The sequence below is a fragment of the Aptenodytes patagonicus genome, chromosome 1, assembly GCF_965638725.1.
Source record: "Aptenodytes patagonicus chromosome 1, bAptPat1.pri.cur, whole genome shotgun sequence".
Classification (NCBI taxonomy): Eukaryota; Metazoa; Chordata; class Aves; order Sphenisciformes; family Spheniscidae; genus Aptenodytes; species Aptenodytes patagonicus.
Genome location: NC_134949.1, coordinates 141,371,312 through 141,443,144, shown reverse-complemented (window position 1 = coordinate 141,443,144; position 71,833 = coordinate 141,371,312). Strand labels below are relative to the sequence as shown.

The following is a 71,833-nucleotide window of genomic DNA, read 5'->3' as shown; positions in this document are numbered from 1 at the left end:
GTCTGTTTCAAAAGTAAACATGTTCTCAGACTTAACTTCTATATCCTTCTAACAGAACATTTCTAAAAAAAAAAAAAAAAATGTTTTCCAGTCCAGAACAAAGTGTCAACAACAGGTCTGCCTTTTAACTAGCTCCAGCTAGAGATGTCAGGCAGGCTAACCATGTTCACATGCTTGCGGTGCCTGACTGAAAGGTTTTGTTACTGCCGTATTCCAAACCTATTCAAGTAAAGTGGGAACAAAGGGTTAGTTCTTATTAATTTTTCATCAGGTAGGTACACTCTAGGGCAGTCTTGTACCCTGCCCCCACAGAGCTGTTTTATTCGTTCCTTCCTGTGATTCATTCACACTCCATACGAAGATCAATATGATGGAGGTATCAGCTACTTTGTGTAAAGCAGAGTTGCTTCCTTTGAACACAAAACTCATTTTTTTCACAGTGGGCTTGAGGAACACTTGGGAAAGCTGATCCAAATTAGCAGTGAGTGTAAAATTAAATTGGAATTTAAACTGGCTGAGTGTAATCAGCCTTTCTCATACTGGGGTGATGCCCTCATTCCCCACTATGGAAATGAAACAATTGCTGCAAAGCAGCAAATCTTCAGAGCTTAAAGACTGCAGAGCTAAACTTCATTAAACACCAGTTGACACTCTTTCTCAGAACTAAGGGGGTACATGTCCCTCTGCCCAAAGTGATGCCACACAGCGTGCCTCAGATAGGCTCACAAACTAGAAACAATATTGCTGCACTCCTACAGCAGTTGACCTGTACTAATGGATGCTGTTTCTCAGTGAAGCTAATCATCTGGGACAGAGCTCCATATTGATATGATTACACATCTTCCAGCCCCCAAGTAAGCTTGGATACCCTGATGTACCACTGTATTGCCTACGGTACTGACAGACCTGAAGTAGAATTAATTTAGTTTAGTATAATGCATTTTGAAAGTGACTTAACTAAGTCCATCGGATGACTTCCATCCTGAAAGAAGAATATTTGCATAGGGATTTACTGAAATTGAACTAAATTTGCATGAACTTTTGAAAGAAAAACTTTCTTAGGTGAACTCTGCTTAACAACAGAAAAAACCCCAACAAAACCAACTCTCCTTTTCTTTGGAATGGGGAAAGATGGGAAAATACATTGGAGTGGATTTAAAATGTACAACCTCTACTTGCCTGTCTGCCTCTAAGATGAAAAAAAAAAAAAAAGTCTGGTGCAATGAAGGGGTAAAATGTTCAGGACTTTCAGGTTTTGCAGTTCACACCTTTGACAAAAATGTACCTTCTGCTATTCAGCTTACACTTTCTCTATATTGCTTCCCTTTAACTTTGGGACAAAGGACTCAGTAAGTGTTGAGGGGTGAGGAAGGAAGAAGGCAGGGATTTATAGGCATGTCCAAGAGAGCAACTTTTGACCCCTTGACCCCTTCAGAGTGCTGGAGGTATTCCTTCCAATCCTCCTCCTCCATTAAGTAACTATCCTAGGCACTGAGCTTTAGAGAGTTAAACAAAACTCAGAGGTCTATGAGGTGGGGAAAGAGTAAAGGGAAGGCACTCAGGGCTTGGGCTGCCACCTGGAAGGCTGGAGAGATTTTACAAACCCGCACTCACAACTTTCACAGCTAGCATGTACCGAAGAAACCATGGGTAAGAGATAGTGAAGTACCTTGCACTGAGACAAGATTCCCAAACTTGCACAAAAGCAGCTTCATATGCAATCTTTTTTTCCCCAAAAACAGTTTGCCCTTCATTTTTGGCAAATAAATCTTGGCTTTTTCTTTACCATTGTTCCCGTGTTGTTGAGAGGAGGGTGAGAGAGGAGGCAAGAAGAATAAGTGTGAAACTAATGAAGGTGGAATGCATTGTCTCCCTGTGGGCAGTGAATAAAAATAAAGATGCTCTCCCGGTATGAGCTGGAGGCCATTTGCTGCCAGTCTACAAAGGACTGGGGTGGAGGGTTGGTGCTGCTGAGTACTGACGTGTGGGGAAAAAAGTTCCCTCCAGCCTCTTACCCTGCAAGGAGCAGATAACAGAAGTGCAGTGCTCCAGTAACCCCTGAAATGATACCATTTATAATCCCTTTTGCCCTTTTAATGCAGTCGATGGAACAAATTGTTTGGAATTGTGGTGATAAAAACCTTCAGACTAGATTGAGTTCTCCATGAAAGTTTTCAATACAATTTACAGCTAACTTCAGCTGCAAAATGCAAACACAGCTCTTCCATTTTGCATCACTTCTTCCTCCTTCTCTCACTGCCAGTGTGCCTGTCTTTAGGATACACTGGTGGACATCTAGAGGGAGTTCGTCTAGGTGCATGTGTACCTTCAGGCTAAACGATGCCCATGGTCCAAGAAGGACCTGGGCAGAGATCCAAATAGTGCAACAATAACCAGTGATTTATGACTGAGTGATGTAAAACTCAATAAAGATGCAGAATCAGGTGACATAATTGGTGTGGACACTGAATGAGGGAAGGGGATTAAAAGGCTCAATATACTGAAACATGAAGCTAGGAGATGGAAATATGCATGACTGAATCTTTTCCAGTAAGGTGTTTGAGAAATCCTACTACTAGTTGATATGGATCAATAAAAGGAAGCTGGATTGCTTTTCTTAAAGTGTATGCTTCCAAAAACGCTTATGTTTAAAACTGAAAGTGTGTGGTATGCAAACTTGGTGAGGCATTTTGCCAGAATGGCTTCTTGTCAGAAAACATTTTGGTTTTGCAAATAAGTTAACCTTTTTATAAAAAAGCTAGAAAATGAAAATAACCTTTCATTGAGAAGCTTGTTGAGATCTATAGGAGAAGGGGAGAGTCCCACTCCCACTCAGTAGTTTCATGATCAGACAGGAGACCTATGTGCTGATACATGGAAATGCTGTGGGCAAGAGCCCTCACCACTAGTTCTCTTTGGTGGAGAAACCCTCTGTTTCTTTTGTCTGAACTGAACTTTGTCTGAAAGGTAAAGAATCCCACAGGCCCTGAATTGAATTGAATCATAAGCAATAGTTTTTATTTGTAACAGCTGCAGTTCCTTAACACAGGTTAAAAGATAATTAAAACTCTTGCTTCTATCTTGGGTCATTTTAATTGAAGAAGTAGAAACCTGTTACATGTAGATTCAAAGGTTTCCATCCCTCTTCTCAAAGCTCAGAGTTTGCTCCTCTCTTTTTACTGCAGCAAGGCTAGCCCTTGGCTAGTTCCAGGCTACCACACATTCCTCTTTTCCTTCTAAAACCTGTCCATCATCTGGGTAACTATTGAATTGCACCATCAAGAGTGGTAATGCAGGGCATGGCAATCCCTTCCTATGCCTCATTCACCCATCACTGAATTCCATCTCCTGAATCATTCAGCCAAAGGTCATAATACAAATGAGCTCCTTCACCCATGAAAAGCTCTGCCTGTACGCATTGTGCTGTGCTATGCACCATATTCATATCTCCTACTGTCAACTAACATTTTCATAACCCAATAAAAGCATTTTGGATTTGCTTTGACAGTGTGCCCTGGCCATAACAACACATTGCCAGCCTTGGCAGCACCACTGACTGGACAAACCGAGTATTAGGTCAGGAGTCTGTGAGGACTCTTTGTGCTTCCTACACTGGAGGGGACACTGTTAGTGATGCAGCATGGACATGGAAGCTGGAAGAACCTGTCATGTAACAAACACGTCCTCTAGCAACAAGGTCTCTCCTGTCCAAGCGTGTGAATCTGTTGCTGATTTCTGAATCTGATTCTACAAACATGGCTGATCCCTCAGGTACAGGCAAAGTTTCCCTTTGTTGGCTTCTGTTGGCCAACAAAGTGTGCCCAACAAAGTGTGCCCAACAAAAATGACCTTCAGACATGGGAGTATCATGGGGACACCAAGAGACCTACGGTGATTAGTCCCTCTCTGCCCTCTTACTGCCTCCCCAGACTCCCCCTCCCCCTGAAAACCATGGACAGACATCTCATATATACATATATATAAGTGCTCTCTGGGCCAGAGTCTACAGTCCATTGAGCAGTGTGTTGCTGAGATGCAGGAGACTTAGACCAAAGTCTTTACTGTGAATACCCTAATTTACAGCTGTTGATTCATTCTTCTCAAGCTCAGGGGAAACAAATGTAGCCTTTCTCCTTCAGTAGACCAAGAGATAATATTTAATATGAGATAATGCAGGAAATGGAGTATGAGAACCATTAGTCAATAAATAAGAGTATGAGTAGTTTAACAGTTTTCCTTTAACTTCTAGAGGAAGCATACATCAGCCTAGCTATACTTACACTAAGTGGTGATTACAGGATGAATATATTACAGAGGCATGAGACAATGATGAGCCAGGGTTGTTTATGGGTAATAGGTTAAAAGAAATGTTCTGAATGCCAAATAGTCAATAAGAATGTTTTTTACCTTTTTAGACTAAGATGAAATGGCTTGATCATATCCAATTACCTTGTAAAAATGTTTCTCACTGTCGATTGAGATAATGAAAGAGACAACCACAACCCATTTTCATTCCTCTGTCCTTGAACCTGTTTTCATGCAGACGTTCTCATTTGCAGATACCATCACACGTATTAGTTGGTGAACTTAAGTAAGAGGCATAAGATTTCTGCCCAAATATATAGAATCATAGAATCATAGAATATCTCGGGTTGGAAGGGACCCAGAAGGATCATCAAATCCAACTCCCTGCTCCTCGCAGGACTACCTAAAATTAAACCATATGACTAAGAGCATTGTCCAGACGCTCCTTGAACTCTGCCAGGCTTGGTGCCGTGACCACTTCCCTGGGGAGCCTGTTCCAGTGACTGACCACCCTCTCAGTGAAGAACCTTTTCCTAATGTCCAGTCTGACCTTCCCCTGACGCAGCTTCATTCCATGTTCTTGTGTCTGTCACTGGTCGCCGGAGAGAGGAGATCAGCACCTCCCCCTCCGTTGCCCCCCTTGAGGAAGGTGTAGACTGTGATGAAGGCACCCCTCAGCCTTCTCTCTTCCAAGCTGAACAAGCAAAGTGACCTCAGCCACTCCTCATAAGTCTTGCCCTCGAGGCCTTTCACCATCTTGGTCGCCCTCCTCTGGACACACTCTAATAGTTTGATGTCCTTCTTATATTCAGGTGCCCAAAACTGCACACAGTACTCAAGGTGGGGCTGCACCAGTGCAGTGTAGAGTGGGATAATCGCCTCCCTCGACTGGCTAGCTATGTTGTGCTTGGTGCACCCCAGGACACAGTTGGCCCTTCTGGCTGCCAGGGCACACTGTTGACTCATGTTCAACTTGCCATCAACCCAACCCCCCAGATCTCTTTCCATGGGGTTGCTCTCCATCCTATTGACCCCCAATTTGTATGTATAACCAGGATTACCCTGTCCCAGGTGCAGGATCTGACACTTGTTCTTGTTAAATTTGATACAGTTGGTGATTGCCCAGCTCTCTAGTCTATCCAGATCTCTCTGTAAGGCCTCTCTCTACCCTCGAGGGAGTCCTCAGCTCCTCCTAGTTTAGTATCATCGGCAAACTTACTTAATGTACATTCGATTCCTGCATCCAGATCATTTATAAAAACAATATATATATTTTCTTCTTTTTCATTTCTTCAAAGTGTTGGATATCCTATTTTTATATATCTACTTTTCTCCTTTTAGAATTTTTTTCATTTCCATTCTTTAGACACCTCATTATTTTTGAACATTTTCTGCATATCACTGTAACATCTGAATTTGCCAAATCAGACCAGTGTTGCACTGTTCTTCATTGACTCTTTGAATTGCATGATTACATTGCAAATTTTTTTTTCCTGACATAAAAGCCTAATCTCTGTGGTGTGAGCCAATTCATCACAAGTATTTGGGGGTCAGCACAGAACAAATATGCTCCAAAATCCTTGAAGTGTTGTGAGTGGCAAAATAATTTCCTTTCTAGCACCAGCTGCAATTACTAATCATTTAATCTCCAATTGTTTCCTACACACATCAAAGTCTTTAAAATCCAAGCAAGATACCAGTAATATGGAAAACAAATTTGCAATCCTGCCATGCGTTCATGAGTTATAAAGATCTTTCATGTGTGTTCTTCCAGGTGGGGTTGACAGGGTTGATCTAGTTATGAACATATTTATTGATGACTTTTTATACCTTCCAATGAACCTTAATCACTATTTGGAACAGTTATTATGTGTTATTATTCTAAGTTTATTTCATATCTTAAATGGGAATACAAGCAAGTAGTTTAAAAAATTCCTTTCTAAGGTTATACTTTCTACTTTAACACACAAGCTCTAAAACTGCTCAGAGCTGAATTAAAACAAGTACAACCAGAGAAGTGAAGAAAAATTAGAACAGAAAGCTATAAACTAATTTTTAAAACTCCATTAGGAAAGCAGTCCAGGGAAAGCCAGAGGGGTCTCATGTTAGTTGACAGTAATAAGAGGAATGGAGTATATTGAGAACAAGACATTATATACTAGAAGGCAGAGAGGCAGCTTGAGGGGTAGGAAACTCATTTATTCTCCAACAACAGTGTGCAGTGATTATAAAATATAAGCATGCTTATTTTTCCAGTATTAGCAGTATAACACTTCACGTGAATGCCAGGTCATTAAATTATCATACCCCTTCATTGTACAATAGCTCAAATCTTTCCCACTTTCTTCTTGTGCGGTTGTAAGACAACATTTGTGACAGCTGCAAAATAAGCTTTAGCTAAGGTGAGAAGAGGATGTCACCCATGCATACATGCACATGTACTCATGCACACAGGTACACGCATCACTTCGGCAAGTATTTATAGCAGCCCTGGCTTTTAATTAAGAATGAAGAACTCTCTTAAGAGAGTGGGTCACAATCTGCCCATCACATCAATTTATTGACCTGATTGTCAGCACACCAGATATTAGCCATAAGTACCAAGAAGGCAGAACTTGATTCCTCCTATTGTCTGTGCTGATTTGTCGATGGGATACAATATAATAACAATATAAGAATAATTTTCAGCTGCTTCCCAGAGTGAAATTACCTGACAGAAAAAACACCAAGAGCTGGGTCACAAAGACTCACCATTGACTCAGTAACCCTTGAAAATCATCAGCACAGGATGGACTTCTGATCAACCTGCGACCCCTGGTAGTGTCATTGTCTGAACAAAGTCATTTCCCAAAAAGGATAAAAATTAAAAGGGTGTCTGATTAAACTGGTTCTCAGCAGGGGCATGTACCTTCCTCCAGACCATTGAATATGATAAATGAGAGAATCCCAAGTAACCGAAAGAGCAAAGTTGCATATATTCTTCTGTTTTATTTCACGATTGTAATGAAGTAATCAACATGCAACTGTAAACAAGCTCTTACCCACTTACTTTGCTGGAGTATGTAGACCTAGTAATAAAAGTCTTATTGAGATTAAGAATAAGGGTTTCAAAATGATTTAGAGGGATTTAGGTTCAGTGTTCCTGGGAAAGGGAATATCTGTACCCATAAAACTGCAGGAGTTTTCACTATGTGCTTTCCCTCACCAAACTGCAGTGATCAGTTCAGGGACTAGTCATAGATTCTATGATTCTATGACTAGGGACATCAGGGGAAACAAATCTCTCTTTGCTCTTCGGTTGCAGCGGATTTTGAGGAGACAGCTTACAATTCTGATTGCACATATGTCCTGACACCAGCATTGCAGCACAATCTATGGGGAAGACTAAGAGGTTTCAAGAAAAACTTTCTCAAACCTTCCACTGTGACTTCTGGAAACTAAAGTTTCTTAGGAAAGTGGCAATTTTTGCCGACTTCTAGTTTCATAGGAAAACAACGAAAAGGGAGAATTGAAGCTATCAAAATAAGAGCCTCAGTTTGGTTTTTAAATGTTTTTTCCTTTCAAAGTTGCTACAGATTAATTATAGCAAAAATTTTAACTTTAAACTTAAACTGATTTGAAACTACTACAAAATATTCTTTTATCTAATGAAAATACATTTTTCTTGATGAAGCTGATTTTTTTTTTTAGTTATTATTCCAATTTTGGATGGCAGAGAGCCTTCTCTGGCAGTATCAAGGAATGAGAGCAGCAGTGTTCTGCCATATTCAGTTTTCCAGGGGAAAGACAGACAGCGCACTAAAGTATGTTTATGTGAGTGCAGAGCCGAATTCAAGGCTTCAGTGGATCTCCCATGTAGATCTAGTGTTCTCCCATGTAGAACAACTTCAGTTGCCATTCCAGGGCACTCATCAACGCCCTGGACTTCAGCGGTGATGAACAGAGCAAACGTGCTCTACTCAAGCGTTGATGTTTATCACAGATGCATAGGAGGTAAAACTAGACTCATTTACAGCTTTTTCTTCCAGCTGTGAATTCAGCTGTTTCCAAGAGAGCTCTTGATAATTCCTGAGGTATTTTAGCTTTCATGAAACTTACAAAGCCTTTACAAAAACTCCTTTTAACAAAAATAACATCTTAGTGTAGTTAATGGCAGTTTGATGCAGTCATCTAAAAGCAATGGTGTTAACGTATCTGCAAGCCATTATCATATCTGAAGGAATATCACACTATAAATTAGAATGAGATGAGTGTTATGATCACTTAAATAACAGACTCAATGACTGGTATTTTCTTCCATCTTAAGCCAGAAGCCTATAAAAACTGTATGTTCTTTAGTATCTAATGAATTTTTACTGCATCAAAACACTTTCTAATCAACTGGGGCTGCATGATTTCTCTACTTGATATGCCTTCCAGTGTTTTAATACAGAGCAGTCCTTTAAAATAACTTGAAACAATGCAAACTTCCTACTTATGTTTTAATTAGGAAATTTATTTTTATTTGTTGCCCTCCCCATCCCTCACTTCCCTGCATTCACAGTGTAGAAGAGTTTACTTACTTAAGGCCTGCGGAAGGAGTTGGAAAGGCATTTCATCACATTTACTTGAGACTCTTCTAAAATAATGGTCATACTTGCACAGGAGTATTTATATTAACGTTCAGTCTAGGGTACCTTGGTTAAAATAATTTTGAAAGGACATCCTGGCTTACCCACTGATAAAAACTCAACCTGGAAGTGCCTTGGCTGATTAATTTCTGAAATGTTACAGCATCTTTGGATTAAAGTTAAGGTCTCAGGATATAATGGACAAGGAAGGCCAATAGCTGTAAGCATTAGAAATAAACTTTTCAAAATTCTCATCATGATTTGGGTTTTTTTTGATGCCAAATGAATATTTCCAACAGGAAAGAGTAAAAGATTAATTTGAACAAATGTTGGGCTTCATCTCCCTTTTTTTCTTTTTACACGAGTGTGAATTGTGCAACATGGTTGAAGCCAATCCAGCTGCACCAGGGCAAAGACGTTCTGTTCTGTGTAAAGGTTGTCTCAGAGGGGAGCACACTTTTCTTGTGGCTCTTTTTCTCTTTTTCTCTTTTTTTTCTCTTTTTCTCTTGTGTTGAAAAAACATTTCTTTTGTTTAGTATTGGTGTTCTTCTCCAGATGGCTAATGTATGAAGCTCCATGTGTCTATCTTAGATGATGTCCCATATGTCTATTGTGGACAATGAGTATACTGGAAGCACTTGGCAATAAGAGATCTATATTTAAAAATGCAGGGGACTTCCCCTGGGATGTGGTCCTAGCAAAACTTTGGAAGTGCAGTACAGACCAAGAAAGTCTGCAGATGAGATTAGCATTCAGGGAAATGAAGATAGGGGATGGTGCTTAGCTTTTCTTACACTTACAAGCCATACTGAGAGTGATTAATGGGAAACTGCTGACCTTCTACATATATCTTCTGCTGCTCTTCATTTTCCCCAGATAATAGGCAGTTAATTACTCAAGATGACTTGGGAATAGAGCCACAAAGGCTTTTAGTACTTAAATCTTGCCTAAGTCCAAAGTTGTGATCCATTAAAACACGTCTCATCTGGTGCTGAAAGCCTGGAAGCGCATATACATATTCAGTGCAGCATCTGTATGAATCCAAGCTAGATTCAAGTATTCCAAGTAGAAATAATGTTTCCAAGCCTTGAAAGCCCAGATCCCACTCTCTTGGCCCACTCTTGCATCCATCTGGCTCTCATGAGCTAGATACTTCTCTCTCTGTGCTGGTGGAGGGGCTGAATCTGCCAGATATCCTTATGCCATGTCAGCTCAGGATCATCACAGCGCAGCACAGTGACAGTCAAACAGTCACCCCTGCGTGCAGGACCTACGTTCTCCTGACTCAGCCTACGTCCTCCCCCTCCAAAACCAGCTGTCTAGCTACTAGGTCATATGCCTGCTCAGGCTTGCCGAACATGGAAGAGTTTCAGTAGGCACATCTATCTCCCCTCCCATCCAAAGCACATCTCAGATGGCAAAATAGCTCATAGCTTTATGATTAGGACACTCTGGTTGGAGGGAAGAAAAAAAAACAAAACCAACAACCAAACCAAACCAAAAAAGCCCAATACCCTGAATAACCTGAATACCCTTAAACCAACAACCTGAATATGCTTAGTCTTATTGCCTTGGAGAAAAAGATTAAGCCTTGATGATCCAACTGAGTTCTTATGGCAAATCTTGGCTAAGCATGTACCTGGGGAGAAGAAGGGGTGGGGTGGGTTCAATGTGAAACTGCCAGGCAGGGTCTTGTGGCCAAGAGGTAGGTGCCTACATCCCACAGTGGGTTGGGATTTAAGACCTATTTCTGTTCTCTGTATTTCTGAGTGGTGATATTAAATGTCTCATTGTTCAACATACTAGTTCCTGAATATCCTGCTCTGAAACCCCTCATTTTTTCCACTCTTCTGCTTTATGGAGTAGTAGACCCCATTCTGGTCGTCAGGCATCTAAAATGTTGGGTGGCAGAGCATGCTGCTCTGAGGTATCCTCATTTTCTCATGTTTTTCATTTTTGGCATTTTTCACAAGATGGGAACTGAGATGGAGACATAAGCTGTGTGCACCCATGACCTTGGATGCAACTTGATTGAAGGTTATCTAAAAAAACATAATCTCTAATGAGCACAGGCTTACAAAGCATTAGTCTGCTGGGATAGTTTAAATAGATGAGGAAAAGGTAGAAAAGGAATTTTCTGAATCACACAAAGATAAGGGAAAAAAAACAGAAAGGTTATCCTTTGTATGGTGGTTAAAAAAAAAAAAAAAATCCATCTTTAAAATGACTACACAAAAATAGAAAACTTGGTTTCAAATTCAGTGTGTATTGCCAGGTATTTCTGAAGACTTTCTATGACTTTGTGTGCCTGTAGCCAAAGGAACCATCATGACAGACTACGAAATGGATGGTTTCGGAGGGGAAAGGGGGAGAAGGCGCTATATGGTGGCGTCTGCTAAATTTTCCATGGATAAAGTTACCTGCTGTCTATGTAGAGACATCCAATCCTTTTAAACAAAAAGCCCAGGAGTAACTTCTTCTCATATTGAACACAAGAATGCTCTTACCCTGGAGATAACCCTTGCCAAAATCTTTCTGAGTCTTATTTCCATCCTCTGCCCAGTGCTGGCAGTGCACTCGCCAGCACCAAGACAGGCACCAGCACATGCTGGAAGAGGACGTACATAGCAGAGAAAGGACATGTGTGCCTGCACAGCAGCCCTCGATGGGGATTTCACTGGCTATCCCCAATCTGGCAGATGCAGGCAACTCAGGCTGAGCGTGAAAAGGGACACACAGGGCACAGTTACAAGGTCCTTTACAAGGTATTGTCCTTTTTTTCTGTTTTCCAGTATATAAGTAGAATATTCTTGTCTTGTTAGCCTCATCTTCATAACAAATTACCTATGTTATTCTTCTTTTTTTACAATATAATACCTTTAAACCTCTTCTCTGTGCACACACAGAGGTCTACAAGAAAACTTTTCTTCGAGATCTTCACTAGCTAATAAGCATGAGGGACACCACAGACTGAATAAATCACATAACCCCCAAGAAGAAAAGACTACACACAGAAGAAGTTATTATCCTAGATTCCCAAGATTTATTTGGTGCAAACAGCCACCCCAGCCCCCATCTGCCTGAAATTTCTGGAAAACCATGTTTGTTCCATGTTTAAAGGATAACTGCCCTGAACTGGAAAAGGGGATTTTGTGCATCTTCCTGGCTGATGGCATCTTACCTGGTGTGTCACACCGTGTGCCACAAGGCACTCATCACTTAGTAAACTGAAAAAAACCACATTTTATTCTTTAAGCAAGAATTACACAACATATATCTAGTTCCACCTAATGCGCAAAGGTGATGGGGAAGAGAAGGGCATGACGAAACAGACCAAAAAAAAGAAAAAGGTTCAGACAACTCCAGGTGTGGTATTCCCTGCCAAGTTTTTCTGACTAATATGCAGCTGAATTAATTCACACATGGATTCATCCACTTAATAAGGCAAGCAGCTATACAAGGACTTTCACTGGGGATTATTGAAGGACAGATTGTCACTGATAATGATGACAATGTAACAAGGTAAATGAGAAGCTCACAGTCGTTCAGAGTGAAAAATGCCATCCCCAGATCAAGAAGTAGGGGTAACTTTTCTAGCTGGACTGCAGGCCAGTCCTTGATGTAACTTAAAAAACACAGGTCCCTGCTAGGAGCTGCACAGCAGAGCTGGTCAGACTTGCCCTCCAAAGTCCCATTTTGCTTTTTAATGCTGGCATGAAAAACTTCCTGCAGAGAGCCCAATCCCGGGCGCTCTCTGTGCGCAGTGTTTCCACGCCACCGTGAGCCGCGGGGCCTAAGCCACCCACCCCGTTACTGGTAGGGAAGATGTCCATGGTCAGAACTGCCCCAGTCACTGCACAAGTGGGGAGGGGATGGCTCCTTGGCTGGCAGCAGTGTGCATGTCCCTGTGTCCGCTGAAATGTGTACTCTGCCATAGCCCTGCTACTGTGGATGCAAGGATCCTTTGGTGTCTTGACTAGGGATATGAAGAGATCTTTGGCTTTCCTTGGAAAAAAAACCTCCTTCTTCCCTGACCCCCAGTTCCACAGGGTAATGTAACCTTGATTAAACACTGTCCTGTGGATGGACACTAGCCATTGAATTAGTGGTGAATTACAAAATGTATCACTCAGATCAAAAGCATTGGTGTAATTTTGTCAACTTAACTTTGTACATATGCAATACAATCCAATCTTCTTCGTGATAATCTCTTTCCAGAAGCTTCCCTACTTTTCTGCCTGTTTAACCTGGAGGGTGAATGAGTCAGACATCCAGAAGACCATGTCCTTCCTCTCCTCTTGCTATTTCCCTGGGAAAGGAGGGGAAGAGGAGTCTGAGTAAGCCTGTCACCCTAAGGTCGTGTAGGCAGTGAACTTTCCCAACAGAGACCAAAGACTAACCACTTTGTATATAAAACTCAGTGGCTTTGTCTGCACTGCCTCTTAGCAATGCTCTGGAAGGGACCTGGCTGCCAGAGCCCCGGCACAGCCTGGGGAGAGCAGCAGTGCCACAGGCTGGCCCCCCGTGCTGGGTCACACTGGTGGGGACAGCAAGCCCCGCTTGGGATGCTCTGGGCTGTGTGGATTCTCTCTATGTCCCCACAGGGACAGGGATACAGGAGGCTGCTTCAGGTATGTGCTGCTTATCAGGGATGAACTCTCTCCGAGACACCTGATTCAAAGCAGTAGGCTTGGTGTTTCCTGCATGTAAAACTGGAAAGAGTAACAGAGCCGTACCTGGCAGGAAAATCAGATGGCAATCACCAGAGGTTTGTAAGCAAATGCTATATGTTTTAGACAAACTCCACAGAAATCGTCAGAAAGGGGAGGTTGTTTTCCTTGTTCTCCTGTATCTAAATATCTGTCAAAGAAGGTTTTCTCATGCTGACTGAATGACAGGATTTGCATACAGTCCTTAACGATGCTTATTGATAAAAGCAAGGCTGGGCAGAGCTGTAAGTAGGAAAAAAAATCAAAGCTGCAACTTGCAACTTTTCTATCGTATAGTTTACCTGGGAAGGTTTCAGAGCTGAGGCTGCAATTTGCTGCACCATCCCTGAGGTCAGAAATCACTTTCCTCCCAAAGCAGACAGTATTGATTGTTCCTCGCCCCCTCCAAATCCCAGCATCTTGAATAAGTACTTTGCACTGATTATTAAAATAAGTAATTGACAGTTTCTGGAAAGGGTGGGGGGAGAGGGCCTTGGGAAAACACATTCTTCTGAAAGCAGAAGCTAGGCGAATTCAACTTGAAATCGAAGTGCAATTAATCATCAGTGAGGCATTGCAACAACTCAGCTAGAGATGTGGCAGATTCCCTGTCATTTGACTTTTTCCCCCCCTGTATTTCAAATTTCTCTGGAAAGGACAATTTAGTGAAACCAAGTCAAGATTTTTCATGCAGGAGTCATTGAGCAAATGCTCAATATGGTTGTACTGATAAATGACCATAGTTCTTCTGCAGATTTAAAAATTATTCTCTTTCTAAAAACAATGCGTGATACCCCACAAAGGATACTTTGCAAATCAGAGGAGCATGTTACTAAGGGGATATTTCTCCATCGGGGCCGAGTACGATGTGTATATGTGGTCAGTCAGCTCAGAATTGCAGCCACGAATGTGTAGAGGAACCCAGATACTCATGCACTCTCGCTTCACTTGTTAGCCTGGACTAAACGTGTGGTTTGCAACCTTTTTTGATCTGCAGACCCCTAAATGCTTTTCAGGAAGCCTCTTTGTAGTGTACTGCAGCTTGCTTAGAAATGATTCGCTCTTCCTAATTACCATATCTGTATGCCGTAGAAATAGCCGTGGGAATGGATTTATGGACCTGAGAGTCCTAAAAAACACTGCACTGAATGACTTTTTTCTGATCCTGTGACTGTTCTGAGTTCATGCACTGTTATCCTTCTGCGATCCACTTTAGTTTTCAGCTGGCATCCACATTTGCCCACATACTACAAATTTCATCCAAATCCTGTTCGATTCTCTGAAGTCCCAAAGTTTTATTCGCACAGCAGAGAATGGTTTGTACAGAGAGAGAAAAAAAAAAGTTCCCATAAGCCTAAAGAAAGTAAGATCAGTTAATTTTATTCAAATTGGAGGAAAAAATCATTCTGTTTAACTCTGCTTGTCAAATTTCATATGTCTCATTTCTTAAGTCTATGAAAGACCTAGTGGGTACTGGGGGTACTTCGTTGTTACATTGTCTGTCTGTCTGATGTGAACAAAAATACATTCACTAATGACTTTCTTGGCTTAGTGTAACCCCTGCCAAGAGAGTTAGGCTCCCCTACTGTCTTCTGCCTTATGCCTGATTATTTGTATCTGCATAGGCAGTTGATATTTAAGGCGGCCAAGACACAGTAAAAGCATGAAACAATTAAAACAAATGTATCATGTCTCTCTCCTAGGTTTTGCCAGGGAGCCCATATTTAATGAAGCTTAGCATTATCTGACAGCCCTTCAACTTTCCTCTGATTAACTTGCAGCACTTCGAATAAACCCTTTGAACACGGTGGGACTGTCTGTGAATGCAGTGTTTTGCATGCTGCTTCAGAAGACGTTGACCTCCTTGGTGTGGCTGTGAGGCCAGCTGTTTAGTTTCTTTCTCCATTAATTGCTTTTTCCCTTGGGATCTGTATCGGTGCTTTTCCCTAAATAGAAATTTCATCGTACTTTCACGAGAAGGCTTAGCAGGATATTTTATATGCTCCAGAATTCAAAATATTAATGTGTGTCTTTATCAAGCAGGACTCCTTGTATTCACCTGCTACAAGTCATGTTCTCCCTTCCAAACAGTGGCCAAAATAATGGGGACCAGCTTCAAAACCTAGCTGGAGTCTCTGGGATCCTCTGTTTTCCCAAATGTGTGTTGCTCTCCCCTCCAAATAGAGCTGAATGACAACACTTGGATGATACTTTGAGAGATGCCTAACAGGAGAACATTAATTCCTACTATCAAAGTTCACTTATTATTGACCAAAAAAGCCAAATGTCATATTTTGAAATCCTACCACAGTTCATCCAGATTTAACCCTTTGTCCCTGTGATGAAGAGCAGGTATGAAGTGAGCCATGTTCCCTTTCCTCCCTTCACTCCTCATCTTCTATCACAGACTAGCTCATACATCCAGAGAGATAAAGTTGGAGAATTTAAATCCCCTTGAATGGGAGAGAGAGTCCAGGTTACCCTTATCCTCAGAGATGGCTGCAAGGGAGTGTTGTGCTGGACAAAAGGGAAGATCCTTTATCTCTGCTTCACCATATCCTATATGTAAAAACCTTCCTCAAAACAGAAGGATCATTTAGAGAAGACTACACCCAGTAGGTGTCCCCTGCAGAGCAATGATTTTTCTTCTCCTTTTTAGTGGGCTCTTCTCTTTGAATTTTGCATATGGCATAGAGATTAAAAACAAAAATATGGTGAGGATGGACTGAACTTCAGCAGGTGCAGAGTGCTACTGATTTTCACCAGTGAAGACTGTGCTCATCCTTGGTAATTACTTATTTTTTAAGGTCAAGAATAATTGTGTACATACATGAGAAAGTGTGGGTGCCCAAGAAGCTACATACTCTTCCAGCATGTGCTACTTACTGTAATAGACAGATGAGGCTGACTGTAAAACTACTGTTTGCTTAATGACTTGTTAACTAACAGTTATTAGTCATGATTCTCTCCAGTATAGCTTAAAAAAACCCCTCAAAGCTAGCTTTAATGTGACAGAAAAGGAGCCATGTTGATAGTTCTTGCATAGTTGCCTGAAGCTGCATTTGTCAACACATTTACCATAGCAACAATGCTTTAGTGTTTTGTCAGTCCATGACCCACTAATGTACGGCATAGCCATGTAGCTTGTTGCATTTATACTGGATAAAAACCCTTCACAGATGTTTGGAGGTTCTTTCTGCGGTTGTTCCAGTCTCTTATTAGGACATGGGTTAATAACCCAAACTTGTACAGCTCTGCTTTTGCCTGTACAATTCATCCTACCGTGTCAGCTCTATTTGGCACTGGAAAACTCAAATTCAGTTCTTGAGCATACAGTTGTTCTTCTTAAGACTTTACACAACCTTCTGTACGATTAATATACAATGTTGAATTTCAGCTTATCTTTTGGCTCCTCAGAGTATCCCCTTCCGGGGAAATACTACTTTATTTGTCATTCAACAGCTGAAATCGCTGTTAGTCTTCCCAGTCAAATCATTGGCAAGCTTCAGTCATTATTTTTTTTTCTAGAAATTCCTTTTACCACACAGTAGGCCCCTTTTTTCTTTCTCCCTCTTTTTTTCCTTTTGGGAATAAACATTGTCTCAGAACTTTGCTGGAGTCCCCTTTGATGTAGGTTATAATTTTCCCTATGACTTCACAGATGAAGATTCATGTGCAGGGTGAGAGAGCTAAGAAGGGACAGAGACATAGATCCTGGACTAATGAGGTGAAATCCTGGAAAGGGAAACAGGCTTGATATGAAGGAAGGTTTCCTAATACTGAGGTCTATTGACTCACAGAATAGTCTCCAAAGATGAAGAGAAAAGCCCCTATAAATGACACATTTTAAACTATTTAGGAGTAGAGCTTGCTAGGAGTTTTTCTGATGAAAGGTGAAACGTGAACCACTTGAAGGCAGGATTTCTCACAAGACTGCATCAGCTACGTTTGATAGGTTGGAGTTTCAAACACAGGTGGTGGAGGTGTACTATCAACCTCCTAATGGTCAACAGTTTTATGATTAGGGTGCTCATCTGCACTGTGATCCCACCTTCCACAAATACTAGATATTGGTATAGAGTTAAACAAGGCGAGGAGCAGAGGAGACGCTGGCAAACTTGGACCTGAGGCTCGAGAAATCAGTGTGAGATCCTGATGGTAAGTCCTGGTCTGCATCAGGCAGAGCAGTGACTTGAACAAAATGACAGGATCTCAGACTGGTTGAGGTTGGAAGGGACCTCTGGAGATGATCTGGTCCAACCCTTATGCTCAAGCATGGCCACCTAGAGCTGGTTGCCCAGGACCATGTCCAGACAGCTTTTGAGTATCTCCAAGGGTGGAGACTCTACAACCTCTCTGGCCAGCCTGTGTCAGGGCTCGGTCACTCACACAGTAAAAAAGTGTTAATTCCAACATTGCTGTTCCAGCTTGCCACAGCTTTTCTGATGTCCCAGTAGAAAGGTTTCTTGTAGAGACAGAGAGTTTTCATCTAGCTTTCATTCTGAGAAAAGTACTTGCAAGGTACAGAAAAGCAATCTACTGCAGTCCTACTTGTTTTCAGAACTGCAAGGACAATTATCTCCACAGGAGTGGGATACAGGTGCTTCCTCCAAGAGCACCAACCTGGCCATTGGTGCACATGTAGAGCCTGGGAATGAAAAGACAGACCAAGGGATCAGAAAGGGCAAACATTGCTTGAATAAGCACCTCTGCAACATATTCCAGGGTAGGGTAACCCTGTTTTCCCAGAAGTCTTTGGCCTCAGATACTGCTCCCTGGATTTTGAGGGCTTTGTCTTGTTCTCGGATGAGAAACTGGGTTGCAGAGGCCAAATATTAAAGCAAATAAGTTGTCATGACATAGGATCCCATGAAACAGTTGTAGAGAGCAGAGGATGCTTGCCCTCCTATAGACATGCTCAGACAGAGTAACTAATAACCTGTCATCCATGCCCAGTTGCATTCTGTGTAGAAAACTAGTAACATAACAGAAATTGTAAGCTTACTTGAAGACATTTATAACCAACAGCCTGTATAACATTTGATGTGTGTGCATCAGCAGCAAGATAGCAAGACTAAAGAGGATGGGGTAACATCCCATAGCCACCTCCAGCAAGAGCCTTCATATTATTTGCACAGTCGATATACCCCCTGCTCTTTCAGGTATAAACCCTGGAGTGATAAAATCTTTGAGTGAAGACCCCAAAGTACAAGCTTCCCGGCAGAGCCACCAAATATATTTGCATTCATATTCCAAATCTGAAAACTAAAATGGAGAGAAGACACTGAGGTGGCTGCCCTGTAGGAAACTCTAAAATAAGAACTGAGGACACCACTCAGAAGAGGGGATCTTGCCATTAGTAGTAAATCCCCCGTTCTTTTGGCCAGGATGCATCCTGAGACTATGAGGTAAGAGAAGCATCGAGAAGAACACACTGCTGTTAAGAAACAATTCTGACTGTATGTATTTGTTTAATCTATAACCTTTTGTTTCCTACCTTGCAATGAGAAGCCTGACCTTAAAGTGTCAATGTATAAACTCTTGCTTTCTTTTTTTAGCATTATGCCTGTTTATTGCCATAGTGGCAGAGTAAATTATGGACCAAACACGAAACATATAATGGTCTGTTTTCCCAAAAGCAGAGAATGCAAAAAGAGCAGTGTGTGCAGGCAGTCCAGAGTGGCCTACACCACAAGGATTTAGAGTGTTTCCTGATAAATTGCAAAGGGATCCTTTGGGGACTGCTATTAACAAGTCCAAGGTTTGGAGAGAAATTCCCTTCTGCCTTTCTCTTAATGGGCATTAGCTAATAAATGTCCCACAAGGAGGGAAAGAAAAAAAAGTCATCCCACCTCTTTGAAAACCCTCATTCATCACACTTTCCTAAACAACAGATCACATCTCCAAAGTGTCTTATATTATCAGAGGAACCAATGTGACTCACAGTCTGTCTTTGGGGATGCTTTCTTCAAGAATCTCTTTCATGAATGGACATCTTCTTACACAATCACAGTCTTTTTCTTACAAAGGATGCCCTTCAGAGAAGGTATCACTCAGCAAGGTCTTCATCCCACAGAATGACTCAGATCTCAAACTGCTTACAGAGCCCAAACTTCCCAACAGTAAAGATGTCACCCTATTGTCAGGGACAAGAAGGAATGATAGCAGAAAAATGTAGACACAGGGCTACTAAGACAATCGATATATTGTTATGTTCTACCTCCACAACCACTAAAGAATCTCCCCATGCAATTTCAGGTAATATCAATGACTAATTTGGGGGAAGAAGTACACATCAATTCTTTTGTTGTCCAGATAGTACTTTTCTGCTTTTTGAAGATAGCTACAGTGTCAGCAATTCTCCAGTTAAATGGCTTCAACTTAATAAAGTCCTTGATAGCAGTCTTGCAACTTCATATGGTGAGTCTTTCAGTCTATTAAGGTAGAGGTGATCTGCCCCCTTGACGTGAGGACATTAATCTCTCCAAGTATTGAGGTCAACACAGAGATAGCAATTTTACTTTCTATGTATTTGTTCTATTAGCTGTTCCACCTTAGCCCCAGTTTTTTTCCATGTCATCCAAGAAGAAAAATAAAAGGAAAGCTATGAAAAAGTTTGCAGGCTTCTGCATTAAACTCTTTAAAGCCTAACTGCTTGGGAAGTCTTAACGTACAACAGCCTTACTGCATTTACAGACCATCTCTTGCTCCTTCCTGACAGCTCAGCAAAGTGACAGAACAGTACAGAAACCCAAGTAATGCTTTTGCAGATTTAGAAAATGAGTTAGCCTTTGCAGCAATCATCAAAACATTATTGTGAATGACTTAAATGTTAACTGTTAGATGAAATAGCATCTGAGAGCTAAACTGGGCTCAGTCTGAATCAAGAAGTCTGTCTCATAGTTATGGTCTTACAACATGTGTAATACAGCTATGGAAGCTGCATTGCTGGAGGACTTTACAGAACTACCATGGCCTGGTTTATAGTTGGTTGCAGTCATGGGGTTCTAAGATCATCCACTGTCTGTGGAGTTGTTGGCGATTATCAAATGACATGCTACAATCTGGATTTTAAAAACTAGGAACGGTTACGCTCAAAATTTTGTTTAAAGAATTTGTTGTTAGTATAATTGAAATCTTAACAGTATAATCATTATTAGTCCAGATTTAATTATTATGGGTAAAAAAAGAATAACAATACAGTCAGAACCGATATACAAACTCTTCTTACTTTCTACCCTTTTTGAGGAGTTATGCTGACCCTCTCCCTGCTCCTCTGGGCCCCAATGTAGTTTGGGGCCAATGAAACCCCAGGTGGTTTCATGCTGGTGATGGTGGGGCATTGTTACAGCAAGTTGTCAGCATTTGAAGGCTTTTGCTGGGAAGAACATGATGTTCACATTGATGGTTTCTTCTTCCTCACACCAGGATACACCTGGGGGCATTTTTATATTTGCTAGTATGCTTTTACACCTTTATTCTTTAGCCATAGACACCCAGTCAATTAGAAAAATTGCTATTGCAACTAAACCAAGTAAAACAAAGCTGCAGGCAGGTCACAAAATATTCATAGAGAGCAACCCTGGCAAGCCTCAGTCCTGAGGCCTTGCAAACTCAGTACAAAGCTTGTGGCCTATGACTAGCAGTGGCAATACCATATAACATAGTTACAAAATAACAAAATCCATATAAGCATATTTTTCAAATGAAAACTTCAATGATGAACAGTTTACCTCTGCTGTTGCTACCTGGGCTCTGCTTGTCACTAGAAATCTTTCTCAGTCAGATAGAAAAGATTCCTTAAAATCTATTGCCATGCACACCACATCTGCAGTTCCTTGTCCTGCAAAATGTTGTTCTGCACTAGCTTTAATGCTAGAAAAAAAAAAGGGGGCAACTTGAATGGTGTTGCCTGCTCTGGGAAGAGGTTGCAAATCCCTACCAAAAAAAACCAGCAGCATTCCCTTCAATTTCTGTGAAACTGCCTTTCAGGGCCAGAAACAGAGGTCAGGCTTACGCTCATAAATCTGCTTCCAATTAGTGCAGGTGTGAAATGAAGGTGACATGCAGGTAATTGTATGTTGCTGTTGTGATTATATGGAGAAATGTAAGCAAACTGTGGACTGTGGACCAAGCTCTTTCCCCTCTGGAAGCTACCTGTACTAGCAGAATAAATCACAGAGTAATTGAGGCTGAAGGGCACCCCTGGAGATCGCCTAGCCCAACCCCATGCTCAGAGCAGGGTCAGCTAGGGCAAGTTGCTCAGGACTACATCCAGTTGCGTTTTGAATATTTCCAGGGATGGAGACTCCACAGCTTCTCTGGGCAACCAGTGCTCAGTCATCCTCAGAGTAAAAAGTTTTTCTTATGTTTAAGTGGAACCTTCTGTGTTTCACTTTGTGCCCACTGCCTCTTGTCCTGTTACTGGGCGCTGCCGAGAAAAGCCTGGCTCTGTCTTCTTTACTTACCCCCCATCAGCTATTTATACACTTGGTAAGCTCCCCCCTCCCTCCCCGCCCCGAGCCTTCTCCTCTCCAGGTTAAGCAGCCCCAGCTCTCAGCCTCTCCTCGTATGAGAGGTATTCCAGTCCCTTAATCATCTCTGTGGTCCTGCGCTGGACTCACTTTAGTATGTCCATGCCTCTCTAGTGCTGTGGAGCCAGAGCTGGACCCAGCACTCCAGGTGTGTCTCACCAGTGTTGAGGGGAGAGGAAGGATCCCCTCCCTCGACCTGCTGGCAAAGCTCTGCCTAATGCACCCAGGAGGCTGTTGACCTTTGCTGTAAGGGCACATTGCTGGCTCATGTTCAACTTCTTGTTAAAGGATACCCTGAGCCTTTTCCTGCAAGAGTTCTGTATCACTTGCAGGCTTGCTGAGGGTGCACTTTGCCCTATCGTCCAGGTCATTGGCCCCGGTATTGATCCCTGGTATACACCACTAGTGACCAGCCTCAAGCTCAGCTTCATGATGCTGATCATAACCTTTCAAGTCTGGCAGTTCAGCTGGTTTTCAGTCCACATCACTGCCCATTTATCTGCCCATTCAACAGCTTGTCTATGAGTATGTCAGAGAAGACAGTGTCAAAAGCCTTGCTAAAGCTGAGATAAACATCTACTGCTCTCCTCTCATCCACCGAGCCAGTAATCTTGTTATAAAAGGCTATCAGGTTGTTCAATCAAGACTTCCCCTTCATAAATCCATGTTGACTACTCCCAGTCATCTTCTTGTCCTTCATGTGTTCATCTGTAGAGAGCTGCTAGCAGCTGGAAACTAAAGGCTAGAAGTGAGGTCTTTATTAACCTCAATCCCACTTTCAGGTGAAAACTAATTTTCTTTCAGTTGCTTTTCCTAAACAATGGTGCCCATGGTGTGCTGGCCATCAGAGCAGGGAGCAGCAAGCACCATTCCTGTGTGCTTTCTCTGCTGGCTCCCAAGTATGGTACAACAGAAACCCACCTTTTTTAAATGAGGATGACACTTGTGAGGTAGGGGAGTGGGAATGACTGCAGGAAGAGATTCAATGGGGAAAAATAAATCAGAGAATGCTTGGAGGGAAATCAGGGCTGGAGCTGGGAGCTTGGAGGTGCCAGAGTGAGATGGAAAACCTAGGTAAAGAAAGATTGAGTCTGTATGGAGATGGAGGCTGAACACAGGAAAGGTATCGGTGGACAGGTGGGAGATTACTGAGGGAGGGAGGAAGAATCAGGGATGAGTTTGGTGATGGGGTCAAAGAAAGAAGGGCTTCAGGACATGCTGGAATGCCAGGGAGGAACCCTTGAGCCATATCAACAATGAAAATATGGTGTGGCCTGAAACAGAGGCCAAACTAATAAAGTCTGCTGGGATTATTGGTTTGCATTTCTCAACAGGTTTGCATTTCTCAAGTCACTGCCAATTGCAGGGGGAAGGGAGAAGCAGAGGGCGGAGCAAGGGAGGAGGAAAGGGAAGGAAGAAAGGGAAGAGAGAGGTGGCAGAAGAGGATACGAAGAAATAGTGGTGAGGAAGGATGAGAATGAGGAAGAGAAAGTAGCATCGGTAATGCTAGTCTATTGAGACCTCAGGGGCTGCGGTGAGAATAGCTCTTGCAGGACTGGGAGTGGAGCTCACCATCTCCCGCTATCAGAAATAGCAGCTCCATCTCCAGCATTCACTCCTTGTCCCTCTGGTGCTCTGGACTTCAGAGATGCTGTTAGTCCTGTAAGATTTATTTCTCATGGGAGCTGGAAGCTACATTTCCTGAGGGAAGGATGAGATCCTGGTGCAGGGTGTTGTATGGTGTCCTGGAGATATGGGTCTTGCTTTGCCCTTATCAACTACTCTGTACATACTGCCAGGCAAGATATATAAACATGGCATTTAAAAAGAAGCAGTCATGATGCATGTATTTTCTTTACATCTAGCTTGATTATCAACAACTTTCTCACTATTGCAACTGAGATGAAAACCAGCTGCATATTAAGTATTTACAGTGTCACATAATACTAAACAGCTGGGGATAAAAAGATGTCAGGTACCTCAAATGGGCACCCAAAATTAGGAATCTTGCTGTGACTCTGCTCCCCGATTGTACAGTGGGGACTCCTTGCTGGGGAACTGTAACAATGCATTGACTAATGCTTGTGTAGAAGACAGTCACAGCAGTGATCAGCCCCAAAGAAAAGCACTGGAGGAAATTAATAACCTTATCATCAGGGCATGGTTTGAATAGCCTACAATGAATGAGGCAGGGTGCCAACACGCTGAGCAATAAGAAGGAACCACATTACTCCACACACATCTGCAGTGAGGATGCAGGGTCTAGGGGAAGAACAGCTATCATATAGTTAAAGACCATGGCAGGATTCATAGGTTCAAGGCAACTGAACTGAGGCTGAAGGGGCAGCATTACTCCTAGCACTGCCCAGCTTTTTAGGGATTCATCCTGAAGCCTTAGTTCTTGTGATTATAATTGGTTGGTATGGGTTAGTAAGAAATGCACTGGAAAGGAGAAAAAAGGAGAAAAAATAATTTCAAAGGATTTCTTTTGCTTCATGCATGTTAAAAAAAACCTGTAGACTTAAAGAAAAGAATGGGGGTTGTGAAACATCGGTGCTGCCTTTCCCAGTAGTACTCAGGTTAAGTCCAGTAAAATTCCCACCACTAACATCCAAAGCTGTCATCCAACCACATCTTCTGGAGCTCAGTCCTCTCCTGAAGAAGGCCAGCCCTGAGGGTCAGAGTCCCGGTGCCTGCCTGGGTGGGTTAACCTGGGTGCTTGCTACAGCCCCTCATGGAGAGGGGCAGGAGAACACCAACAGACCTGTTTAATGGCCCACAGTCCCTCCCTTTCCTTCTCCCTGGCCCATCTCTCATCTTCCCTGTTATTTTGGCACCTGAGATATCCCAGGGACTTGCAGTGCATGACTTCTGAAAGAGATGCAAGCACATGGCATGTATGTGCCATCCCTCTCACCCATTAAATTTTGAACCCGTCATGTTTAATGTATCATGAAAACAGCTGGCCAGGTAGAGGAGAGCAACTCTATAGCTATGTCTCTACCAGTATATTACAGAGACAACTTCCCAGAAACACAAACTCAAAATGTCTTCCCATACTGTTACACTGTTAGAAAAGCAGCGCTCCTCAAAGGGGTTGGTTTGGGAGTTAGTGCAGACGAAGAGGGACCAGTCCTAATTGCTGATGCAGTCACTTTGTTTTGGAAGGGGGAAAGGTTAATAGTAGGGGCCTGGCAGGTTTCTTTGCTATTGGCCTTCAAATCAGCAAACAGCCCCAGCATATGTATTAGCACATCTGTAGCTTATCTATGTCCACTCAGAGAACAAGGCTGCTGCTTAGCCGTTATTAGACACCAGAGAATCCACATAGGAGAAGTTAGTACCTATTCTCTAGGGGGGTGACAAGAAACTCCAGCTGGGGTCTCTTCCCTGTGAGATCCTTGGGTTAAGGACTTGTGTGCTAAAAAGGAGAGAGCTTACTCTCTATGTTTGTATAATATTCCCCATTAAAGAGGTAGTTCACCATCCATGCAGAGAAACAGCCTTAAATCACACTCTTTTTATTGTATTACTGTGGTTTACCCCCAGTAATGTGCTTGTGTGACAAAGCCCCACAGTTTCAGCTCTGCAGGAACATGCTTCACAGCATTCTCGGTAGCCAAGAAGAAGTGGTGCTAGTGGAAAGAGTCATACCAAGCAAACTTTGCACCTGGGGCCTTAGCACCTAAGGATTTAAACATCAAAGTCAGTGTCCTGAACTGCAGCTGGAGATCAGGTGAAGCCAGTCCTGTCTCAAAAATGATGCCACTATGTTATCCCAGTCTCCATTTTTGCTGAACAATTGGGCAATTTGATTTTGCAGCAGCTGTAGCTTGAGCACTGTCCAAACACAGCTAACTGTACTACACAATGCATTAATCCAAACCCCAGTCTTGAAGTCAAGATACCCTGAGTAAAAATATGTGTGTTGGAGAAATTGGTAAAGCTTTTGTGCAAAGCCCAAATGACCAGCAAAGCCTCCAGGGTTTCCTTTTATAAACAGGGAGGAGAACAAGGGAAGGGTGGGAGGATGCATTACATTGTGCTTACTATCCCATTGACATTCTTCCTCCTCAGCAAAGCTGTAGGACAAATGTTTTTTTCTTTTTCATTTCTCCACCAATATTTTTTGTCATGTTTTCACTTCTTTTCTCTGGGAGAAGCACGTCATCCAATACTTCATGAAACAAACCAGCCAAATTGTTCTCATTCGTTTAACGACAACTTGGCACCCTTTCCTTGCTCACTCACCTATTGGATAAATAAGCTTTGGACTCTTTAGCTAGATAAGGACTGTTAACAACATCCTATGATTCTCAACTGTACTGAGAATAACATCTACAGTCTGACCATACCACCACGTTTCAGATGTGCACAAAACATCATTCTGCCTCTTTGGTGGGTGAGATTCAGGTAAATACTATCTCTGCTTTGTACCATCCTTTCTCCTCATGGGAAAGACACCCAGTCACAGTGGTCTGAAGGAAGCAAAAGCATTCTCCAGTCTGGTCCCTGACGTAGGCAATGGCTGGAGCAGAAATCAGGATGTGCTGTGGCACCCAGATGCTGTTCAGCCTCAGTGAAGCCAAATCAACCATGGGCTTCTTTTTAGCAATTATGAAACACTCACCCGAGGAGAATCCTTAATTCTAGTTTCACCATGTACTGCATTTGCATATGGATGAAATGCCGCCATGCAAGTACAGATATGTGAAACAAAATCCTCAGGACATCCACACATCAGAGGAAGGAGGTCCCTTGTAGTCATGGAAGCTGGATGTAAGGCACCCAGGAACTACTGAGGAGAGGGAGGGTACATGTGCACACCTTACACTGTGGAGTAACAGGAATTTGGGGATTTCATTGTAATCAATTCCTGAGATGTGTCTGAAAATACAGCAGGACTGCAAAAGGTACTGAACGTGCCACTAGACTAAGGGCCGGCCACCCGTCAGTCCATAGGGGCTTTCATTCACACTCTGGTCCAAGCAAAATTTTTGTACGGTGGCATCTAAATAGCTTTGAGGGTCTGGATGTCAAGGGAAGTTGTGTGACTATGTCGTTTGGAGCATGAATAATAGTTAACAAAAATTACAGGTGCCTATTTTTGGGGTTTTTTTTTTGCCTGGATTTGGATGCAAAACTGGCTTTGAGCCAATGTATAATTCTCAGCATTTTTTTTTCTAATCTGCCTTTTGGACTCTTTCAAAAGTGCTTTCCAAATCCCTCAACAACGTTCACATTCATGTCTCATACTTGTGGCACTTTAAAAATACTAATGCTAACCGTCACCTTTCATGAGGCTAAGGGAACAGAAATGCCTTTTAAGTAACTACGAAATGCTGCAAACAAAGAGCTGCAAGTTTTTCCCCAATGAATATTTCTTTGGAGATTCAGCAGCTGATATTTTACTGAACTTGTTTTGCCTGTGGGCGATCATAATGGCTCTCAAAAAAAGTAATCCACACCACAGCTTTGAGCTATAAAGCAGAAAGCTGCAGGAAATTAGGTTTATTTTTCTGTTAATGGAAAGAGGCAAAAACCTGCAATAACTTAACTGTTTTTTTCATTTTTAAATGATTGAAAGAGATTAATAAAATTCAAGAGACAGAATGAACTTTCACTTGCTATGAGCATGAAAGGGCACTGTATACGAACAGTAGATTTCTGGGATAACCATAAAGCAGGATTTAATGGAATTGCTTCAGAGAAATGCAGCAATAAATACATGTAATGAGCCAGCAAAAGGAGCCAGGAGGCAAGGTGCTTCCACAGATATGAGTCAATAAGTGCATTAGTGAAAGGAAGAATGGGACCTTAGAAAGAAAATTGTTTAAAGTGATCAGAAAAGAGAACAGAAGAGAACAGAAAAAAATTGTACAGAATTCCACCAAGAAACCTTCCTCCGCCCCAGTTATATTAGAATATCTACACTTTAATAGAAGTCTGAGGAGGCCAAAAAGTGTAGTTAAAACACTATGCTTTTACTGTCAGCCAAAGTAGCTTCAAAGGCTGATGTGTGGTATGAAACGAAGTTGTTCATCCCAGCCCACATGCACCATATTACCAACCAGCACACAAAATACAGTGCTGCTGAGGGACCAGCAACCTCAAGATGACCGTAGCTGGAGTTTAATGTTAAAATATGCATCGCTTAAGATGGGGTCCATACTAAATGCACCAGAAACGCTTCGGTGCTTACATCTCTGTTGTGCACGGTCTCTACTCAGCCAGTTACAGCACTCCTCCTCTCAGGGACTCAGGCTGCAAGGGTGATTTCTAATAGAGTAAGCCTAGAGGCAAGCAGGTGATAGAGAGCAAAGCAGAGCTCCTGTCTCCTTTCTTTTATGGCTTTTGTGGAGCCAGAAGAAACTGGTGAAGGACCTGTGCATCCTATATACATCAACCAGCTGCAATTTGCTGCACAGAAGTAGCACAAACACACCAAGTTTATGATGCCATTTCCGCCTCCTACATTTTTTGTCACTGATATTTGCAATATTCTAGGCAGCTCCTACATAAGATTCAGAGAAATGAGAGCACTATCAAAGTAAGTGCCTCCGTTTGCACAAGGCAAACGCACATCTTCAGGCAGTCATTTATATGTCTTACTAAATTACCTTACTTAGAAGGATGCGTGAAGATCTGCCATAATAATTCACAGCATATATTACATTTAAAAGGCCCAGCCTACATGTAGTCAGTATCTGAAGACATTTATTTTTAAGACATGAAGCTGAATTAGATTGTCATATGCAATGCATACATCTCCTGGACTGTGGAACGTGAAAAGCGGTATAAACAAAACATTGTAGAGATGACATGGAAATAAGACATTTCCCTGAAATCAGAGTCACTGCACAGCATGGAGCACAGATGTCACGAGTCCTGGCTGTGACACCAAATGGCTTTTTAAAGTCCTGTGCTGCATGGTTTTTTAGGAGAAGGCTCCCAGGAGCTCCATGGAGCACTCTCACCCAAAATAAATTATGGGAAGGACTCTTGCCTAGGGCTGCTGCCTAGAAAGCGGTAACCACCAGCCTGTGAAACTAGGAAGCTGGCAATAGTAATTATTTCCTTAGAAGAGAGAAGGGGTTCTGAAGGGTGTTATACTCCAGTAAATACTCTTTCTGAACACCGAGGCAGATTTCAGTGTCTAATTGGTTAATTATATGTAATTTCAGTAGGTATGGATGTTCCATTTTCTGGAACTGACATTTTTTCTGTCAAGTGTTAATGGATGTTGGGGGAAGAATATCTTAAGGAAACTGCTATGTAAAAAACCAAGTCAAGGAGTAGACCTTTGTAAGACTGGGAGTGCTGCAGGATACCTCTATTTACCAGGTCATTGACAACCAGTGACCAAGCGAGAGAGTTTGTGTTCTTTTTCTCCAAAGCTGCCCAGTGCTTTCTTCATAGCATCTACGAATGGTAAAAGTACTAGTCTTCACCTTAAAAGGAAGGTAAATGTAAAGCACAGTTAATCCGTCAGTTAAAAGAAATCCTGAGCGTTGTATGCATCCTGCTGAATCCAGCTTTTGGACGATCGATGCAGAAAAGCTGGGCCATAGTGGGACAGCAAACACCAGAAGTTGCTCGGCTTTCGGCTGGAAGCGGCAATAATGGGAAATTCCCTGGTCCACGTGAGCCTGAGTTTGTGTTCGCTCCCAGCACCATGACTGTCCTCGCTCGTTTTTTCCCCTGATGATTCCTCTCGCAAAACTTCTCTGCAGAGGCGTGTGCCAGCAATACCATCTGCTGGCTAAACCTAGCACTGTCCGGAGGAGCGGGCAAAGGCAGCGGGCTGACAGCCCCCACGGCGGACGCTTTTCTCCCTTCGCCCTCCTGCCCCAGGTGGGCTCCTGTGCCTGGGGCAGCAGGCAGCCAGCCCCGGGGAACCGCTGTGGCAGGGGAAAGGCAGCAAATCCCTATCTCAACCTCCCAAGCCAGAAATGTATCCGGTTACTCCTATCCCACATTTCTCTCAATGTTCTGGCTTTCAGTCCTGGTTCATAGGAGTTGGGGCTGGGGGCTTTTAATTGCTTAACAGGAAAGAGATGCCTTGCCTGACCACCCCTCTGCTGAGCTGCCCAGGCACAAGGAAGAGCAGACAGAAACTGCAGACTGTACGCAGGGATCAGGCACAATCCCTTTTCCACGTCTCAGGAAAAGAAGAGCTCTCTGTGCTATGCCCTTTGCCGGAGCTTTGCACGTAGCAGTCCCCATTTAATCCAGGATAAGTGTGCAAAACAATTAAGATCATTTTTATGGAATGAGATAACTGAAAGGAGAGAGTATGTGCAAAACCCCTTCAGGAACTGAGCTGAGGGTGTTTTCACTAGGTATTTCTTTTGGATTAAGTTGTCTGGTTATATGAGACAGTATCTGAGAAGTATCTGAGAAATGCCACAGGGCACGCAAGGAAAGCAGCCGGGAAGCATTAGATAACTCTGGCCATTTTTTTCTTTTTGGGGGTGAGAGCATACTTTGTTTACAAATAGAATCACAATATCTCAGTCTCCCAGATTCTATCCAAAGAGTGGCTAAAGAGGCTGGGAACCTTTGGCCTGGGAAAAAAAGAGGCTATGAGGGAGAGATGAGGTAGAGGACTATCAAGGGAGTACCGAGGAGAGAGTAAGGAACAATTGTTCGTTTTCTTAGATAAAATTAGATGGAAACTCTTGCAGTGTTTCCCCCTAATGGGGGGGAATTAGCCATACACAAACTATGTGGTTGAGCTCTAGATCTCCTCTTTATAGGATGCCATGGATGCTGAGAATTTACATGGCTACCCAGATGTCCAAGCCCTGAGAGCACCACCAGCCCTTACTGCCCCATGTCAGTCCCCCAGGGCTCCCCACTACCCTGCTCATGGCCCAGGACCCCATTTCAGTCCCCCGGGGCTGCCAGTCCCTACCCCAGGGATGCCCTAATCCAAACATCCAGTCTTACGCTCTAATGTACCGAGGCACTATCAGTGAGAAACTATTAGTGAATTCAAGTCAGACAGTCTTGCTGGATAAATTAGGTGAGAGAGAGGCTTAGATTCACCAAAAATGAGGAGGATCTATCTCCAAAGTGCCAGGGATAGCAAAGATAGAGATTGAATCTATTTCATTCTAGGGGGGGATTTGAATTTGCTTCCATCACCTCTAAAGAATATGTCCCAATAACCCAACTGGTGGATAATATTTTTCACACTTTTTGTTCTGTTCCTGCAAGAAAAATGAGCTATTTGCTTGATTTGGATTGAACAGTTTGGGGCTGGTTTTGTTCATTTCCTAGCCTCAGAAATAATAAAAGTAATTATAGCTTGAAAGAGAGAACAAGCTACTTCTTGTAGCTTTGCTCTGTGAGGAGGAGGTTTTGGGTAGGGTGTCCGTCTGGCTAAAAAATGGCTGGGAGCTGGGAGCAAAGTCATCCCCCTCTAGCGATCAGTGAGCAAAGAGAGTAATCTGGTACTCCCTGGGCCTGAGGAGTGCTTCACCTTTTCTATGAGATGAATTAATAGACTTAACTCCAAGGAAGTCGAGATGTGCTCGCACCTTGCGCTCACTGAGGTCTGATTAGCTGAGGAGCAGAAATACATTTGTTGCCTATTCTGAACCCACGAATATGAGTGCAGTTATTTTGGAACGGGAGGTCTATAGTTCTCATTGAAGAGACTTGGAAAGGCCGAGGTGCTGCCTACCAGCTTATAGGAAAAATTACATATAAACAGTTGGAAGGGACAAAGAGTTTGTCAGCCTCAGCCCTCATGCTCATCAGGAGGGTGCAAAAGAGGAGTCATGTACAGGGGTGATACACCTTCAGGGAGTACTGGGGAGAGCAAAGCAGCTGCTGGGAGCTTCACTCCATGCAGAAGCTCGCAACAGCAACAGTTCCTGTTTTGGGACAATTATTTAATCAAAGACAAAACCAACACAACTCCCGTTCCCCAAAATAAGTTAATAAAAAGTGCAGTTTCAATGACAATGAGACAAACCTATACTTGTCGTATTCATAATATCTTTCCAGGGTTTGTATGAACCTTCGGAACTCAGAGTCAGCATGCTTTCACGAGACAAAGAGCTGCTTTAACTGCTACCGCTGTATTTTTCAGACCACAGAAAGGAAAGCTCTAAGGATTTCAAAAGCCCCAGACTCGGCAGACACTCCACAGTTTAATTTCTGAAGTGAGACAGCTGACAGATTACAAACTCAATTTTACTTTACAGGCACTAAAGCCATTAATCTAGTCTGGTGTCTCTTGAATCGGTGATGATTAACGAGTTTCAAACCCTTTAAAAATGCAAAGGGCAGTAGTACAGAAAGTAAAGGCTTCACCTGGCATAGAAAAGAGACAAGACCTTGTTGCATGATGACATGACCCAGGTATTGTCCAGGTGTGCTACCCGAGCACTCAGGTAGAGCCGGAATAAGGGTTACTGTGTTGAACGGGGATATAAGAATTTGAAGCATTTGTCTTCCCAGCAGTAGTTCACTGCTGTCATTTTAAAGAAAAGTGGACTCCCCGAGGCATCCTAGAGAGCACTTTTGCATCAAATGTTGCCTGTGTGCATGAAAGTGAGTACCCCTTGGAGCAGTGAGCTAAGCAATGTATCAAGGAATGACAAATAATTGCTCGATATGCAGAGAAATAACTCCCGAGAATTTTTATCGAAAGCCAGCAGGGTTCTGGCTGGGACTGCAGGGCAAGGCAGTCTCCATTTTGACAGATACAGTGCATGTGTTAAGCAAGAAAAAGTGGCTTCAGGAGCATCAAGTCCTGGACCTGTGGCTCTCAAGAGCATGAGTCTGACGGGAATTGATTGTATACCAATTTAGGGATACAAGCACTCTCTTTTCTCTCTTCTAGCACCACTAATCTGCTATTTTGCAGCTGGTCTGTCCCATTTTGCTAAGGTAATAAAGTAAAATTTATTTCCTTCTTAGTCATCTTGAAATGAATTCATGTCAGCGGAGAGGCAAGAGGACATTCTCTGCATATGCTCCAAAGCTGTATATTACATTTACTAGATTAGGATGTCTGTGGTTTCCAGTTAAGAGAAAAAAATGAAATGGCGAGAAATGAGCAGGGCAGCTGTAGACCTTTGCACGTGTCTGCAGAATGAAGAACTGAGTCCTGGGACGTGGCTAGCAACGTCTAGCACCCACCTAGTAACTGCTGAAAAGCCAAAACAACTTTGCAATGATTTGTTGTGTCAGACATCTTTCAATAAATCAAAAGAGAATTTTCTTGCTTAAATCAGTTGTCTTCTTTTGTTGAGGTGTTGGTTGTTTAGTTCCACAGTTCTCACAAGCAGCTCTGTCTCCAGCAGAAACAACATCTTGTAAAGCAATTTGCTGGCATTGCCCTCTCTCTTTCAGCTGATCTCTGTGGACAGAGAGACCCAGAGATGCATCTAATGGAGAGGGAATTACTGCCCTCCCACATCTCTCCAGCCCCGCAGTGTACACGCTGGATGCTGGCGGACACCCCTTGGACTTCTGACTGTACAGGGATCTCCACACACTCACTTCCAGTAAAGAGTTCCTGTTGTGTAGACACACACAAGGGCACCCAGATCATTACGTGTGCCTCTTGCTGAGGAGACAGAAGAAACAAACTGATGCAAAGCAGTCAAAAAAACCAAACTAAAGATGGTGACCATCTTAATTTACATCTTCTCCTACTTTGTGAAATCTCAGGCTCCTTTTCACTAACCCTCAAGTGAGTAGAAAAATAATTGCAAGAGCCCAACTCTACCTTAAAACACCAGCAAAAGGCAAGATCTGCACAGTATTTGCATCTTAGTCTTATCTTTACTACAGGTCTATTTGAAGGAATTATTCTGTACACTACCCGTCTGTAGGCAGGATTGCAATTAGAGTTCAGTCCAAAACTCCATAGTATCAGACAATGCACAAAATTAGTGCTATCATTTAAAAAAGAATGAAAAATCAAAAAAAGAGTATAAACCATTTATTTTTGAGCAAAAATCCTATACAATTGTGGCTTGACTACCATTAAACTGCTAACAAAATAATAGCAAAGAATCTGATAAAATATATTCCTGACAATCTTTCAAGTCCTGCATTACATTTGGAATGGTTTCAAATATAGAAAAAGGTCCAAACCTCACCTATAATGAGCTTATTCAGTTTGCATCTTGTACAACTTTTACAGTTTATAACTGGATAAGTGTTGATGCATAGAGCTGTAATTCCCCAGTGTTGATCACAATTTATATTAGAATAAATAAGCAAATATACTGAGATGATACAAGCTGAGCATACAGAATTCATCCTCATTACACTTGATCAGAGGGATTCAAGCAAACAGAGTCACGCTAGGAAATTTCCAAAAGAAAAGCAATCTAGAAGCAACGCTCTCACCACCTTCTCTGAGCAATTTTCTCCCGGTATTAGCATTACTCTTATAAACCCATTGGCTGAAGTTACAAAATAAGATGCTTAAAGGTAATTAATAAAACTAGTAGGTAAAAAAATGGTTCTTCATCATCTAAAATATAATAAGCTGGATCTTCAGCTTTCAGATATGTCACCAAAGCTGGGATTCTTCATACTTTAACCTTCAAAAGTTAAGCACTAGGTTAGTTGTCTGTTCCCTGCCTGTTCAATGCAGATTCAGCTTAACCAAGATACTGATTTTAGAAGGATCTGCCCATCCAAGATGCCTGTTTCTATTCCGTGTATAAAGACAGCTGTCTATTTTTCTTCCCCAGCAGGAGGGAAAGAATATAGAAGGCCATCTAAAACCAGCCCGTGAATTTTTACATGGCTCAAATTATGTGTGATGGATTGAGTCAGATCAGCGAAGATTTCTGGGTATCTCTATCACAAGGGGAGTTACGGCTCGAACTGTGTTTGTCATTTTGTCCCGTTAGGGTACAATTAATGTCCCACAAAACCAACAGAACTGCTCTTGCTGTGTTTGGTCAGCACCAAAAAATCAAACCATCATACTGGATACCTGCCCCTCCGACGCAGGGGCGATGTGGCGGTAGCCCTGCAGAGGAGGCAGTGGGTACGCTGCTGCTCCCAGGTGATGCAGACGCACCATGGTTCAGAGCTGGAGAGGGGACAGGGCAGCAGGCAGAGGAGCCAGAGCTTCAGCATCTTCGCTGCTGCGTGTATCGGGCAGCCGATATTCCCAGGGGAGTGCCCGGGAGAGCACAGAGCGGTCGTAACCGCACTTTGGTTTGTGGCAGCAGGACATGTTTCTGGGAGGGAAAGAAAAACACCCAGTGTTGAAGTTTAGCTAGAGGAAATATTTGTTCTTATGACCTCGGTGGAATAAGAACCACACGTCATGTTTGTTTGAGAGACACACACGCTGAGCCAGCAGCTTAGCAACCAAGTGAGGGGCAGAAATTACTCATTATCTTTTTAATTTGGAATGGACTTTAATTTCAGCATTTTCATTGTTTATTTTATGACCCCGCATTAGAGGTGTTATTATTACCACTCCCATGGAAAATGCTATGAATGAGGTAGCACCTCTCCAAGAAAAAAAATATATCTCAGTCTTAAGATGATCTCTTTTCTTGGGTGGGGAAAGGGGACAGAAGCTGTTTTTCTGATGCATGCTGAGAAATGCTTAGGAAATATCACCTAATTTTCAGGGCAGAAAGGGGGAGCACTCAATGCCTGTCACTGATAGCCTGTTAGCCTGTGTCCTTGAAAAATAATATGCTACAAGGAGAAAATGTGTAGTACTGAAGTGTGGCTCCCTTATAGAATCATAGAATCGTTTAGGTTGGAAAAGACCTTTAAGATCATCAAGTCCAACCGTTAACCTAACACTGCCAAGTCCACCACTAAACCATGTCCCTAAGCACCACATCTACACGTCTTTTAAACACCTCCAGGGATGGTGACTCAACCATTTCCCTGGGCAGCCTGTTCCAATGCTTGGCAACCCTTTCAGTGAAGAAATTTTTCTTAATGGCCAACCTAAACTTCTCCTGGCTCAACTTGAGGCCAGTTCCTCTTGTCCTATCGCTAGTTACTTGGGAGAAGAGACTGTCTCAAAGCATCAGGAACAAGTGATTTTAATGGATGATTAAAAACTTTACCCCCCAATATTATTGCACTGTAGGGAGCTGACATCAACAGTGACCTACTTGATGTCATGGCAGAAACACGTGGTTCAAATGCTGGCCTAAATGCAGATGATTGTTAGTTGGTGCTCATCTATCGGCAGTGTGATATAATTAGAAAATAAATAACTTCTGCCATAGGACCTCTCTTGGTTTGCAGCTAGTTTCAGTTGGACTCCCTTTCCTTATCCGCACAGTGGTGTGGGTACAGCCCTCACAGATGACAGGCACATGAGCGCTGCTTACAGAGAAAGTGTAGCTATCCTTAGTATCCTTAATATGTAAGTGAAGTGCTGTTAGTGCTGGGCTGGGATACGCATTTTCTTTGTAAGGGGCTGCCAACCACAAGCCCTCTGAAACTCTGCCAGGATACAAAGAATCAAGAGATCTATTTTAAAACTCTATGCTCTTTTTCTACACTTTCTAGGGGGTTCTTGAGTCACATTTTCAAACTTCACCATACAACCATGCAGAATTGTTCCTGTCCAAATGACGGATTTGCCAGGGGTGGTGGCGGTGAGGACTGAGCGAGTTGGTCAGTCCTGTGCTTCTTGGACCCAGGGCTTTACTAGGGACCATCAACTATAAATTAACATTGCAGGCATTGGCAACACTACTGATGAGAAGAGTCTTTCCTCAACGAACCTTGCTGTGTTATTAAAGGCATCATTTTGAACATGAAAGGTTTAAACGTGGAGAAGGAAACATTTCAGCTCATCTGGGAGCAGAAGTCCAGTTATTTTTTGATGCTGCTTGTGTCCAAAGCACCTCCTGATGCACAGGCGGCACAACTGCATCAAGGACAGCGGCCCTGGAGAAAGAGCCAGAGAAGAGGTTACACATATGGCTTTATCGCCCCGAAATTGTAAAGCTGAAACGGCAACTGTGCATTACCACTCCCCCCAACTCCTGCAACCCACCTCACGCAGTGGGTGTGCAGCCTCCCCAGGAGGCTCAGCAGTGAAAATCCAGACCTGTACCCATCAAAGGACATCAGGCTGCCTGCGATTCGATTCAAGCCTAGTCACTCTCTGTCATTATACGGCCGCAATTAACATTAGCAGTGTCAGTCTGTCCCTTTTAAGCTGCACGAGTGTGAAATGGATTGTGTTGTCTGAGAAGAAGAGATAATCGATGCTTCCTTCAAAGTCCTTTCCCCCCCCGACTCCCCCAGTGAGATCCAAGTTTGCAGCCCACTGCTTTCTTGAGACGTATTTCATAATAGTGACAAACACACAGCAAAAGAAATACTATATAATCCTTTATTTAAACCGTCCAGATTAACCAGTCCCATGCTGATTAATACAAGCCCTGCTGCAGAATCTGTGGTGCTTTTTTATTTATTTAAGCATAATGGCATTATACCCTTACTTGGGGGGCTTATCCCTTTCACAAAGAGGTAGATCCTGTGTGATTCTTTTAACTGCGGCACCTTTCAATGTTCAGCCCCCCCAACATGTCCTTTGCACCCCGGTGTGCAGCACGCAGGGGTGACGCGCGGTGGGTCATGGGGGGGCTGTGGAGGGCAGATAAGAAGGGCAAAGCAGGGGCAGCAGCAAGTGTGGACGTGGGGGTTGGGTGCTGGGAGTGGGGAGGAGATAAGAAGAGGCACTGTAGAAAGCGAGAAGGAGGTAAGTGAGCTGGGAGGGGACAGTGTAGGTGCCACCCGCCGTGCCTGCCTGCTGGGTGGATAAGTTAACGGTCACCAGAGAGCTGAAACGTTGGTGCTGGTGGAGGAGTGAAGCACAGCAGGAAGGAACGGGGTCTGCAGCAAAAATGCAGTGAGGTGGCAGCTTTAATCAGCTTTTGAGTCTTCCCTCACGCAGGCCACCATGTTTCCAGCAGCTCTGCACGGCTGAAAACTGCTGCACTATTTGAAGGGCTGTGCAAAGGGCTGCACCCTCCTGCTAGGAGTCAGCGGGTGATTTACGCTGTGCTTGGGTACAAGACAACAAGGCAAGCTGATATGGGGCAAGTGAGACTGGCTATTGCAGTATCACACTGCACGTGTGTTTGGCCACTCTGATCCCGCAGATGAATGCCCTGCCTGTAAACATCTAATTTAAAAAAGCTTCTGTTCAAAAAAAAAACCCTCGAAAACTAAAGACTTATCACAACACAAGCAGTGTCACTACACTGAAAAATATTTAGCAACTGCAAGCATCCTCTTCAAAAAAAAAAAGTGCATTTTTGGATCATTAGCTAATTCTCCTACCCACACGTAGGACTCTCCCTGCAATGCAAGCAGGGTAGGCAGTGGTCTGGCAGCATGGTGATGTCCTGGGAATGGAGACCACCACATGTACTACACCTGCTCTGGGCTAGTCCTAGGGCAACTCCGGGTTGGTACACTCACCATCTCATCTCTGGTGGAAAAACACGCTCCCTCCAGCCTACCCTGGCCGTGGGCATGGGGCTGCTGCCCGCCAGCATCTGCGGCATGGGGGGAGAGGAGTCATGTGTGGGAGCGGGACAGGAGAGCAGCAGCTCAGCCGTGACAGTGCTGAGGGGCTGGGGGTGTGACGCTGATCCCCACAGCACATTGCCAAACCTCCCCATGAAACCGGAGGGGTAATGTTTGCACCACTCTCCCAGGTTGCAACCGTACAGCCGGCCAAAGAACTTAGACATCAGCTGCCCATCAGGCATGACCCTACTCAGAGGAGGGCATGCTGGAGAACATCAGAAAAAAAACTATTCAGCAGCAAAATGCCCTTCAGGCATTTATCATTTCTGATTTCGATTGCTGAATTTCACTTCGAAAAGTTCTTTACTGCCCAAGCTGTCAGCTCAGCCCGAGCCGCGCTTCTTGGGCCGGCTCCACAGGGTGTGCCTGAAATGGTTTTCTATCTTAAATAAACAGGACACACACAGTGCCACGGGAGTCAGGAGTGTAACACAGCAGGGATTGGAGCTAGAAAAGATCACCGCTCTGTGCACCATAGATTAGGCTGGGAAACCAAATATCCGTTGCTCATACATAACATGCACAGCACAGTTGTTTTCACGCTATTATTTTCATGTTACTATTTCAAGTAGGGCCTGATTCATCACTTTATTATTCCAGTTTTACCTTGGTGTAAATCTGTTCATGACAACAATCACATCGACATGTAACTGGAATAATAAAGTCATGGACCACACCATCAGCAACTTGTTTTAAATAATGAAAACTATTTAGTAATGTGCATTTTCTGACTGAATTAGAACGTCTAAAGAAGAACACAAGTACACCAATGATTAGACACAAAAGACCTTATTCTAATTTTCCTGAACATTGGTAAGTAAGATTTCTCTCCATAATTCATTAAAATATTCATAACCAATAGAATAAAATGGATCTGTAAATATTTCATTTACAGGTACAAAATAAGTACTTCCTAAGGGTTAAGCCTACAGTTTGATACTGCTGGATTATTCAGCACATAATGTTGGCCTTTAAAAAAAGCCTAGTTTATAAATGTATATACATATATATATTCATTGTATCATTCTTGTGCAATTTTCCTTAATCCCCACAAAAAAACTAATATAGAGTCATTCATTTTAAAGATACTTTTGTACCTACATAAGATCTTGGCCAAACAATAAAAGTAAAGGACAAAGAACTAGAAAATCAGTGTTTCAATATACCTTTTTTTTTTCAGTATCACATACATTAAAAATTTTCTGGTTGCAATTTTGCATTTATGCTGAGACCAGTATCTGGCGTGTACCTGACCATCAGCATATTGTATAACCAAAGATCCCAGTCCTAGCTCTCACCAGCTAGCCTCAACTCCCATCAGAGGTGATTTTCTGCCTGCGTTTGGCAGCACGCTCGAGATAACCCTCCTGGGTCTACTCCCGTCTCAGAAACAAGAGAACTGAAAGACTCCTGCTGACTTCAGTGCTTTAGGTAATCAGAAAAAGCCACCATCAATTTCTAAGGAGTCTTTTCCTTGTTTTTTTACCCTAAACTCTATTTTGTGTTATATTGCAAGCTCCACATGATTGTTCTCCCATGCAGTAGATTCACAGCCTGGAGGTTGGAAGGTGGGTTATTGTTGTTACCGTTATCCCTATTAATGCGCCACTATATTCTGACACTAGAAAACATAGTGTCCATATGTCAGCGAATGGAGGTAAGCTTAGTTATCCTGTTTTGTAGTGCTTGTAGCATGGAATAGCATAGCCTTTTGCAGCAGTTTGTGTGTTTTTTCCCTAACGAATCCCGAGTGAACGAGTAAAACAAGCACTAAGGGGCACCTTCTTTCTGCAGGAAGAGTTGGCCCACAGGGCTGCTGGGTGGAACCAGCTCCATCGGCCTCTTGTTTTCAGTGTTCTTCACCCAAATGTCCGCTCCAAAGTCAATCAACAACGTCACCAGCTCTGCACTGCAATTCCTGGCGGCCACATGCAGAGGGGAGTCCAGGCCCTTGCCGCTGTTCACATTTGCTCCTGAACACCAAGACATGACAAAAGAATAATGACAAAGAATAATGACTATACAGTAGCCTATTTCCATTTCCTGCACTAGCTGCTATTTCTCTAAATAATCTGTAAATGCTGTAGCACCTACCCAGAGGTGGATTTCCTTACACAGGGGCTTGGTACTACAATTTGCACACGCACAACTCACACTGGTTGAGGAGGAGTGGGGTTGTGACTAAGAAAATGATCCCAGAGGGACAATGCATGACCAGCCCATGGATATCTTGAAGCAGGACAGAGATGTAGTTCCACCTACAGCCCCCCTTTGCTCCCCATCCCAATGCCCCATTCCCTTAAAATACATGCAGGGTTTCAACCTGCTCTGTACCGAAGGCTTAAGCCAGTGGGATTTCCAAATGCCAAAGTATCTGTTGGGGAAAAAATGTGAGGATGGAAAAGTTCTAGAGGCCCTTGGTAGAGGAGGATATAAGCAAGCACCGCTGATGAGTGTTCCCCCATCCATTATCCTGGGCTAATGGCTCCTAAAACACCCTAAGAAAGGTGAGCTGCAGAACTAATTCAAAAATATTTGTAATATTTTTACAATACACATTCTCATATATAGAAGGCAGCAGAAAACAAATGTCAGAAAACAGAAAATAATAGCCAAACATTTAATATTTAGATTAATTTGTATTTGACTTCTTCCAAAAAAAGATCACTGTGCTAAATAGTGCATAAGGTGATCTACATGATGTTTGCTTGTTTTTTCCAAAGCAGCTTTGTTTGTCCATTGTTTTTGTACTAGCTACATGGCTACTTTAGGTTATATGGCCCCTTTGGTTAGAAGAGATGCACGACTGTAGATAACAAGAAATGGTCTTGTGTAATTAACCAAGAGCTTAGACTTATAACTAGATTTGTTTCATACAAAGTATATAGTGCTGAACGTTTTTCTGTGTTGGAAACTTTTCAAACTTTTTATGAACTCAGTGGGAATTAAAACATGTTTGCAGAATTACTATGTAAAAATGATTGAGTCAATTGTTTTGGGTAAAGAGGAAGGAAAAGAAAAAAAGGAAATTTTTTCCTGCCCACTTCAAATAACTGCAGCATCACACGCACAAACACTGGAAGGGATGGTGTTTGTTCCAGGCATCACTGGCCATGTGAAATCCAGGATCACCCATCATTCTGTTGGGAGCTGTAAAGCTGAGTTCCTGGGTCAAGAAGACCCTGGTTACCCTGCTACCCCATTTAACCCAGGGCTGCCATTAAGAGCGAAACATCTCCAAGTCCCTGAGCAGGAGCTCCTCTAAAACTCTGATGCAAAGAGAATCCAAAGATAGATGTTGCAGGAACGAAAGCACACCATCCTTTATTTTTCTTTTTACCTGACTCAAGCAGCTTCTTTGCACAGTTCACTTGCTGGTTCTCACAAGCTACATAAAGTGGAGTACCCAGATGCTTGATGTTGTGATCTATATTTACCCCATGGGATGCGAGGAATTCGACACATTGCACATGACCTTAAAAGGGATAAAGGAAGAGTCAACTCACAGAGATCAGGCATTTTTTCAGCAAATTCTCTATTGCAGCGGTGTAATTTGGCAAAGATTCAATGTTTTGTCAAGAGATCGTAGTCTAATACTTTCATCCACTCCAGTGTTTCCAACCTGGAAAACAGGAGCTGCAAGCCACTGTTAGCAAAACAGGCTAAAGCCCTCACATTTTATCTGACTCATTTCAGATGTGTACCGAAGATGAGACGAATCATGCCGGGTTTCTCTCCACTGCTTTTGAAGATAGCCAGATGACTCCCTCAGAGGTCCACATTGTAGGCAACTGACTTGGACAATGCAACCCCTTCCAGGTGTCACCACATGAACTCAGAGGCCCTGAGAGCCCAGCCGAGCTGCCCTCGGTGAGCACCAGGTGTGGGAGGAACTGCACCGCTCATGATGAGACCAACTAGGAAGGTATTTCACATGACCCAAATCCAGAAAATGATCTTCTTTATCTCTCTTTTCCACTTCAACATGTTGCTAGTAACACGGAAAGGGGTGCTGATGCCCATGGGGTTACCTCTCTTAGCAGCTTCATGGATGGGGGATGCCAAGTCACAGGGCGGGTGTAGGCTGGCTCCGTGCTGCAGCAATAAATTCAAGCAAGCCACACTGCCACTGACACAAGCACTGAACAACGGAGTGTGCCAGTCGACAGTAACTACATTCACCTGGGGGGAAAAAAACCACCATCAGGCTTTTTGCTCATCTTCTCAGTATTTCAAAATAGATTAAAATTATCCAGTTTCTCAACAGAAAATAGGGTTCTCAATACTTTTTTTTTAATTCCTTGCAAAAACTGCCTACTGCTTCTGAGGATCACAAGTTTTTATTAAAAAGATCATTTAAAAAACCTTTCTAAAAATTGCCCCCAAGTCTCTCCTCCTGCAAATGAATGTCTAACCAGTGCCGCTCCGGGGTGTCTCGGGAGTTACCAAGTCACTGAGTTAAATGTGTGCCCATTTCTCAGTTATCTCAGCTGAAACGCACCTTTAATTGTTGCAGGATTATAAACCCTTTGCAAGAGGAACTTCCCCTTATTCTTTTAGTAAATGATGAGAACATCGCACCTTCATCTAAAGAACAATAGTAAATGTTGTTTATATCTGGGCTTTTTGGATTGCTTTATCAAGAAGTGCATTTTATAACATATGTTCTTTAAGCTGAGCTAAGTACAGAGTGTAAATCACAGTGATACACTGTCATGAAATAGTACATCACCTAGCATTAAAAAGTGATAAGACAACATAGTAACACTGGATACAATGGTCTGTCCATCATGCACTCACCTGAGCACCATGTTTTAATAGGACACTGGCACAAGCAGCATGACCCCCTAGGCAGGCTTCATGGAGAGGAGACACCTGGTCTGCTGTAACAAGATTCACATCACTCCCCTGATGAATTAATATAAAATATCATTACAACCAACTACCAAAACCCCCATACAAACCAAAAAACCCCAACCCTTTCTATAATGACCTTTAAAAGCTTTATGTAATCACACCTTCCTCAACTGCCTGGAGTTGCTCATCTCAACACGTAAGCAGAGAAAGAGGCTGGAGTGGATACTGGCACAGCGTACCAGAGGTCATGCCTTCTACACACTGCTAATTGGCGCAGAAACCCGTAGGCAGTGGGCTGTCCAATGGGACAATACAGACATCCTTTTAGGAACTCAGCATAATTTTATTTCTACGACACTACGAATAACAAACTCTGAAATAAAAAAAATGATTAAAAGTCACTACTAGAGTTCTTGGCAGGGTTGTGACTGCCGCCTTTTTACATCACTGCTCAAGCATTCTGACCTCCTGCCTGCTGAGCCTGCAGTTGTTTGACTGGATCGAATCCTGAAATGCTTTTGGGGTGTTTTCTGGTCTTTGGTCAGAGTGTGTCATGCTCTGAAGGAAAGCCAGCCCCTACATTAGAAACCATTGGTTTGATTCTATAGGATCTTTTGTTTCTAGCAATCTTGGTGCTCCAGAAGGTTAAGCTGGAAGTGTCTCCAACTTTCCAACAACCATTCCCTTTTCATCAACTCCACCACAGTCTAAATCCAAGAATTTCGAGGAAACAGAGCAGTGAAGTTCAGAAATTGCTTCTCCCTAGATGTGCCTTTCTGCAGTGGGAGCAGGGGCCCTGGATACCCTCAGGCACTTCAGAAACAGATGTCTGGGTGGCTGAATTGAAGCCTCAACCAGACCCTTGCCGGGGTCCAGAGCTGCCCTCCACCCAGGGCACCAAACGCTGCTCGCAGGCGCAGGAGCTCCAGAAGGAATCCCCCAGCTGCCTGGAGATCCCAGCGACCAGGATCCCATTTCCTGCACCAGAATTAAAGTATGACCCAGGATATTTCGATATATCATCAGCTCAGTGCACAGAGCTTGCACTAGGCAAGGAACCGCTTGTAGAAAAAGAAAAGGTCTGTTACATGCAGATTTCACTGCATTCTAGTCAACATGATTTTCTCACCCTGGAGGTTTCACAGAAAAGCACAGACTACATTCAACAACTGAACAAACCCAGCAGAGATCATATCAACCCAGCAGAGGGGTACCTGTTTGATGAGTTTCTTCAGGGTAAGGAGGCGCCCATGGATAGAGGCATCATGTAAAGGAGACCAGTCTGAAACAAAGTCTATATAAAGAGAAAGACAGGAAAAAGGCTAACAGCTCCGTGGACTGTTTCATCAGTGTAGTTTACTTCAACTGCGTGACCCCAGCAAACCTTTTTTCCTGTAATTTGTTACTTGAGCGGCCAAGCTTTCCTTGGAGCAGCTGCTGGGAGGGAGTGAGACAAGAGGACAGCTTCAACCTGGGTGTGTTTTTAACTCATCCTGCGTTGGTGCTGACTGCACTCCCCTTCAGAAGGTGAGCGAGGGATTTGCAGAATATTACCTTGCTCTGACTGAGCTTGTCCCTCACTTTGAATTATTTCCAGTGGCTTTGTTTTCACAAGCTCATTACACTTTACCAATTATCTCAGAAGGACTATGTTTTGAAGAGGGTACAGCAGCTCAGTCATTTACCCCTGCTCAGAGCTGGGCCAGAGTCAACAGTACTTAATGAGAGAATGTACCAAAGTACAAGGAGATAAATTGTGTTACCTGTTGATTTTGCTCCTCAGTTTTCAGTGTTTGGTGTTAGCCTGTGCAGCGGTGCATTTTAAGTAATAGCTGTATTGCTATTACTAACATTGCTAATTTCTGCATTGTAAAAACCACAAAGTGACATATAGCACGTATGGAGGGAAGCTCGAAGGAAGCGTCTGCCTCAGCTTGTCGGGACAGCCGAGGGGACGGGATGGGACACAAGCTGCACAGAAGTGAGGACACAGGCCCAGCCTGTGAGGGGTGAAGTAGGTCATAAAGAAACTGTTCCTACTACCGTGATGAATACACTGGTACTTTAAGTGCCTGTATAAAGCAAACAGATTCGTATTTGCTCTTATGTGAAAGATTGACTTCAGGTCACCTTGCCAGACAACTGAGGAGGCACAAAAGGTCCGTGTCAGAAACTGAATTTTAACTAGTGTTCCCAAGTAATCTTGGTACATAAAGCTTGATGTTCAGAAAATACCACATGCCAAAAATAATTACTGGAAATGAGTCAGCATAGCTCCAGCTGGATCAAGGAGGTATGGGAGGGAATCCTTAGGGTTAAATTTGGTACCAAACCTGTCAAGTCATGTAGAGTGCTTTTCTGAAAGACCGTTTTGCCAGACACAAGCATTATTTGATGCATTTTACAAGACATGCATATCATTCCTCAATTACGCTGAGTAACATAAGGGTCTGAGGAAATACTGCTAATGCCTTTTATGTTTCACTTCCCTAGTTGCTGTATTTGTTCTTTATTTTAATATAGTGAAACATACTAGCTTAGTGCTGAGGACCATACAAATATTAATAGAAGGGGATCTTCAGTATTACAGATTTTATGGCTCAGGGCCAGCTGACAGCAATAATCCCTCTGGGAGACATTTACCTCCTTCAGTATTCATTGCCTCAAAACTCAGTGTCTGGTCTACGTTAATGGCCCAGGTTCCCCCTGGGAAGGAAGAGAAGCATTTCCAGAGGGCATTTCACACAGCTTCTTTTGGAAACACATTTTGCTGCTCTCTGGAGATGTCCCACTCTCCTTCCACTAACTACAGAGAAAACCCCAATGACCAACTTGGACGAGTTGCTGAAGTTTTCAAGGACTAGACTAGATCATATGCATGGAATAGGATGCTTAACAGCGAGAAGTCCACCTTCAGCAACAAACCTAATAAGCCACCGTAATCCTTTAAAATAACTTTTACAGATTAGCTGATGATGTCAGTGCTTATGCGAGATCCGCAGATCCTGCCTTGTCTCAGGTATGAACATGCATGCGAGAGCTGAACCCCTCATGGCTGATGTCCTGCTCCTTCTGGCTATGCCACGATGTGCTGGGACAGGGTGATAACCAACTGTGTCAGTCATCACGCAGCCTGTTGGGCTATTGCTCTCTCACCTTCAAGTGTGCTCAGTAAAGGACATCAAATTTAAACAAGATAAGGTCTAGTATAGCGAGACTTACAATGGTTCTGTGATTGAAAAATTCTGCACTAAGTAAATCGTGACCCGAGGATGGTGGTATCTGAAATGTGTTGTGTCTATCACACACAGAAGATCTTTGCCTGCATAGCTATGTAAGGTAGGGGAGTGATTTTTTGCGGGCATAGCGGCCACAAAAGGCCTGCTATTGATTTAGTTATTCTTGCAAGACTCTTTCATGACCATTTTTCTAATTTTTCTAGAGTTGTTCATATAGGCAAAAGGATATTTCTGCTACTACAATATACCATTTTTGAGCCACTCGATGTCCATCACAATGCTTATCTGTATAGCACACTTTTGCAAATATGTACATATCGTATCTTACTGTCTCTGAACAATGGCTCATTGATGGACTAAACTAGGGTAAATTTTAGTGTTTCCTTTCTTGGACACAAAAAATGTGTCTCTGTAACAAGCAGCTAGTCAAACTGGTAGTAGTCACATGCACATCACAAGAGGGAACCCATCTGGTCCCTGGGATAGTTCTTATTTGAATTAATTAAAAACATCTAGCAGAATAATCAAGACTTCACCTTCTCTTGTGAGAATCCTTCCCTAACAGTGCTCCAGCATGCTCCTAGCTCACAGGGCAATCCCAGTGACATCCTGGAAATAAGCTCAAGGTGGATTTGAAGGCTGAAGGGAGTGAGCTGTGGGCAGGACAAGGCCCTTAGGAACAGGGGTCTCATCAGGGATGATTGGACAAGCAGTTGATTCATGATTTTCACCATTTCTCCTCATTTCCCTGTCTCTGGTTATGACTGCTACCTAGTTAGAGGAAGGAAAAGGGGGAGGGCTTGTATAAAATACTAGATCATTCATTGGTTTATGTTAGGTTTATATTTACTCAATCTGAGCTATCACTGGGCACCCCTTGAGGCCAGAAAGGAGGTTTATTTTGTGTCCACTGGAGACTGACCACGACTAAAGACAGAACTCAGATCTGGTGGCTGGAGCTTCTGTTACCTGGTCAGTATAACCTGCTCATGGGTGCAGTTAAAATGGCTGTCATCAGCTTTGAATTCTGAAGGAGAAATGCCTTGGAGAGCAGGCTGGGAAGGACCATCAGCCCTGGGGCTGTGCCTCCTCTGAGCATGGGGAACAGTCTCTTTCCTGCACTCTCCCTGGGGAGAAAGCTTGATGCCTTCTCCTGCTCTTGGCATGTATTTGTTATAACTGTGGGTTTGGGTCTTTTCCTTCAGATCATAAGTTTGTTGCCAGGGAACTGGGAAGGTGTTTGGTGATCTATTGACCATGGCCTACAGACTAGGTGTTTGGTGGACACTTTGAAACCTGCCATCTATTGCACTGCTGCCTGTGACTATGAAACACTGTCAGAGACTGTGCAGACTTTGAACCCCCCGTAATCCAAGAGGAAGCAGTCAATGACCTGCTACGCCACCTGGACGCTCACAAGTCTATGGGGCCGGATGGGATCCACCCGAGAGTGCTGAGGGAGCTGGCGGAGGTGCTCTCCAAGCCACTCTCCATCATTTATCAGCAGTCCTGGTTAACGGGGGAGGTCCCGGATGACTAGAGGCCTGCCAATGTGACGACCATCTACAAGAAGGGCCGGAAGGAGGATCCGGGGAACTACAGGCCTGTCAGCCTGACCTCGGTGCCGGGGAAGATTATGGAGCGGTTCATCTTGAGGGCGCTCACAAGGCATGAGCGGGACAACCAGGGGATCCGGCCTAGCCAGTACGTGTTCATGAGAGGCAGGTCCTGCCTGACCAACCTGATCTCCTTCTATGACCAGGTGACCCGCCTAGTGGATGAGGGAAAGGCTGTGGATGTGGTCTACCTCGACTTCAGTAAGGCCTTTGACACTGTCTCCCACAGCATTCTCCTAGAGAAGCTGGTGGCTCACGGCTTAGACAGGTGGACTCTGCGCTGGGTCAAAAACTGGCTGGACGGCCGGGCCCAGAGAGTTGTGGTGAACGGAGTTAAATCCAGTTGGCGGCCAGTCACGAGCGGTGTTCCCCAGGGCTCAGTTTTGGGGCCGGTCTTGTTCAATATCTTTATCAATGATCTGGATGAGGGGATTGAGTGCACCCTCAGTAAGTTTGCAGACGACACCAAGTTGAGCGGGAGTGTTGATCTGCTCGAGGGTAGGAAGGCTCTGCAGAGGGACCTGGACAGGCTGGATCGATGGGCCGAGGCCAACAGTATGAGATTCAACAAGGCCAAGTGCCGGGTCCTGCACTTCGGCCACAACAACCCCATGCAGCGCTACAGGCTTGGGGAAGAGTGGCTGGAAAGCTGCCTGGCAGAAAAGGACCTGGGGGTGTTGGTTGACAGCTGGCTGAACATGAGCCGGCAGTGTGCCCAGGTGGCCAAGAAGGCCAATGGCATCCTGGCCTGTATCAGAAATCGTGTGGCCAGCAGGAGTAGGGAAGTGATCGTGCCCCTGTACTCGGCACTGGTGAGGCCGCACCTCAAATACTGTGTTCAGCTTTGGGCCCCTCACTACAAGAAAGACATTGAGGTGCTGGAGCGTGTCCAGAGAAGGGCAACGAGGCTGGTGAGGGGTCTGGAGAACAAGTCTTATGAGGAGCGGCTGAGGGCACTGGGGTTGTTTAGCCTGCAGAAAAGGAGGCTGAGGGGAGACCTCATCACTCTCTACAGCTACCTGAAAGGAGGTTGTAGCGAGGTGGGTGTCGGTCTCTTCTCCCAAGTAACAGGCGATAGGACGAGAGGAAATGGCCTCAAGTTGCGCCAGGGGAGGTTTAGATTGGACATGAGGAAAAATTTCTTTCCTGAAAGAGTGGTGAAACATTGGAACAGGCTGCCCAGGGAAGTGGTGGAGTCCCCATCCCTGGAGGTATTTAAAAGACGCGTAGATGAGGCACTTAGGGACATGGTTTAGTGGACATGGTGGTGTTGGGTTGACGGTTGGACTCGATGACCTTAGAGGTCTTTTCCAACCTCAATGATTCTATGATTCTATGACTTTGTAGGTAAATCTGCACTGCCAAGTAAAGAAAGCCAGGAGGATAATTCAGCATTGAGCTTTGAGCAGGTGAAGATGCAAAGGCCAGTCAGTCTGCACCATTTGGTCTCAAAGACAGAAATGGTCCCAATCTCTTTTATTTAGCAGTATAGAAATAGTTCAAAAGACAAGACTCCATGAGTCAGGTGATCTTTTCCAGTCTTGTATTACTTTCACTATGAAAGTCAAAGGAAAAAAAATCGAGAAACTGAGAAGCAACTTCAAAGGCACAGAAAGATTCATCAAGTCAAGTCAGACATGTTTCATATTTGGAAGAAGCCTCAAAATTAGAAGGCCAAAGGATGGAAGAGATGTAACCCTAATACAGCTTTATGGGCGGTACCAAGTGCATGAAATGAAGAGAGGAATGAATTTGGGAAATCTGGGTAATGTACGTCAATCAGTTTTTAAAGAAAATTGTATTCATTGTTATTGGCATTATTTGAGCTCTGCCTGCCTCCTTCTATGTTCCACAGGCCATGTCCCACAACAAACATCTAGTTCCAGTAAGTTCACAAACACCCTTTACCTTTAGCAAATGGACAGCCATTTCCAGAATCTATGGTTCTGGTCTCATAAGGATAGCCAAACTATGCTACAATTATTAAAGCACAGCATTATTAATTGATTAAAATAGCTTTGCTTTAAAAGTGATGTGTGTCAAATGATGCTTATCTGACTATGCTGTTGTTCTTGCTGATCCTACCTGTGTTACCATTGGTTGTGTATCCAGGCTCTGTAAAAATCTTTTGAAAGTTTTTGAAAACCAGTGTCATTGCCCAATCTGCATGAGTTGCAAGGGAAGCATGTTTATAGTAATTCTAAAAATCTAGATTGAGGAACAAGTTTTGTGAGCTGCAGCTTGATTTTTTTTGGCCACACAAATACAGGCGGGGTTTTGTGCAAACTACCAAGTTGTTATATTGACATATGAGCACTCTAGTGACAAAGAGGGAGTTGCATGGTCATGCCATCACATCCATGTGCAGAATTTATCCATTCAGTGCTTGCTTGAGAAAATGCAGTTTTCTACTGAGACTCTAAAAAAGAGCCAGACCAGACCATAGTCATCTATGGACTGGCCATTAGCTTGCAATTTTGCCAAGTCTTAACAAGAATTAAAAGACTGACCACATAAGTGTCAAAATGTGAGTGGAAAATAAAAAGAGGTGTGTGCCAACACGTCATAATCCAGCTGGGAATTCTGTACGGAGAGGAGCCAAGGCTTTTATTCTAAATGGAAGTGGAGGGCTACAGTAGCTTCACACTAGCTTTGGATACATTGGGAAGAGGGGGTTTAAAGGCCTGTCTGATGACTAATTGCCACGACGTACTTCCAAATCTGCTACCGTGAACTGTGCGGCCCCAAGCTGCCTTCTCTCCTGCCCCAGCTCCATCTGCAGCAAACACCTCCGCCCTGAAGCAATGCCAGGGAGGCAGCCTCCCTGCAGGGGAAGGCAAATTTCCCCAGTTCCTGCACCCAGGGCAACACCCTCTGGCAAACCACAAAGTTTCCATTTTCTGCCTGCTCCAGGCTGGAGCTCCTGTTTCTCGCTTGGAGGAGGACGGAGGCTGCAGTGGACGTTGGGGTCTCACTCCCTCCTTCTGCACAGCACAGGAGGCACGCTGCCAATAATATAAATGATCAGTAGCTATACCATGCACAGGCTTTTGATTAAAGCCTAAGCAAATGCCAGTGCTAACTGGCCATGGACTTTTAAAACCCTGAAATACTCCTCAAAACACTTTGCCCACCAGAGCTGCCCATGAAGGAGCAAGGCCAGTGTACGCAGGTGGCTCAGCTGTGTTCACTACATGTACCACCACAGCAACAAGGATTTCTGATTGCCAGAAATATGTACAATTGCTCTCTCAAAGAAGAACAAGACCTTTTATCCAAATTTGAAATTTACCCACACCTTAGTCCACAGGCAAGCTGAGTCAGGCCTCAGGACCTTCAGCATCTAGACATCCAAAAACCCACTGGCTTTCAGTGGCATTGGACCATCTAGCTCCCCTTTCACCGCTGAAAATCCCAGCCAGCCTACAGGTTACATTAAACCTCTGGTCATATTCGATTGCACTGCCATCACTTGGGCATGTGAACGCTGGCAGGGTGTGTACAGAGGAAGATTTATAGCAATAACCACACAAACACGGAAGCCCTGACTGCTCCCTGTGGACAACAGAGCATTCACAGGACCTTTCTAGAAGAGCACTCGTTTTTGTGGTGATGGCTGAAAGTACCTTTTTCCAGCCTCTGACCATGTGGAGGGTGTTGCATACTCTGGGCCTGTCCCCAGGCTGGTTTCCTTCTGCAGTGGTCATGCATGGTGCAGCTCACAAGGGGTTTTGAAATCCTTTCAGCGGAGGTATGCTCTTGCATACACATTTACATACACATATGCTTATGGCATTATATGTAACAGTATTACAAATGGTATTTTTCATATTCTAAGGCTTTCCCCTAAAGTTTGTGATATATGTAGCCAGAGCCAAATACATTCCTGCTGTATGTTGCCAGCAGTGCTTGTTGACTCTGCTATGGAGCAAGCAGACACAAGAGGAATGGACTGAACTCTGGTTTTCAAAGGATCAAATGATCCGTGTGCAGCAGTGCAGAGTGTGAGCTCCCCTCCTTCCAGCCTCCATTTTGCTGGAGCTCATCTCCAGTGCGGACCTGGTTCGGTTCATACTGTTAATAACATCGCCATCTCTTCCCTCCCACCCCAGCCTCAGTATGTACGTACGTGACACGCATGAGGAGAGGCAGACAACACAGCAAATATATTGATCATCTAGTTTTAGGGTCTTATTTTCCTATTTGGTATGAATGAAAGTGTCCTGAACAGCCCAGGGAGGGAGGACAGTGTAAAGTTACGTTATCTTAATTTACCTCATTCCCTCTGCACTTGCCATGAGCTGAAGGAGTAGCTTCTCAGAAAACAGAGCTACAGCGAACACGTCTAGCTAAACTGTTATGTGAAGTTAAATTACTTGTCTTTTGTCACCATGTCATATTTTCAATGGCTGTGGGCCAGACAACAGAGCAATGATCAAAGTGAGGCCATTTGTCTGAACAACTGTTCACTGGTGACCACAACATCATTGGTCACAACTGACCACAACACCCTGGCCATTGCAGAAGAACCCTACAGGGCTGGTGGCTCAGACTGGGCAACAACACTTGAGTCTGCTCATCTGAAAGAAAAAAGAAAAGGAAAAAGAAAAAAGGAAAAGGAAAAGGAAGAAAAAGAAAAAGAAAAAGAAAAAGAAAAAGAAAAAGAAAAAGAAAAAGAAAAAGAAAAAGAAAAAGAAAAAGAAAAAGAAAAAGAAAAAGAAAAAGAAAAAGAAAAAGAAAAAGAAAAAGAAAAAGAAAAAGAAAAAGAAAGAAAGAAAAAGAAAAAGAGAAAGAAAAAGAAAAAGAGAAAGAAAAAGAAAGAAAAAGAAAAAGAAAAAGAAAAAGAAAAAAAGAAAAAGAAAAAGAAAAAGAAAAAGAAAAAGAAAAAGAAAAAGAAAAAGAAAAAGAAAAAGAAAAAGAAAAAGAAAAAGAAAAAGAAAAAGAAAAAGAAAAAAAAGAAAAAGAAAAAGAAAAAGAAAAGGAAAGAAAAAGAAAAAGAAAAAGAGAAGAAATGAGAAAGGAAAGGAGGAAAGGAAGGAGGAAGGGAAGGAAAAGAAAGAAAAAGAAAAGAGGAACTGAGCCAGTGCTGATCTTCCAGCTGGCACTAATCTAAGTCAAACATGCCACATTGCAACTTCTTTTTCAGCATGCTGTGGTTCAAGTGCTGCATTTGTTTCTGTTTGTACAAACTGCAATAAAGAATCAGACACTCTTTTCTGTAATGCACCAAAAAAATAACCAAAAATTCAGTATCAAATAGAAATAGCTTATTAAAATCCCTTCTGAAGTGCGAGGGCATGGGGACATTGTGTGGGACTGACTGTGGACCTGCACTGGAAGCAGGACATCAGGATGAGCATGCCACCGTAGCCTGACCCTGCCCTTTGCTGCTGCTGGCAGAGGCGAAGGCTTGCGGCAAGGCAGGAGCGTTACTTACCCCTCATCAGCGGGTTTGATAGAGACGTTGCAGATGCCTGGCCTCCGGCTCCTTGCGATTTGCTGGCGTTTTGATTTGTTCCCTCATCATCCATCTCGGCCCCTTCTGTCCAATTTCTGTTTTTTCACTTCGCGGTCAGTCTCGAGAGTTCAAATTCCATCGTCCCCAGCGAGCCCCCGGCGGTGGGAGTAATTTATTAAGCAGGCTCTGCACACACGAGTCGAACAGACCTTGCAGCAGACTGGGACGTGGTGCTGGCAGCACTTTGTGCAGAAACTCGAGTACCTGGGTTGGGATTTAACGAAACAGCTCCCTGGCTGCCCTGGGAGGCAGCCAGATATCCAGCGAAGCGAGAGATGTGCCTGATGTCACATCCTCTCCAACGCTGCGCCCAATCGGGGCGCCCGCCATCTGTTTTTATCAGGAAGGAAATTCTTAGTTTGCCAAAAAAACAAGACAGAAAGAGCCAGTTCAACTAGTTGAGCAAACTCTGCCTGCAGGGGATTTGCAAAGAAAACCCACAGAGATACGAGCGCGTGCGGATCTGCACCACTCCCGAGAAAGTTGTTTGCAGGCAACTTTGCCGCGCACCTCCCTGGACGCTGGACGCTGTGCAAAACCACCCCTCTTATCTGCCAAGCCCTGACAGTATGCAAGAAATGGAGAGCTGAATGCCTGCTGCGCAGCAGTGGTCGCCGCATACCCTACAGATATTGAAACCACATGTTTGGGGAGCTGCGCTTCCCACTGGAGGCCCTGTGCTGTCTCCATGGCGTGGAAATCGCAGGGCTGCGCGGGCTCATTTCCTTTGCCCCTGGTTCAATTGATTTCACTGAGTCACAGTCACACCAGGGGTTTCGTATCTGAGCAGTGCCCTTTTATTTTTAAGCAATTTCTTGGTCTAAAACAAACACTGCGAACTGACCAGCGAACGAATGGCAACGTTTTTTCAGAAAGACCTCCGCGTCATTTCTCTTGATCTGTTTGCAAAAATTCTGTTCTCACGGATCATCTCCATTTGCACTTTTTTCTTTCCCAAATGAGTATAATTTACAAGCGCAAAATCCTTTTCTGTCCCTGAATATCTGCTTATTTATGTACAAGTGCAAGTAGGCAGAACTTCCACGCAAAAGTCTAAACCGTATAAATAAAAGTTAAGTTGGGGGGTTTTTTCAGTTTGTCTACTAGAACAGAATTTTCATTTGTGTATTTGGAGATACAAAGTTGTTAATCCTGGGCTAATTCTGATCCTAACTCGGTTGAGCCTAAGCAACTGGGTTTCATTTTTATTCCTATTTATAACACATGCAAGAGATCTGGAATCATATTTAGGGTTTCTTTGCCCACATCTTTAAAAAAATCAGTTATGTTAAAAGATACAAAGAGCAGCTGAACGTCATCCACAAACCCCGCCAGCAGGGAATCTGTGAAGGCAACCTGGGCACATGCCGGCGCACAACTGCCAATGAAAGATGGATGAGGACAGGGCCTGCCCCTTCCAGGGCTCTCCCTGCTGAATGCCCTCCTGGCTCCTGGGTTTGGCCCTGCATGCTGGATGCAAGCTGACACTTTGGTCTGACTGGAAATTACATTTGTGTCTTAGCCATTGAAATTTCATCATCAAAAATGTTGGGGGAAAAAAATGTGTAAATGGAGAAAGTGGTATAAATGTTGCTTTTGATGATTAACATGTGAAATGAGGAATGGTAAAACAATTTTTCCCCTTTAATATTGCTTGAGTTTAGCGGCTAGGTTGCCACATCTTACATTTAATCATATCTTTAGCAGTATTAGCAAACATGTCAGCAATTCCACCACTAAAAGGAATCAGCACATGTATCCAAATATGCAATAATAGGATTATTCACTTATAAGCGAAGAAGCATTAGCTAAGAGCTTTAAATTCAACCATATTATGAAGGAGCGTACAAGACAGAAGTCCCTTAGTCCCTAGTCGCCCACAGATAGGGAGACTTTGGCCATTTGGTCCTTTGACCAAGAGACCTGCTGACTGTATAGGGTAATCGTTTGAACAGTCTGGTATTGGTTGCACGTATTTTGGTCATGCTGTGTTACGTAAACCTCTGCCTTGACAGATGAGCTGTAGCCTGGTCTTCCTCGAGGCTGGTAAGGTTGCACAGAGCGCCTAACGAGGCCGATGAGTCTGCAGCCCTCCCCGTGGGGGCGGACATCCCTGCCTTCCATCACCCTTTCTGAAAGGGTGGCCTCCAAGATGCCCACAGCAGGCTGGTAGCCCACAGGCATACTTTATCCTGGGCTGTTGGTGTCCCGCTCTGCATGTATTTGTATCTCATGGAGTAAATAGACATAGGGTTCACAAAAGGAGTTTCTGGTTTGATCACACTTGTCTTTTGACAGCACCAGACAGGCAAAGACCTGGGCGAAACCACAACAAGCGCAGGATCCAGTTGCCATATCCATTCCTCCCAAATAACTAGATACCTGTCCCCTGGGCTGGTCCTGAAGTCTTTTCTTAGTCAGAGCACCTTCAGTTCCTGTGATGATTGCCCCGTCTTTGTTCCAGCCTGGAAATGTCTTACATTACAAAACCCTACCTGTCTGCTAACAAACTGGAGAAAAATGACCCTTACCTGGGATGTAGCCATCCCATTTCTTGGTGCAAGCAGAATTTCTTCAGGCATTAATAGTCTTAGCAACAATTCTACCCAAAATTAGGTACTTAGCTGGCTCTGGCTCTTTTTGGTAGGAGTATGAGGCAAGAAGACAACACAGCTAATAACTTCAAATCTACAAAAAGTTCATAAGATTAAAAAAAATTTACACTGAAAATCTTCAAACAAGTACACTGCTTTTATTTCAAAATGTACCTTATCCTATCTTTGCATCCTAAAGGCCCTACAGGCATAGACTGTGTTGAGCCATTAGGTGGGAAATTCAGGGAATCGGTAAGTGATAAGACGAGATTATTACCTCTATGCACACAGTGGAGGAAAGCCACCATTCGAAAGAAATGCTTCAGTTCCTAGAACCGCAGGGTTCGATCTCCCCCGAGCCCTGCCTAACCCATCTACGTTGCTATCTTGCACAGCAATCTTTGCAGGGTTAGGACAGTGCAGGGGGAGGCCAGCATAGGTCCCTTTGTCCATTAGGATTTAGGTGGTGCAGGGAGCTCTGCACAAGTTGGAGGCTCATTTCATACTGTGTATAAATATATATGTGTGTATGTATATATTTGTGTATATATGTGTGTGTGTACATGCATATATATATACAGATAGATATGTATGTATATTTGTGTGTGTATGCATGCGTGCATGTGTAGGTCTGTGTACACATATATAACCAAATTACATCTTCTACCCATTTCATTTCAAACCAAGTTTCTCCCATCACATGGTGGGAGAGCAGAAAAAGTACCTGCTAAGGGACCTATCAGAAGTGAACACCTTAGCCCAACACCCAGAACAAAAGGTTCCTCTGCACTTATTAAGGGACAAGATGGTCTACTTGGATTTACAAACTGACCTCAAAGAACTGAAGGAAACATTGGCTCATGCTCTCTTTTGTCAACTGGTGGTTGCAATGGCAGTTCCCAGGCTTCGTCACTTCTGGAAATGCTTTTGTGGTCCTCACCCATGATGAATGAGACCTTATTTTCAAATCATAGGTCCATAAATATTTTTCTTGCAGCTTGTGAAAATGCAGGTTCCTGGGCCTCCCCACCTTTTGCATTTGTCCCCTGTGGTGTCCACCACAGCCTCTCTCCAGCACATGCACACCTTTTCCTATAAGAATTATTTTCTGTTTGGCCAGATTTCACCTTTCAGCAATTTTCTGTGTCACATACATTAACAAGGTTGGTACTTCTTACAGTTGTAAGGAGTCTAGTTTTAAATTCTGCTAACTGAGTTTGTAGTAGAGGCACAAAGAGTGAAAAGGCTGAATCAGCAACACAGAGAACAGAGTGAAAAAGGAAGAAACACCGCTTTTCTTCCCAATTGCACAACTGCATTCCTTTCTCTTTGCTGAGATTTTCCCCACTACTGTATGGGCAGCCAGGAAATCAACATGTGAGGTTCCTAAAGCCTCCATTGTAAAACACGTACCATTATCTCCCAAGATTAAAGCCGTATTGATTATCCCTACATTAGTGAAGTGTGAGTCCCTGGAGCTGTGAGCTTCCTTCAGAGGGAAGGTTCAAGCCCTGAAAAAATCGCTTTATTGTGAGCCCAAACCCTCCTTCATTTCATTTGGAAGTGTGGGGCATGCTCAGAGCTGAGAGTGTAGTCACCTTCTCTGCTGACCAAGAATCATCTACAGTTATACTGCAGATGCCCTTATGCTGATATACATCCAGATTACAGCAGAGAGTAGCTAGAAAACACATAGGTCAAGAGTTTGGTGGACATTGTCTCTTGAGCTCTTGCTTCAGCTAGTAGCTCAGACATACCTACAGAGACAGTGTGCTGGCTTTGGCCTCGTGTGGCAAATAATATTATTTACCATAATATTATTAACCATCTAGAGCCACTTGCTTCTTAAGCATCATTTTGATATGAATGGCATCATCAAGCTAGATGAAATTCCCCAAATAAAACATCCCAAAGTCAGGGGATTCCTATGGAGACTATACAGCCTTGCTGGGTGCCAGGAATGTGCAAGAAAGCTTTGATTCATTTAACCTCCTTAGTTGCAAATCTTTTTTGGAAGCAAGCAGAAAATTCTGCAGCAACAAAGGAACATGTTTTAACATCAACCTGGATCTCAAGATAAACAGCACACAACTTCAAATACAGATCAGAAACAGCTTACACAACACAGACACACCAAAGCTTTTAGTCATTACAATACTATTTTCCATTTAAATAGCACCTACATCCCTAAGTTCTACATAAACAGAGCTAGCTACAGAAATCACTTCATCGTTATTCAGATGCAACCATCCTCGGTGGACAAAAGTGCACAGTAAAGTTGAACCTTACTTTTTCTGTTTACAGCATATCTTATAAATGGAATCACTTTTTTTTTCCCCTTCAAAAATATAAATTTTTATAAGCAATTCAATGAAATGTTCTACTATCTTGATTTTTTCTCCCACTTGTTAATCAGTTTTTAAATTGTGCACATCAATTATTCATCACAGAAAATATTTCATTATTATTTACTATTTTGGACAAGTATAACACTTTTTGTTATTATTATTGGCACAAATATTGCTACAAACAGTGAAAACGCACTGCTGGTAAATCTGTCTTGGCATGCAAATTCAGCATTGTTTTCTGAGGATGCAAACCACAGAATTACAGAAAATGTTTGGAAAATTGGACACGAAACATGGGATTCGTTCAATTTAACTTCTGAATCAGAGCCAGAAATTCTAGCTTTCCTTTAGAGCTAACGAAGAGAAATAGGCATTTTAAGACCATGATTCACCTGACCTATTTTAGGCGTCTGCTCCGAGAGGACATGAATTGGACCTTTAGAGTCAGCCTTCACCGACTCTAAAAGGGAGTCCTAGATGATAAGCAGAGATGCGGGTCTGTACGCTTAATCAGCTGAAACCCACCTTAAAAGTATGGCTAAATTCACAGCCAAGCGACCTGACTCTGACCACCCACCAGAGCTGTGGTGCACTCAGCACCGCACAGCCTCTAGATGCAACAGCTCAGGGTGAAATGTCTTCACTCCAGCAGAAGGCCAGCGTTGTCCGATGCCTGAACCACAAAACCTTGACTTTGGGGCACCTGCACCTCAGAGGGGAGGATTTTGACAGACAGCTCTGGCAGATTTAGCTGCAGTGGTCTAAGCTGTTGCCCCCTGCCCCGTTCCCCACTTTCAGCAGAGATTACCCACACCCTTACAAGGGATGGCAGCACTGGCCACAAACTGATACCGCAACTGTCTTAGGACATAGTCCATTATGTTAGCTCAAAACCCCATAAAAGCAGTTTTCTTCTCCAGCCTGTAAACTTGAGCCCTGGGACACTAGCACATGTCACATTCTCCTCCAAGGCAGTAATTTCCAGCTGACAAGCAAGGCAAACATCTGGGACAGCCATGTTTTAAATCACAGCAGTTAAATCTGCCGGAGCTTGTCCGCAGGAGTGCTAAATCACCAGCACCGTTTCCTGAGGTACCTGGGTTCTCTTTGGAAAGCTGCTGTGAAATCTCTGAGCAGACACAGAGTGAAGAAGTTCTCCCTTGGAGAAATTTGTAATATTGTCCAGTTCTTGTATCCCTAATTTCCTTTCCTCAAATCAAGTGTCTCCTCCAGAGGCTTTCCTTTTCTTACAGTTGTTCTGAGCGTGCAATGTTTTCATTTTCCCTTCCTCTCATTTTCCCGTCCTCTCACCCTCTCAGAAACTTCCCATTGCAAACATCCCGTCAGCCTGGTTGGGGACCAAACAGACTTCTGCAAGTAACTGCTGTTGCCTTATGCAGGTTGGCAGTTTTACTTAACGAGAGAGTCTCCAAATGAAAGCCAACAGACCCTGAAGGAAGTAGCAAACACATCTTGGTGTCAGTAGCACCTGGATCTGTGCTTTAACTCATTGCAGAGGTACAGAAGCACCAAGATTTCCCGGGGAGCAGGACAAACTTAGCATGAGAGCTTGCACACAAGTTTCTTGTATTTTCTTCATGGCAAAGAGGGGATTAAGGGCATCCTCCTCACAGAAAGAAGAGCAGCAACACTCCGTTTTCACCATCTGGTGCCAAATATCTCTCAGTGAACACCTGCATAAGTGTCTTCGTATGCTACAAAATAAATTTTGACATTGCTTTCTGAACTGGCTTTAAAACTTGTACACTACAGTCCATGCAGAAAGAATCCAACCCTGAAAGTTTTTTTTCAAATCATTGCAATTCCAAGCCTTTCTTGGGAATTTTTTGTCCTGTCTTGTGGGTTGTAATATGGTTTGTCAATGCTGCCAGGTTACTAGTGTGGTGAAATGATCTCATGTGACAAGTACACACCAGTAAGCAGATGGTAGGTGTAACGACAGCAAAAACCTCAACCTAGTACTTGAGAGCTGTGGTGGTTTTTTACTGCAGTCTCCTAGAATTTGGCTAACTGTAAGGTAGTCTTGTCCAATGCCGAATTTAAGTGAAACCCAAATCCAGACATAGAGCAGATTTCAATTTCTCTCTCCTCCTCTTTTCTAACTTCTCATCATTAGTTTTGAAAAACAGTGGGAATTCTTTGGCTTGCTGGCAAATCTTTTTGGTTCCCAAACTTTCCAGTGTAAAATAGCCATTTCTGAAGAAAGCAAAATAATTTCCACAAAGACATTAATTTTGCCCGAAAAACAATTTCCATTTTTTAAAAAAAGTTATGATAGTTTTCCAACAATCCCAGTGATTAGACCAGCGTGGAGAAAACCCAAATGTATCACAAGCAAGCTCAGCAGCACAGGGGTCAGCCGAGTTGGCCCTGCTAAGCACTGCTCATGGTGGCAGGTCCCATTCAGAGCATATTCCCCCGTATGCAGACTGCCAGCAAACGCCTCATCTTCCCAAGCCCAAAGGCCCGTGGTGGGTCTTACCAAACTAAGCAACTTTTTATGTCTCCCCCTAGTTGCTCTCTCTTCTCACTGCCTATCAGTACCAGGAGGCAACAGCAGTAACAGCTGAGGAGTACCAGAAAGGCAGATGGGAGGGTGATAAAAGGCTCATGGGATGGAGGTATCTAATTAAGGGGCTCCTCAGCTTTGGTGCTTCTCTTCCCCAGTTTCACTGGGGTTAGATGTTCACTGCTCATCTAGCACATTGCATCGCAATAAGTTTTTCCACCCACACTCATCGGCTGCTTTCCAGACCTTGTTGGAGCTTATCTCTAGAAATTTCCCTCACGTGACATATCTTTCCACACTTCTGCCTGTGATAGGAACAGCCAGTACGCTCCAACTGTTCTCACAACCATGGCTTTCCAGGACTTCCCCATGGGAAAGTTACCAAGACCTTATCACTACTGCAATATGCAATTTGTGAGCTTGCACAAAAATTAGCCCATGATCCCTTAAACACTTGTCCTGAACTGGGGCTTCTGTTGGCTTCCAAAAATGGCCTGCAGAAAGCTACACTGCCAGCTCAACTGATTGGGCAATAAGGGCAGAGAGAGAAAACGTCCCTGGACCTTGCATCTGGTTCTGTTCCCTCCAGCATCCTGCTGGCATAGCAGGTGCTTTCATTTTCTTTTGGCAAAGATTATTAGCAAATTACTAAAGTGGGTGAAATTACTAGGCTCTTCTGAACAACATACTTGTCTCCCTGCCCTGCTCCTGGAAAATGGCATGTGGTACTGTGGAGAAGAGGGCTTGCGGAATAGCCTAAGTCAAGGCCATAGGATCTGAACTGTTCCCAATGTTAACTTCAGTCCTAAGAAATCCACACACCTGGTATCGGACAGATTAGTTGCTCAGATCAAGAGCTATCCATATTTTCTCTCTTGAAAATGCAAAGTTGCAACTGCAATAAGCAGCCATCTACAGCAGTAGTGTGCCTTGGTGGATGTTTCCTTTGCTGTCCCCAAGCACAGCTTGGCTTTTGTTTTGCATGAGGCTGGAAATCCTCTGAAACAGCTAACGGATGCTGATTCACAATGCTGATATCGTAGAAATAAGAGTTTCCCTTCCTAAAGGATTATGATCTGAGCACGGTGACAAGTATACAAGCTTGCCCTAGTTACGACCCATCCAGCTTGGCCGCTTGTCTGAATAACTGATGTTGTGGCAGAAGGGAACCCACCTCTGGAAGCCCATGTACGGAGTGCAAGGCTTACCTGAAGCTGAAGCATAAAGACCAAAGTGTGTGGCAGGACCGCCTGGCCCTCCCCTTCCCCCACTTGTGGGGATATCCCTGGTGCGTGGCAGGCTCCAGCCGACCTCTCCCAAGGCTGCACCTAACCCGGCGTGTGGGCCACTCCACACCAGGTCCTGGGGTTGTCCACCATGTCCCAGACCAGGAAAAACAGAGCGTCCCCAGGACCCCGACTGCCCTTTGGCTGGTGGCGAAAAGGTCTGCACCCAGCCCTCGCCCTGGCAGTGGTGCAGGGAGGCGCTGGGGGCCAGACCCACGTGCTCCCGCATCCTCCCAGCCTGAGCACCCCCTCAGACTGCTTGGAGGGGCCAGTTCTCCACGCACCCACCCTCTTCAGAGCAGACCTGGAAGTTGCCTGCAGCTGCAGACCACAAAAAAAGTGGTTTAAATAATTCTCCATCTTGAAAAGGTGAGCAGGTTGCACCCAGATATTATTTTCTCATCACCTCTCTTCATGACACTATTGGGGCAGGCATCTGAAGATCTGGAGCAACCTCCTCACTCAGATTACTGTTTATTCTGACAACTAAGTGTGCTAGAGATTTATACTGGCAAAGAGAATTATCTGGTAAAATGTCCCAAGGATGGGCCTTTTTAGTTGCTATGCCTAAGGCACGTTAAAAAAAATAAATAAATCACTAACAAGCAATTTCATGGTCAGTGGCAAAAACATATTTCTTCCCAAGCTACTGCAAGTGTGAAAAGCCTAGGTATTTCTCATCCATTTACAATGGATGAGTAGCAGACAGGGAGATTTTCTGCACAAAATGAGTCATTTCAGCTCAAAGATTTTAATAAATGTCAAAAGAGCTGCCGTCCCCCCCGGACACCCGGCAGAACAGCTGTGGTGCCTTGCTACTGTGGATGCCCTCAGTGGGTGGGAGGGCAGTGCTTTGGGGGCAGAACCAGAAAGCACTTCTAGCAAAAAAGCAGTGTAAGGCTCAGGGTGAAATTTCTTGCCCTATCTATACCAACAGCCTATGGGAACATGCTTGTGGAAACAAGCTGGCGTTACTTGTTGGTATCGTTTTAGAGGAAAGTTTTCACTGAAGTCTTGGAAAACCCCGACCCAAAAAATCTGTTCCTCAGTTACTGTAGTTACTCAGGATGCCATGTTTCATATATATGCCTTGCTGTAAATCTGTAGTGACACTGAAAGCATAGGTAGCAAACCAGAATTATCTCACTCATTAATTAGGAACCATTCTGGATATTTGGGGATGAGTGGTCTTTAACAGGTACTCAGTGATGAAAGGCACAAAGCTCCTGGGACAAAGCCAAAGTATCTTTATACACATCTCAGGCTACAGGCAGCAGAAACTCACCTTCTGAAACTGCTAAAAGCAAGCAGCTCTCTGTAGGATAATGAGATACAAATAATAAGCAAAGGATGTGCCTCTGGGCCAGTGTCCCTAAAAATATTTCAGCTTACGCTGTGATGGAGACAGCATGAAAAGGGAACAGTAGTGGCTCAGTTTACACGGAGTTTGAGGATGATCTTTAAGCAGTTAGCAATTCACGAAGGTTCATCTGTAAAATGGACATATTCTTTGAAACATATCTGGGGATAGCTATACCCTGATTTAATATTTGAAAATGCAGTAAATTGCTGAACTTTTTAGTCACTGCGTGTTCCGTGCCCCATCCCCTTCCCTGTCCTCAGCCAGTGTTACGCTACTATTAATATTCTTCATTTAATACTTCTCTCCCAGTTGCCATAACTAGTTGGTATAATTTTTTTTGTTAATGCATAAAATGTGAAAAGATATGCTTTGTTTCCACTGTTAATAAACCCTATCACCCTCTTGGGGATTGCTACACCAGCCTTCAAAAAAACACAGGGCCATTGTCACTACCTATAACCATTTGTTCATTGTGACGAGAGTAAAATAGGTATTTAGTCAGCACGTAGTGTGAGAAAAGTGCAGGGAATAAAGATTTTTAACATCCTCGCTCTAAACTAACTTTCTTCAGGATTCAGTAAGTTCATACATCTCCCTTCTCCAAATACAAAGCATAATGCTTGTTCCTCACCACCCCAGAAAAAAAAGAAGTTGGGATTAATGTTTGTGACGTTGGTGGAGCACGACATGGGCATAATACAATGAGTAAGTCATAAGACCTATGGAGTCTTTAATTCTTCTCTTCCTAAGAGAAAAAAGCACATTTTACTCACAAACACTCATAGAACAGAAAATAAATGTTAGAACAAGTTTTCTCTGGAAATCTCTAAATCTCCCTCCCTTCCCATCCTGTTTAATTTCTACACTGTTACAGCATGTTAACATTTATAGCCAGCAAGTAGACCTGGCAGAAAATGAACCATCCACCACAAAAACATATTGCTAGCAAGTCCTTGGTAACGTACAGCTAAAAACATGGCATGATGCTGCAAAATTCACCTACCAAACACCAGAAAACCCAGCACATAGTCAATATAGTGATTTTTGTCATTACTGACCTCATTTTTCATCTTATTTTCTACAAGTTTGGGTTACCAGAATCGCAGGCACTAGCTCAGCAGGCTTTGGCCAGGCACCACCCTCCAGCACAGCACACCGTCTCGCTGGCGGCAGCAGCGGCGGCAGCTCCTGGCTCTGGGCAAGAACAGGTGTATGCAAAGGAGAAGACAACCCTCCATCCCACCACCTCCCCGGGCCTGGGGCACTAACAGCGGCAGAGCGGCTCCCGGGGGGGGTCGCCTGCGCAGGGGAGCCTGCTCGACCTCCACGTTTTGTAAAACACGCTGTAGCCCAAAGCACGGCCCTGGTTAGTGCATTACTGGGTCAGGTCCTGTGGCTTGCGTTACAGAGGAGATCAGATGAAACAGCTGCAGCCTCCAGGCCTGAAAAGCTATTAAAAGGCAAGATATTTCTTCTCTCACTGTCTTCAGATCTTTTCCACTGAATCTCTACAGCTGGGGGAAAGGACGAAACTAGAAAGCCCTGTATATTATTCCATTAGGTTGTTTCAAAAAAACATGGGTTTAAACCCAAACCTTTCCTTCCCCACAAAGACTAGTTTGGGAGTCTCATTTTTTTCCCTGTTCCTAGTCACCACAGATTTTGGTACATCTTGTAGATAAATAAAAGCATTAAATACCTTGTTACCATAAATACCAAAATCACTTTATTTTTTCACATAGCTGGAACATAATTGTATTTCTCAGACCTCAGTTTTGCGCCTGAATGAAAGTGAGCCAAGTTAGCGTTTGTGATTCTGGTAACCCAAACTTGTAGAAGGTAACAACACAGACTAGGTGCATAATGACAGAAATTGCTATCTTGACTATGTGCTGGGTTTTGGCATTTATGATAGTTTTTTTCTGATTGCTGTGAATGAAAGTTCTAGATATATAAGTGTAATTCACTGAAATATAAGTTCAAAATCTTTCACGCATGTGAAACTTTATCCATTGCCAGTAAGTTTATATATTAGTTGAAACGGTTTGCTGACTAATGCGCTGCTTTGGCTGACTTGTTAAATAAAATGCTGGAACGGCATGCTCTGATGATTCATCTCTCTCTCCCCTTCCAGATGTTATTCTCAACTGAATATGCAAATTGTGCTTTCTTCCACAACTCCTGGTACCTTTTACTGAAGATTTTTCAATTCCAAACCCAATGTAGTTTTTCGTTCGCTTGCAATATCCATCATGAGTTTCTACAAATGGCATAGAATTTAAGGACAAAGGAATTTTTAGGAAATAGAAATCAAATTAGACAGAAGATCTATGTGTAATAATCTGATTTTGACATTAACATATTAGACATCTCTTGTGGAACATTAAAAAAAATCACAGTGAGGAGCAATTGTCATGCGAAAAAAGTTAATTTCTGAAAAAAAAATGTACAAAGGCATCATGAACTGTCAGCCCCGCATATAGGTCAGCCAGATTTTTCAGCTAAGAGTCAGTGAAGGTGCTTCATTTTCATTAGTATCAGACTTGCCCTAGCTGGGACACACCACTAGTATTTTCAATCCAATAAGGACTGGAGGGTTGTTAAATGCCAATAGCAGAGTTGCGCTGCAGGAGACAGAGGTCAGGTTTGGGACAGAAAAGTGTTGGGCAGCCGCTGCGCCTCCTGCCCTGCAGAGCAGACAGCAAGTGGAGGACAGAGAGTGGGATGGAGGGGACGATGACCCCCTTTGCAAGGGTTTGCACAGGGGCAGCACAACACTGATTTCTAGCACGGGTGGTGAGAAGAAGTCTAAATGCCATGAGGTGGATGTTGACCAGGCTCGAGTTCCCTGGGGGAAGACAGGGTTGGGAGGAGATGAGCCCCTGGTCCCGCTGTCCAAAGTGGCACGGGCATGTCCGGTCACAAGAAGAGGGAGCACACAGGTGGATGGATGGACGGACAGCCTCCCTCTGAGCCTGTGTCTGCCTAGGAAGGTGGGATGTCGGCACCTCAAGGCAGATGTGGGGAATATCAGCTCCTACAGTATGACCAGAAGTTTCAGCAGCTTAGCATTTTCCCCCCTTTTTAATTTCACTCTGAATGGGAGATTCAGCCGGACAGACGGAAAATCAGGGACTGGCACATCTGCTATGAAAAGCTGAGTCCTAGAGAGGATGGAGGGTTGTTAAATGCCAATAGCAGAGTTGCACTGCAGGCAACAGAGGTCAACTTGAACCCAACAGGTTGGTCAGGAGACCAAAATGGGGATCTTTTAGGGGCCAAATTAGAATGTAACTTTTCTTTTCCTACCAACTGTGAGGAACATTGTTCATTAAACCCTTTCAAAATGTGTTGGTCTATTTATTTTCACCGTTGTATGTCCCTGAGGAGGTGGCCCATTAGCCAGACTTCTTGCAGATGAGACTCTGGGAAAAAGTGCTCTCAAGCTACAAGGAAACCTGTGGAGCCAGGTTTTGGGCCAGGGTGCTGAGATAGCAACAAGGGCAGAGCAAGAAGAGCATTGCCACAACAGTCTTTACAAATTAGTGCAAACTGTGAACAACAGCAGCATGTCTCCTGCTGTGATCAGGCACAGAGAAAACCGGCTATGTGCAGCCAGATAGCCAGCAAGTAGCGGTGCTGTGCCTGGAGTTAGCCCAGACAGCACCCGGCACAGCCAAATGACTTGCTCCAGCTCTGCATGAGCATGGTGGCCAGTGCAGCCCTGCTCCCACAAGGATGAGCCAGCTGAGGGGCCTGTGAGCAGGACACATGCCACGGGGGTGAGAGCTCTCTGAACACCAGTGCCCTCCCCCAAGCCTAGGGAGGGCTGAGATGTGCAGGTTTGGCGGGGGGACCCCAACACAGCATCCTGGTGAGCAAGAGAAATAACACAGACAACAAGGAGACAGGTTGACCTTGGCTAAAATTCCTGCTGTTGAAGAGTTAGACTCCTCAAGGAGGAAACTAAAAACTGTCTTCTTAGTGACAAAGGAGAAATATGTGAATCCAGGAGAAAGATGATCAGAAGAGACATGCCTATGAACAGGAGCTTATTGATGTGAGAAAAGATACAGTGCGGGGGGGGGGGGGGGGGGAGAAGGATTGCAAAGATGTTTTGAGACATGGGAATGCATCTACTGGTAGAAATAACGTAGATATGAAGACTGCTTATTTTAGAATAAAGATAAAGACAGGGCTGATACAAAGCCCATTTAATTTTGTTTTGCTTTGGATCATGAGCAATGATAGAGATATACTGAGTAATTAATGATGGCTTGAAGTCAACATCTGATTAGGCTGACATCTGTGAGGTCCTCATCACTGGCATTTCTGAATCCACACTGGATCTCTCATAATAGATAGATAAGAAAACTGAAAAGTGGCCCAACAGATTGAGAACGATAAAAGGAAGTCTTTTGGTTTTATACTGTACATCAGTAACCCATTTAAGCCACTCCTGCAAAATATACCCAGGACCAAGGACTTTATGGCTAGTGAGCATCCACAGCCCAAGCTCGTACTTTACACTGCAAGTCAGTGTCTGTACTCAGAATCAGTAAGTGTTTGTGGTTCAGAAGAACTTTTCCAATAGCCAGGATATTGTGTAATTATTCCTGTTGAGATATGCAGCACTTTTCACTGAAGCAGATAGTACTGGCAGTTGTTGGAGGTAAAGTCATGCAGATGTGGTATAGCAATGGACACTGCAGCACTGAAAAATGTCTGTCTTCCCAGGAAAACTATATTTTACCCAAATAACCGGTTTCTGTCAATGATCATAGAATGACAGAGAAGATGCCACCTATTTTGAAGGAAAGAGACCTTGTGAGTTAGCCATTCTCCCGCCTGGGGAAAAGCTGCTGTATCCACATCTGATAGATGTTTTTCAAACTCATTCTGAAAAATCACCAACAAGATTCAGTAGCCTCCTAGCAAATTGTCCCAGTCCTTCCCTATCCTCACATGAGACAGCGTATTTGCAAAAAAATATTAAATACCTCCTCCAGCTATTTCCTCAGCAATATTTCCGTGCATTGTTACAACACAAAGCACAGTCAATGAAAATTAAATGGGTAACTTAATCTTTTGAGATAAGAGCAAGAAAGTCTAGGTAAAGTTTCTAATGAAATTTCTTAACGTCAGGACTTCTGAGCTGCTCTTCTGATTTATTAAGGCTCTGTTCCCTCCAGACCCTCTGATATACAGAATTTCAGGAAGACTGATATCTCCAGGAGGAAGCAAAGGTGAGGTGATTTTTTGATGGGAAGCTAATATCAGCAATAAATATAGGGCAGCTTCTGCTGCATCTTAACATAAACCTTTCTGAGAGGCTGAATATACTATGCATTTCCTTAATGAAGATACATTTTTTCAATTTAAAATCCTATGCAAGTGAATTATTGCTTTCACTGATGATCGCAGTAGGAAATCAATTCAGTATTACACATTCTGAAATAGATCCCATAAATTGCCATAGTTCCTAATTGCAATGCAAGTCTGACAACCCACACAACTGAGGCTCTGCCTCTCCATTTAGATAGCGGATGGTATTCTGACTGCCACCTTACAAACGGAGCAAGTGAGCTGGCAGTAAGGATAAGACCGAGAGAGATCTGCTGACATCAGATTAATATAGACATTTCTTTCTTGATAGTATTTGATTTTCAGAGGCTCTTGAGAATTTAGAGTTCAAGTCTCTGAGATTCATGATATTCTGTACTGTACAAGGTCATTCATGTCACTGACAACTTTATGGGCAATAGTTCTTGCCATCAGATAGCATTCAATATGTGCAAACACAGACTGAAAACCACATTCATTTTTGACTGTAACATTGCAGGTCCAGTCTTGTGAACTACTGGGAGCACAATTTATCTTACTTGTGCTGAATTAATCGTAAGAAAATATGGGAAACATTAGACCTATGTCTCAGAGAGGGAAACTCTCATGGTGGTTAAGGGATTAACATCGAACCAGAGAGGCTGCTGCTGCTGGGGCAGGTACAGGAGGAGCTCAAGGCTCCTGGAAGCCTCCAGCAGACCAGTTCCCCCTGATTTAAGATGTATGGGCAGTGAAAATTGGTACCAGCATGCATAGTTCAGAATAAAACCACTACGTCTCACAGCCTGAAAATGTGTCTTCGGCCTCACGAACCAGTGAAGTTGAACTAAGTGGAGACAGACTCTCCTTTTACCTCTATTTCCCATTTTGCTACAACTAGTGAAACACCATTGTCTGTCTCATGGCAGAAGTTTACCAAAACTCGGGTCTGAAGAAACGTTTCTCCCATCAGAACAACCTCCATGGGAAAAATAAACAAACCTTTACGGAGCCACGCAGGTGTTGCACCAGTTGCTGGATCCCACATTTCTCAACTCAAAGAGGTGCACATTTTTAGCTTTGCTGTGTCCAAGCTACTAACCCTAATGATATTTAAACTAATACCACAATGTGCACAGTCATAACACTCAAAATCCGTTCTCACAGGAAGGTGATGAAAGCCTCTAGAGTAGGGGATGAGGGAGAAGACAAGCCTGCAAACTTCTCCTCCTGGCGAGCAATATCCATCAAGGAGAATATTTAAGTGATGCACAACCATCCTTAGGGGCCCTGCTTCTCTCTTGCTCTACAGCCAAAGGACTTACCTTGAGAAACGTCAAAGCATGCAAAGCCCAAAAGAAGAGAAACAACTCATTCCTTTGGTTATCTTTAAACCTTGCAAAGGACAGACATTGAATGCTGACCTACTGTGCCTATGAAAACATTTGCAGTTCTGTCCTGGAATTCAGCTAAGAAAAACAGTTCATGTAATGAACACAGCCAGATCTCAGGTGATATAGCTTAGCGCTTCTTCTAGAAGAGATGAAGGTTTCTTTAAGAATTTCAGACATTTTTGTGGGCTTACTCCAAACCCCTGCATCTGCTTTGATAAAACCATTTGTACCTCAGAGGACAAGATGTGTTAGTGTTGGGGGCAGCTGGGCTCAGGGTGAGGAGATGTACAGTGGCTGGTCAGCCAGAGCCTGCTGGGAGTTACTACGGCTCCACTAGACCACGGGAAAGAGGTGGCAGGATGCAAAGTCAAAGCTGACAAAAGATGTGCAATATATTATACACGGCTGACGTTGGGCACTGAAGGCTTTGATTCTCACACTAGTAGAAGAATAAGAGCCACTACCTTGATTTTGACAGTGAGATTGGATAGACAAGAGGAAGAAGCTGCACAGATACTACAGGAATAAATATAACACTAAATGCAGGGGAAACCTCTGTGTGTGTCTGTGAGTGGGTGGATGTGTGCATGTGCATCTACAAACACGTCAAGTGAGCTGTTCATGTATTACAACTTCTCAGCCTGGCCTAAGTGGATGTGGCAATAAACTGTGAGGGAACTGTATCCATAATATCATTCACTGTCTGTGAAAAGGTGTTTTCAATTTGCACTGTCACATAGCAGCTAATGTTTGGTATCTACCGAAGACAGTAAATGATGTCTTTGATTTTTTTCTTCAATATAATAATTTCGGAGTAAACAACCATTTGTTCCTCTTTCTTTAAAGATAGTCACAGAATTACCGATAAAGGAGAAAGTTCTCAAGTGGCTCAGGCAGGTGCAGCTTGTGGACTGTATATAGGCACGACCGACCCAGATGCTTTCTGATACACAACCGGCACAGCTGGGCTAGGCTGGCAGGACCTGTAAAAAAACAAAGGCAAGAACAAGGACCCCCAACCCCACCACCAGTATAA

The 71,833-nt window shown here is 43.5% G+C and overlaps 2 protein-coding genes across 6 annotated transcripts in view; both read right to left on the bottom strand.

The window, feature by feature from the left end:
• Nucleotides 1-34,108: 34,108 nt before the first annotated feature.
• Nucleotides 34,109-54,360, bottom strand: ASB9 (ankyrin repeat and SOCS box containing 9). Of its 2 annotated transcripts, XM_076357221.1 has the most exons (8): nucleotides 53,880-54,360; nucleotides 44,802-44,881; nucleotides 43,531-43,638; nucleotides 42,762-42,912; nucleotides 42,071-42,205; nucleotides 40,512-40,703; nucleotides 36,909-37,074; nucleotides 34,109-35,384 (listed from the first exon to the last, which is right to left on the bottom strand). In XM_076357221.1, exons 1-7 carry the CDS (start codon nucleotides 53,971-53,973, stop codon nucleotides 36,950-36,952), a joined length of 885 nt encoding a protein of 294 aa, XP_076213336.1. In that variant the 5' UTR covers nucleotides 53,974-54,360; the 3' UTR covers nucleotides 34,109-35,384; nucleotides 36,909-36,949. The 2 variants fall into 2 exon arrangements, with proteins under 2 accessions (XP_076213336.1, XP_076213329.1); XM_076357214.1 differs by having other exon boundaries at nucleotides 34,109-37,074.
• Nucleotides 54,361-64,794: 10,434 nt separating this feature from the next.
• Nucleotides 64,795-71,833, bottom strand: part of ASB11 (ankyrin repeat and SOCS box containing 11) — a 21,590-nt gene continuing 14,551 nt past the window's right edge. For 2 of the 4 annotated variants that reach the window (XM_076357175.1, XM_076357200.1), the window contains exon 7: nucleotides 68,168-71,780. In XM_076357175.1, the coding sequence (XP_076213290.1) occupies nucleotides 71,656-71,780 (125 nt within the window). In that variant the 3' untranslated portion in view covers nucleotides 68,168-71,655. Of the gene's footprint in view, nucleotides 66,342-68,167; nucleotides 71,781-71,833 lie in introns of those variants that run through there. The other 2 variants (XR_012996908.1, XM_076357190.1) reach the window with 2 other exon arrangements.

What these genes read in the sequence shown, in the direction of transcription:
- ASB9 (XM_076357214.1), bottom strand. Translation starts at nt 53,973, where the DNA reads ATGGATGATGAGGGAACAAATCAAAACGCCAGCAAATCGCAAGGAGCC. An exon ending in TGAAGAAACTCATCAAACAG is followed by an intron (nt 43,639 to 44,801) that starts GTACCCCTCTGC and finishes TTAATTCATCAG; the next exon opens with GGGAGTGATGTGAATCTTGT. An exon ending in ACTCTTCCTGCAGAAAGAAG is followed by an intron (nt 37,075 to 40,511) that starts GTGCCCCTTAGT and finishes CTCTTTCTCCAG; the next exon opens with GGCCGCTGTCCTTGATGCAG.